Below are 72,089 nucleotides of genomic sequence, written 5' to 3'. Positions count from 1 at the left end.
GATATTCAATGTACAACCTTAAATTTGTATTTTTGAAGCAAAAAAGTCTATCTAACAAGATTTTTAATAAGTTTGTTAAAGTCCATAAGCTATTTCAAAGGTTGATGGTTAGTCACCAATATAAATTGTTACTAATATAAATAGGATATAAAATAAAAAATGGTCCAAATTGTTGCCAAGTATTATTTTTTATGAGATGAATAATTTTATACTAAATTATTATTGCTTCTATAAGAAAATGCAATGATATTTTTTTTTATCTTACATCATTTTTTGTATTAAGATTACTTCCAATCTTATTGTATTTTAATTTGTGTATAATTAAAAGGTCTACTAGCATTTGAATATTGATATACTAAGATTAAATTCAACTATTGCTTCAACTTGTCAAATGCATATTGTGACTTAAAATTCTAAGTCCATTGGAAATTCTTATTTATCAAAATAGTTAATGATTTGGTAATTAAGCTAAAATTCTTGACAAATTTTTAATAGAAATTTTTTAAACTAAGAAAAGTTGTGAAATATCAATTAATGCTAGAATTTTATATAAGGCATTTATATTTTCTTATTGCATATAAAGACTTTGTAGAATATTCATGTAGACTACATACAATAACCGTTTGTAAAAGAATTTATACTTACCATGATACAAGTGTAATATCCATAGTTATAATTGTTCAAATATTATTTGTAAATGCTTCACATAATTATGTAGGTTGCTACTAATATCATTAATATAGCATCTAAAAAATGATAAAGTAGCCAATACTTGGTCTATTACTTTCTAAAACTTAACTTCTACTTTCTTAAGAGTAAATAGTAGAAACTTCTAGTGATAGAATTGATCTTTATTATTTTGATCAAACCTCCAAAATATTATCTTTACTTGATTTTCAACAAGTAATGATAATTGGTATTAACTAAATCTTAAATCTAAAATATTAAGTATTCAAGAAAATTCTACAACATTGAATAGTTCTTTTGGCATTGGCATTAGATATTGACTAAATTTAATTTTATGGTTAATTGAATAATAGTTTTTATATATTTATTTTTATATTTAATTACTAAAAATATCTTTTTTTAAAGGTATAATTTTAGTATAAGCATATTTATCATTCAAGGTTTCATCAAGTCCATAGCCAATTATCCTTAACAACAAGTCTAGATATCAATTCTCTATAAGATATTAAATTTATAAGGTTGTCAATTGATTAAATGATCATCTTCTGATTACATAAGAATAGATGTACCTCCATACTTTAGAAGATCTTTAAGATTAAAGAAAAAAAATTGCAATACAAACAAATAAAAGTATATATCATTTGTACTTTGGAAGTAGTAAGATGTGGTTTTAATACCAATGGCCAATCATTAAATTTTATGGTCTCTTTTTTTACTAATAGAACACTACTGCATGCCAACATAATCTTTAACTATTGATCTATAAGAAAGGCAACTTCTATATTTATAATATTATATTTTAAAATCAAATGAAGAACTTCATCACCATAATGTGTAGGTAAATTGGCAATATTAGTAGGTCATAAAATATCTTGTAAAATCAAATCTTTAATGATTTATTGTACATTTTTTTTTAAGCTTTGGCAAAAATAGTAGAGATATGTTGAGCTTATAGTTCTTAAAGTGCTTCCTAATTTAAGCAAAAAAATGACCTAGATATCTCAACTTTAGTCAATTTAAGTTTTATTGTCTCCTAATTTTTGCTCTCTAATCTCAAAGTAAGAAATTAGCCATTGTAGTATTGTTGAATAACAATTCATATGCCAAAAATCTATAGTGGAGTATTGAAGTCTATAACTTGGCATAAAAAGAAATGACATGTATCTTCAATTATATTATAAGCAATTGTGGTGCCAATTAAAAAGCCTATGATATATTTCCTTTCATTTGCATTCTTATGAATCTAAAAATTATCATCTCAAATCATATTAGGTTTACATATCCAAAATACAAATGATCTTGGATATATTATAAATATAAGAAATTGGCCACAAAGAACCACATTTTATTGATTGAGGCAAAAAGATACTCATTAGTTTTAGTTATAACTAAAAAAACTTAATTATTATATAAGATATCATCAACCTTGCATCTAAGAAGTTATTTGTTTTAAAAAGTAATGTTATAATTTTGTAAGACAAGGCCAAGTTGGTCCAAATTTAGTAAAGTTGATAGATATAAAAGTATAAAGTTGTAACATCTATAAAGATTAGAGGACCAAAGAGTTGATAAATATATTACTAGATGTTAAAATCTTTCTTTAATATCATGCAATGAAGGAATAGTTTCAAAAATGTACCTAAGTTATGTGATTTGATGCATAAACCATCAACATATAAGTTACATCAAATCTACAAATAAATTAGATTAAAGATCATCCAAATTTTGATTTGCTTCAGTACATAAATAGCTTTGATAAGACAATCTAAAAATTAATAAATTAATACAGCTCAATTTCTTCAAAACTTCATTACTTATGATGGTAATATTTTGAAAGAATTGACTAAAATAATTATGAATATGAAAAGCTTATAATTGCATAGAATACAAAGTTGATAACCTTTGGATGTAATATTAGGCTGTTTAATTAGGTAAAATTTTGATATCTACATAAATGTACCACTTCTTATTAAAGTTGATTCCAATACTGTTACCAAATTAATATGAATATTTGTAAAGAACTCTACAAGGATAATATTTTCATCTAATAGTGCTAATTAATAGATTGAATAATAGCATCTGATAGAGAATAATTAAGTATTTCCAAAAAAATCTAATGAAGATATAATTCATTAGTATTGACAAGATAGTTTTGTACTTGTTTTTTTATAGAAGACATAGATCTTTGTAGTATCTTATATAAACTTTTAAAGATTATGAACTACATGATTTCATAGAATTAGACATAAATTCTAATCTCTCTTCCAATTGAACTAGTCTATAAATTAAGTTTGATGCCAATACATCACAATCAAATAGGTTTTTTTGCTAATATAATTGTAGCGGTTGTTGCAAATGTGACTTGAATAAATTCCTTCTTTCTATCTCTAGTAGATCATCTTAGCCTAATCCATATTTTTTCAACCTAATTACGTAAATTAAAACTAAGAAGATAAAGTAGTTATTGAAAAAATAAAATATCATAGTTGGTGGCTCAAGTTATTGCAAATTTTAGGAACAAATGCGAATAAAGTGGTCTAAGTTGAATACAAAAAATTAAATATAATTGCTACCTAATATAGCTAATAGCTTGCTTTGTATCTCATATTAAAGTAAAAATGATGAAAAGAGAAGGTTGTAGGATTCTAGTACTAAGACTTCATTCTTGAGTAAGTTTCTTATCAATTATAATTAGTTAGATACCAAAATCTATAAAAATTTATAAATATATGATATAAGTGGTACTAAATCAAATATAAATGGTAATAAGTATATTTTTGTTATTAATTAGTATTACAATATTTAGGCATAGATTTTGATATTTTTAAGTAGGTCTAGCGGTAATGTTTAATAAATCTACTACCTTCATAGCTAGTAGTACTTCAAATAAAAGACTCATATTTATTTTCTTCAAATGACTTCCATCACATATAACAATAATTTTATTTATAAGCTTTGCTTGCAACTTAGCCAAATTTTCTTTCATTAAAAGCTTTGTGATTGCTTCAACTACTTTGTCTTTCAACATCTTACCAATTAGCTAAAAAATCCTTATAAATTTAAATTCTAAAGCTAACACATTAATATTAGAAGAAAATAAAATGTATTTAATAATCAATAAGTTAAAGTATTTTTTATATCCTTAATATTAGTTTTTCCATCTTTTATTAAAAGTTTAAATAGATGTCTTATTGCAAAACTTATATATATATATATATATATATATATATATATATATAAGGTCATATGATAATGGCAATTAAATATGAATAATAAGATCTTCACAATTGCTTCGATAGCCATGTAAGGTTTTTAGTGCTTCACTTGCAATAGATTCCAGATTCTTGATTATTATTTGAATAAGTATAGCAATCACAACTACTATTTTTCTTAATATACCAAATATATAGATATTTGGAATAAAAAAAACTTACTCAAGTCCTAAAATTTATATGAGATCTACTCACTTAGTCTAATGAAAATACACTATTGAATTTTCTCTCTCGTTTGAAAATTTTAGTTTGTGAGACTCTTTCTTCATGCAAAATAAGCAACTTATTTGGATTTTAAATAAAATAATTATCCTTACTATGGTGAAACTTATGATAGTGATTATACTTTAATTTCTTCTATTTAGATTTTTATCTTATTTTAAACTTTATTTAATTATTTATTTATTTATTCTTAGGTCTCTTTATATATTAAGTCTTTTTTTTAAAACAACTAAAATTATCTTTAGTCTCTTTAGATTTTCTATACCTCTAGTAATACATGGTCTTTTTAATTTTAGTTTTTATCAAGTTACTTATAGTAGTTTCAATCTTCTTGGACTAAACACATTTGTCCATTAAGTAACCACTTTAATAGAATCATGGTAATAAAGAGTCTTATTACACTTCTCAACTTCAACAAAAAATTATGGTAATATTATTTTATCATCATAATTAAGAATGATTATTAATATGGATAATATGAATAATTACTTGATACACTTAAATAAAAAAATCTTAATAAATTGGCTCTCAGCATATATATCCTTTAATTCCATTGCAAAGTAAATTAAATAAATAAACATAGTATGTAAGATATCTTTTTTTAGTTTTTCCAATTGTCTTGAAAAACAATCTTTCACCATATTGGAAGAATTATCTTTTATCTCTTGAAATATATTTACATTCTAAATTCAAAGCTTCTTGATATAATTCAATGTTGAAATGGTCTAAAAATCATTATTAATATCTACTACTAGCTTGAAATCTTGGATATAATCATTTTTAAGAAGTCTGATAAAAAAATAATTAATATTTTATAATTTTATATTTAATATTATCTACACTAGATTTTCATTCCTAGCAAGGCAAAAGTGGAAAACATAAGCAAATTAAGCAATCAACATCCACTTGCTATTGAAATTTACAAAATACAAGTAAATTAGAGAATTTAATATTCACTTATAATTAGTATTTGTTTATAGTTGATGGTTACAAATTACAAATTTGTGACAATAAAAGAAGATTACAACAAAATATCCAAAATATCAAAGATAGAATAGAAAATGCTTAAAATTCACTTGAAAAGTAAATAGCAATAAATAATTGCTACTAAAGTACTTTAAATAATCTTCAATTAACAAATTTAAAATATCATTGGCTTTTATAAGCAATTTTTGGATAAAAATGATTCCTACATTATCAAATTTAGACTTTAAATTCTTCCAAAATAAACTTTTAAACTTTGATATTTAAAAATATTAGGATGTAATAAAAATTAAATAAATATTAATACTACCTTTTTCTAAAAAAGACTTCTATTTATTTTATAGGACAATAAATAAAAAAAATCAAATTAGATGGAAAAAATAATTAATATAGGCATCTTAAAGAAAGAATTTAGAGTATTTTTAAGCAAAAATTATCCTAAGAAACCAAAAATTGATGTCTAAAGAAGATCAATTGTCAATCAAGATTGAAATCAAATTAAAAGATATGAAAATAAGTACCTATAGTAATTCAAAGATTCATTGATTGTTTAAAAGATAGTATTTGAAAGTAGACTAGCGAAAGGTTTTTTAAGCATTGATTTTGAGTGATTCAAGTTTGAATTGACTTTATAAAGTCAAGATTATTTTTGAGTTGATTTGGATTTTAGGATATATCTTCTATTTCATAACTTTGATCTTTTTTATATGTTTTGAACTTCTTTTTAATTTAATAATTAAAATATGTAAAATATTTTAGTCAAAATCTATAGTCAAATAAATGATTTTTGAGGTTTTAATCTACTATAAGGTTGAATAAGAATTTATTTAAGATTTAAGATTTGATTAGGATTTTTTTAGAATTTAGAATTTTATAAGGTTTAATTTAGAATCTAAAATTTGATAAATATTCAGTTAAAGATTATTTAAGATTTATTTATGATTTATTTAGGATTTTTTATGATTTTTTATAATTTCTTTAAGATTTCAAATAAATTTGATTAAGGTTTTATTAAGATTTTAAAAATTTATTTGAGATTTGTTTAAAATTCTATTAGAGTTATTAAGACCTTGTCATTGCAATTTCTATTTTATCTTTTATAATTAAGTGCCTAGTATATTTTCAAGCAAGATATCATGCAATACAATACAAGAAATTATTATTATTCCAAATCATCAAAAACACAACGAAGTTTGATATGAAACAATAACAATCATTTATTACGACAACATGATATTGAAATTATAATTAATCACTAATTTATCCTAATACAAAAATTGCAATTGTATAAAATTGTGGTATTTTGTAATTTTAATTTATAGTCCTTATTGCACCAAATGAGCACCCCAATCAACCTCAAAGTTGTCCTTTCTTGTATTGCACCAAAACCCTTTTATATTACGTTACTTCTAATGTGGCCTTGGTACTGTGCCGTACTCTGACCTATTATACTTTAACAACCTTGACTGATAACTTTCTAGTGCTATAGTATTATTTAACTTCTTCTTACTATAAATAAAAAATCCTAAAGTACAAGTACAAGTGGAAAAAATCCTAAAACTTCATTAAAAGATTAATCACCATAGTCAAGCAAAATCTTACAATAAATATTTTTTTCTCTCAAAACCACTCATAAGACTTAACTTGATGAGAATGTTAAATTAGAGTGATTCTATTACTTAAGTCTTTAAACATTAGTTGATACTAATAAAGTGAATTAACAAAAAAAATTAAGTAGATGAAAATCCATCAAGCTAAATTAAATTACATACATCAAATATGATTTAGTACTTAATGCCATATCACATAACACAACATATAAATGTCAATTTAAATATAACAAATGATTTTTTTTTTTTTTTTTTTTTTTTTTTTTTTTTTTTAAATTTAAACTTTTAATACTATTTATGATTTTTTATCTTAATTAATTTACATAAAAAAGTATTAAATTAGAGTTATTTTAATTTTTAAAAGGTAAATTATTACTTTTTTATAATTTTTTATAAAAAATCTTTCTATAAAGCATAATTTCAAAAGTTTTTTGCAAGTTTCATAATAAAATAAAGAAGATAAAGAGTAACTTCAATGTATTTGATTTAATAAAAAGAAAAAAAATATATAAAGTATATGTTAAGTCTATAACTTAATCAAAAATGTTATTTAGTATAATTGTATAAGTGATTTATTAACTTAATTTCTGATATCTATAATAAAATATATAGTATTTTTATGTATTTTTTAAAAATAAAAATCCATTAAATTTAAAAATATAATAGTTGAAAGAAAGTTGTAACTATTGTCTTTAAAAGTATAAGTTTGTAGATAATTTTTTTATATCATTAAAAATTTTAAATTTTTTCTTAAATATTTATTAAAACAATGGTAGTTTTTTGTTATAATTGGCTTCTTTTATATTGGTTCAATGATTTTACTTGCTAATTTTAAAGAACCATCATTAATATCTTCTACTACATTGTCATTATCTTGAAGAATTTTCTATTAATTATAACTATTACCAAAGAACATAGAATAAGTTAATAGATCTTTATTAATAAATTCTTCCAATTTGGTTTTATTTTTTTGATAGGATATTATTACTCAAATAATTTTATATTATATGGAGTAATTTTTATGTCCAAATAATTTTCCAAATTATTATTTCTTTGTATATTGATATTGATTTAAAATACCTTTGGTAGAAGAAATTCTTTGGAATATTTTAAATAATTATTTAAATTTAATATATATATATATATATATATTCTAAAAATTAATTTATAAATCCTTAATTATTTATTTAAATTTAAAAAAGAAAAAAATATCAAATTATAAATAAAATCATTCTTGAAGATTATAAAAGATTTCTAAATGCCATTATAATCTCAAAAAACTATTACTATGAATTAAACATTAAAGAAATGGATGCAAAGAGTTATCAAAAACCTTTAAGTGCTACTAAAAAGATAAGAAAATTTGATTGTTTAATCTTCAAAAAAAAACCAAATTTATTAATCAATACTTCTAAAAAGTAAATAAAAAGAATTGTTAATGTTGCAGCTTTAATTGATATTGTTACATACCACATAACTTCTTTGTAGACAACTAACTAATAATATGCTTATTTTTTTGTGCATTTTTTTTCTATCTTTGCTTTAAGAAAGGATAGTAATCAAGAAAGAGATGCATTGAATATTTTATGAAAAAAACAACTTATAATTTTTATTTTATAAAAAAAATATCAAAAATAATAGAATTAAATATTAGACTTTTAAATACATAGTAAGCATAGTAGTACATTTTTTATTATTATTATTTTTTTTTTATCAATTTAAATTGTATAAAGATCATATAAGATGTAGTAATATGAATTGAAGATGTAGAATTAATAATTTTATAAATAAACTATATGTGAATTAATAAAATAAATATAAGATTTTTGACAATCATTTTATTTATTATATATAAATACTATTTTAATTTATAATTAAGAGGTTAAAATAATCAGGTTTTAAAATTCAAGTTAAAATATTAAAGATTGTAATTATATTTTTTGATATTTTATTTAATAAAATATTTAAAAATAATATATTTTGAATATATAAAATATTAAAATTATAGTTTATTTTTTAATATTGTAGATAGAAGACAATGATAAATTTATAAAAATGTGTCTTTATGGCATATAAAATTCTTACATCAACTTCAAAGGATCTTTATATACATAATGGATTATTAAGTATTTAAAAATTTATTTTTTGTTGTATAAACAAAGATTTTTATACATAAAGACACATTTTTATAAATTTATTATTTTAGCATTCAATGTGTCTTTATGTATAACACATTGAATGCTACCAATCAATTGTAAAGTATGTAATTTAAATCAAATGCAAATATACTCCTCTTCTTCTCCCCTCTTCTTAGTTGATTAAAAGCCCTTCCAGTCAACTAGGACTACAAACACACATTATTGAAGATGAATGCCACCATGATGTGATTATCAAACTATATTCTTCCAAAGTTCTAAAGTTAGTGTTGTAGCAGTTAGACTACCAAAGTATATAACATACACAATAGAAGAAATCTTCAATCCTTATTAAGAAATGAGATATAGCTAGAAGATTTCATACAATAAAGACATATTCAATCTTTTGATGGGAGAGTTGAAATAGGTGATGTGAAACATGCTATATGCGACCAACATTGCATTGGTGACATAAAAGCATGGTAGCAATTTCTTTCTTTTCATGACATATAAAACAAGGAAGATCAATTGACACAACTACTAATTTAAGATATATAGAGTCATTAATAGGAAGATGACAAGGAGCACAATTCTTTAAATACTCTTGACACTCTTATCCATCTTTGTCTTTTAATAACAAAATACTACTAAATAGTATATTCTTTACATATAGAATTACATATCCTATCTTAACATGAAGTATTATTTGCACCTCATATTGCAAATATACATAATTTCTTTTAGAGATTCTTTATAAATGGGGTTGATAAGCTTCACTATGGATGCAAGGATGATACAAAGTATTGCGATGTTGAGTAATAGATAAGTTCTTTATAGCCATAGGCATGGCTTATTTAAAAAATTCTACTCAATTATATAGATATTGAGTCCAAATATTAGGATCATCTAGGTCTATAACTAGAGTTAGCTTCTCACATATTAAACTTGATAGAATCTGCTCCCATTATTGTATAAATTCTTACTTGAAAATGTATAGGATACCTAGTTATAGAAGATAAAGTTATATTTTGGAAACATCCAAGAAACCTAATAGGTTTCAACCATCTAAATATAAAGTAATTCAAATTTTAATTCAAAAATGCTTAAAGCAAATGTAAATTACTCAAAAACTCTCTCTTTAGTAACCTCAATTATATACAAATTCCAATTGTCTTAATACTTTTATTCTCCTTTCAAGTCTTAACTCTAATTAGTAAGCTTTAGCAAGCTCTAACTCCTAATTTGATTATTCACTTCATATAAAACTTTGCACACAAATGTTACTATAAGTCTTCTATATTCTCAAAAAAATTCATTCCAATTTAATTTACAAATTGTGAAAATAAAGCCCAAAAACCACACTAATGTCTTTGGCTACCAACTTGAAAGTTGATGTAGATGTTCCAATAGTGATTTCTCCTTCTCCAACTATTAACTTCAATTCAAAATCAATAGGTAGCTTGATCTTGAAGTCTTCTACTACCATGCCAAATTTCACCTTGATCCAAGTAATAGAACTTTAGATATCATAGAAACCCTATCCAATCTCAAACTACCAAATTTTAATATCTTATACCAAAATCTAAATATCTCTCAATTGCATTATTAGATTAATACAAAATTTTATACACACTTAGCACACCTAATCAACTAAGCACTTTCAAATTTTGAACTATAGATGTAACACCAATTGTACAAATAGCCAAGAGTGCTAGCCTTAATTGTATTGCATAAATCCCAAATCATTGATACAAATCCTAATTTTAAATAATAATTGCCAAGTCATTCCAAATCCTATAAAAATAAGCCTTATACTTCTAAAATTATCTTAAAGCTATTTCATCAATCTTTATTGCTGATCTTTGAATGTCTTCCTATTTTGTCCTATGCAATTATTTTAGTGGCTAGAGGTCTGATTTTGACCCTTTTCTATAAAAAATTGATCCTCGAGTATCAATCTAACCTACCTTAGTGATTTTTTATTCCAATCCTATCATTAATTTAATCCTAGTATTAACTATATTAATTATTTATTTTTTTTAACTTAATTTCACTAATTTTAGGCCTTTTTAAAGTAGTAAAAGAGCTTCTATGGCCTAAAAAATAAAATTACTAATTAATCTTTAATCTACTAGCTATTAAGACAAAAAATAAATTAAGAAGCTTTTATAAAAGCCACAATTAAATATCTTGAATTATTATTAAACCAAAATGATCAGATTTTAAGTAAAAAATTATTTTTGATTTTATTTTTATCATATAGTTGTATTACAACATGACATTGCTTATACAAGAAGTGGTAAGAACTACAAGATGCCAAAGATGATTTTCTACTAAAATGATAATAGATCTCAATCCACAATAATATTAAGTCTCAATCATGATGGTTGTATTACGGAAATACATATTTATTCTAATATTTACCTTTATGATTAAATAGAAGTAGGTAAAAATAAATTTATTTTATAATATTTTTTAGAAAAGCTTCTTAGAAGCTTCATTGATTCTACTTTGACTTTACATGTATTTATAGTTGATTGATAGGTTAGAAACTTAGTCAAAAAGTTAATCATATATAGGTAGCTTATAAAATAAGCTAATTATATGGCGCACATATAGAAAACTTGCCTTACAAATTAAGATATGTATCTTTCAAAGTCAACATGATTTGGAGGTCCTATAAGATATCACCACATAGCTCCTATTTAAGAATGTATATGGAGGTAAGAATGAAGTCTTCTTTACTCTTGTCAATGCCTTTTTAGTTCTTAGTCTCATCTCAAGTCTTTCTAATCTTCTTGTCTTTAGCAATAGCAATTCTAGTTCAATATATTACCATCTTTGAATAATTTTTTAGTCTTTTTAAATGACAAAAGAGTGAATTAAGGTTTTTTTTTTTTTTTTTTTTTTTTTTTTTTTTTTGAGATTAATATCCTTGATAGTTTAACAAGAGTGCTAATTTATTTTTCTAAAAGTGAGTGAATTATCTCACTTCTATTGTTGTATTTTAAAGATTACAAATTATCTATCTTTAAATAAAATATTTAATTTTTTAACATTGATTTTTTTCTTAAAGAGAGCACATTATTCTTTTTTGTGAAAATTTTCATTTAATATTAGAGGTTGGGGATTGCCTCCCTTTTATTTGACTTGTAGATTTATTAAGTTCTTTGAGATAGAAGGAAAAATTATAGATGTTATACTTAGAGTAAATAAAAATAGATTTAGAACTGTTGCAGTCTTCAGAAACTTGTCAATATTCTTAGAGTAGAAATTTTATGTATCACTAGTGTTAATAACAAAAATACTAATCCTGCGCCTTAGAAAGAAGTTCAAAATTCGTGATAAGAAGTTATATAAGTGAAAGAAGTAAATTAATTTCAAAACCAAATCCAAAAATTTATGCTTCTATAAATATAACAAGGATATGGATTAGTATGCTTGATAAATTTGATGGAATGAGATCAAAATTTTGAAGATTTCTACAATAAGTCAAGCTTTATTTAAGGTTGCATTTCTCCCAATATCCTCATGGATTTACTCAAGTTGAATTTATAAGTACATTTCTATCTAGAAATGCTCTTATTTAATTTGTACCATTAATATAAAAGGATTCACAATTCTTTTATGATTTGAAGTCATTTCTAGAAGTATTTATGGCTATATTTGGAGATAGTGATGAAAAAAAACATAACAAAGACCAAGCTCTTATTTTTATCACAAGAATCACAATCAACTACCATATATATTGCTGAATTCTAATACCTCACTTACATCATAGACTAGAATGAAAAAGCCTTCATTAATCAATTTTAATATGGATTGAAGGATAATATCAAAGATTTTTTATTGACAATATTGAAAGCAAAATCATTAGAAAAATTTATTATTCAAGCCATTACATATAATAATTAATTATCTAAAAGGCATTAAGAACAAAGACTTGGTTGAAAAAGAACAAGCCAAGTAATGATGGTAGCTCTAAAGTTTTCAAAAACTTATTTATCAAGGCCAAAATCAATACAAATTGATATAATATGTTTTAAATTCTTCACTGAGCATGAAAAGACTTGACGTTATTAAGATGGTTTATATTTATATTGTGGAAAAGCTAAGCACATTGCTCAACATTATCTAAAGAAGCAATGAAATTACAAAATGAGGACTAAGATTGCCAAAGAAGATAATATATCAAAAAAAGAGTTTTTCCAACTATAATGACAACCGTGTGGCTAAAATCATGTACAATATTTAGTAAAGGTCCTATTCACTTCTTAGATCTTTCACCTTGTTTTACAATAGATGTATGTTTAGGACCTAAAAATCACAAAATCTTTGCATTATTAGATTTAAGAGCCTCAGTCTATTTTATAAACAAAGATTTTATCAAGAAACAAGAAATACCTTTAGTTAAGAAAACTAAACCTATACATGTAGAAGTCATAGATGGACATTTATTATCTTCTAGAAATATTATTCATAAGACTATTCTTTTAAATATAAAAATTAAAGATAATAATATTGTAGCAATATTTAATATAATAAGATTTCTTTGCAATCTAATTATTTTAGGATTATCATAGTTAAAAAAATATAATCTTCAAATAAATTTAATTTTTTGTAACTTTAATTTTTTTATCTTTTAATTCAAAGTTTTGATAATGAAATAAAAATAAATAAGCTTAATACATCTAAATCTTTATTGGTAGATATAAGAGCTTTCATGCATATGGCAAAAGAAAGATCATCTTTTGTTATATATGCCACATCCATTTTTGATGGTGAAAAGCCATCAAGTAGTATTTCTAGCCAATATTAAGATTTCCATGATATTTTTGAAAAGAAGAATGTAGATATTCTTCCAAAGTATTGATCTTATGATTGTTTAATTGATCTACAAGAAAGAGCTCAATCACCATTCAGATTGATCTACAACTTATTAGAAAATGAATTGGCTGCACTAAAAGAACACATTGATGAGAACTTAGCTAAGAACTTCATATGCCATTTGAAAGTTGTAGCAAGAGTTTTTATCTTATTTTTAAAGAAAAAAGATTGATCTTTGCAGATGTATGTTGTCATAATACATAAAGTCTTGCTTGAGAATGCTCCGGGCACCTAGTTGTGGAAGGTAGAATAGAAATTGCAACAAAAAAATCCTAACTCTAATAGAATACTAATTAAATTCTAATTAGACCATAACAATGCTAAGCAATCTTTAATCAAATTCAAAGAAACCTCAAAGGAATTATAAAGAAACAATAAGAAATCTTAAAGAGATATTAAAATGATCACAAATATATTTCAAATATATCTCAATTTAATTTTAATTTAATCCTAATTAAAATCCTATTGGACTTCATTCAAACTTTAGGCCAAAAACTAATTAAATCTTAAATCCTAAACAAACTCAAATAAAATCCTAAATCCTAAATCAAATCCTAACCAAATCCTAAACCCTAAATCAAATCATAACTAATCCTAAATTAAATCCTAAATCCTAAACCAAATCCTAACCAAATCCTAATCCTAAATCAAATCTTAATTAAATCCTAAATCCTAAATAAAATCTTAATCCTAAATCAAAACTTAATCAACTCTAAACCAAATCTTAATTCCTAAGCCAAATCCTAACCAAATCCTAATTCTAAATCAAATCTTAACCAAATCCTAACCCTAAATCAAATCCTAACCAAATCCAAATCTTAAATTAAATCCTCATCAAATCCTAATCCTAAATCAAATCCTAACCAAATCCTAACCCTAAATCAAATCCTAAATCTTAAATCAAATCCTAATAATTCATACACTAGATTTATACTTCAATTACTAATGAATGAATAGTTGATCTTAACTAAAAATTTGCATGCTTTTTGATAATTAAGTTGACAACAAGTACAAAAAAATTTGAAAGAGATCGAAATTACATAATAGACGATAGCCTCAAAAACGTGATTGGATATTGGTCAGCCTCCTTCTTTGACCTTAATGCCAATTTCCTAGAGCCAATATTTCTCCTTTTCACCATTCAGTTGATTTCAAAATTCTCATATACATAGAAAAACAAGTCTAATATCCTCTCATATAAATTTCACTCTAATCCAACTAGTAGATTGCAAGAAATCTTTAAAACCTACACTAGATCTAAAATTCTACTTTTTGAAACCTTGACACACTTAAACCTCAATAATCCTCAATTCAACTGTTAAGTCGAGCTAAGATTTACAACACATATTAAGCACAACTATAACCATCAATCCACAAAATTCCACTTGTAAATCTATTATAAAACTCTTGAAATCACTAAAAATATCAATCCTATTTTATTTCACAAAATCCAAGTCATCTGAAAACAATCTTGTCTTTGTAAAGCTCTTACAAAATCATAACAACTCCAAATCGCCCAAAACTAATGTTCATACAAATCCTATCTAGTTTGCTATCAAATCCCATTCTCTGATTTGCAAAAGAATCTCAGAGTCGTTGTCGTTGAGACTCGGTTTTGTGCCTCAGGGTCTGATTTCGACCTTGGTTCATAACTAGCCCTCTTTGGGTATCAATATCTAATTTTGCTAAGTAAATTTTATTAGAATTTACTCTTAACTTTCTTCTAAAGATTCCTATATTGGATATCAATATCTAGTTTTGCTAAGTAAATTTTATTAGAATTTACTCTTAACTTCCTTCTAAAGATTCCTATATTATTTATTTTTCCAATCTACATTGTTTTGCCTTATTTATGGTCCTACAAAGTAAGTAGAAGTCAACTTTCTAAAAAGGCAACATTGGTACCTTTTAATTTTACTACTCTTTTGACTATTAACTATATTTCTAAGATAATTTGCTCTAATACTTTGAACTAAAATCTCCTACATTATAATAATTTCCACACTCTTAAACCTATTAGTTGTGTTACATCATGACAACATAGACTATCAAGGATTTAATAAGATCACCATTAAGAATAGATATCACCTATTTTTGATTTTAGGACTTCTTAACTAATTCAATTAAGCAATGATCTATATAAAAATATATCTACAAGGAGCATATAATCTAATCCAAATCAAAAAAAGAGATGAATAGAAGACTACTTTTCAAATTATATATAGACATTTCGAATATAATATCATGCCTTTTGGACTCACAAATGTAGCAGCTACTTTTTAACATCTCATGAATGATATCTTTTGTAAATTTTTTGATGATTTTGTTGTCTTTTATTTAAATGACATTCTAATCTACTCTAAGAATAGAAAAGAGCATGAACTTCATGTTTATCATATATTACAAGAACTTAAAGATATAAGATTATATGCAAAAATAAAAAAATATATATTCTATACTATTAAAATTGATTTTTTAAGATACACAATTTCCAATAAAAGATTAATAATAGATTCTAAGAAGGTCTAAACTATCATGGTTTAGGAGGTTCTAAAAACAATCAAAGATGTGTAATATTTTTTGACATTTGTCAATTATTGTAATTATCGTTTTACTTATTTTACAAATTCCTTTCAGAATAAAATTTTATAGGAGAATTCAAACTCAGGGAAAGATTAAGCGTATGAGCTTTACTTGTTAGAGTCACACGATTAACTATATTTTGAATGACTAAAATACTAAGAAATACTACAATGCTTCTTCCTAGTAACAATACTCCTTTATCAACTGATAACAATAGTGTGCAACCTTGCACTCTTAAAAGACTGCTCAAAACTCATAAATTCCATCCAACACCAAGAATAACAAACTTCACACCAACCAATCTGAATTCAGAGAATTTCTGTAATCACAGACTTCTTCTGTCCAAAACACACATAACTTTCAATAAACAACAATCATAATCTTCCATCTATAATTAAACTTCCAATAACTTCTCATATAATTCAATCACTCAATACTCCAATTACATAATCAATAACTCATAAATCAATCTTTGATTTATTCCATAGACTCACTTCTCAGTATTTAAAAAACTATCCATTACTCTTCAACAAAAAAGAAAACAAAGAGAACAAAGAGGTAGCACCAAGCTTAACCCCGACTCATGACTATCACAGTCTGTCTTCCTAACAAACTTCTACAACTCCTATATAATTGCTACTGATTTTCAAATCCTAACTGTAATCCTATAATAACCACTTTTAATAACTAAATCAACCATTCATCTTCATGAATTGACTATTCTATGGACTATTAATCTATTTTACCAATATCTTACAAAAACAAACTAATATCTATTCTACTTAGCCCCACTCCTATCTGTGCAGCATCCTCGCAAACACATAATTGATTCCTATCTAAAAACTACTTAACAAAATCCTAAAAAGTTACTAGTTCCTCTGACCCACCCAATTGATCATTTGCTGTATTATCAAATGTAAGTTTCAACGATTCTGATTCTAAATTCAAATCTTCTTCCTCCTTCAATCCATCCATTGGCTCCTTCCTCAACTAGTTTGATAGATCTTCATTATACTCACCTAATATATGGACTTGAGCCTCCAGTTTCAAGATTTGGGCATCCCGAAGTTCTAATTGATGCTACTATTGACTCATTCATTTTAGAACATCTTCAATTGACACTTGTGACTAGGTCCTCACTGTTAACTCTTAACTGGAACTACTACACTCAAATACACAAGAAACACAAGAAATGGCACTCCAACAAACCCAAAACAATACCACAGAATGACTTTAACTGGTGCCCCACTCCTATTCTCTTACTACTTAGTGATATTGACAATAGGTTACCCATACTGTTTGTGAAAGGTAATGGGAAGTAATCTTTCTTGGTGGCCGCATTAAATTTCCAAAAATCCCAATAAATTCGGATTTTTGCATTCTTTTTTGGCACCATCATGATTGAAGAAATCCACTCGCTATTCGATACTGGGTAAATAAAACCAATCGTAAGAAACTTGTCCAATTCCTCCTTCACCATGAGAAAATATTTAGGATTAAGGCAATGTTACCTTTATCGTATTGATTTAGCATTCTCCTCTAAAATGATACGATGCTCACAGACGTCAGCGGGAATACTCTTTAAATCAGCATAAGTCTAAGCAAAAAGCGAACTTATGATGCAAGAAAAATTCTGTCCAACAGGTCAACTATTGATCTTTAATACCTTTGTAGATCTTAATTGTCCGAGGCTGTATTGTGGTCGCCAAGTTAATAGTTTGACATAAAGGTGCAATGGCGATGTTATGTTTTATCTCTCGCGCTGGTTGAAAATTAGTTGGTAAGTTCGACATGTGCGAAGTATTGAATCATGTGCCCAAGGCATTAATATGGTGCACATCATACTTGATCATCCAATCAATACCAACATAATCAGAGCTTTCCGAATCCATCGGATATATCAAGTACTCCCCAGACCTCCAAATTGGTATACTACTTTAAGGTATTGCGCTGCCGTCACGGGCGCCTTCATAATCGGTGCGACTGTATTATCATCGGAGCTAAGCTCATCATCCAACATTAATTCAGATGCTGGTAATTGAGACTTCCCGTGATAGTGTACTGGGTACATTTGTAATACTATTTTGTCGCCGTTCTTACCAATTATCAAAGTACCTTGACTCCAATTATTCTTGGCCTTCACCTAATAATGCCAATGTCATTCCAATAAAATTAGATATGATAAAGTCAAACATTATAGCCAAAAGATGATATAGTCAATTACATATGCAATACCAAGAATTATAGTTTAAACACTCCGTAAAATATCCATTGGTTTAACCCGACTATGATCTGCCATCCGTAATACCAATATCGTGGATACTAAGTATTTCAAATCTAAAGCATCCATTATATTAGCGTTCATTAAATTGACACTGGAACCACCATCCACCTGAATATGTGAGATCATAATATCGTCAATCAAAACATTGATGATTGGTGCACGTGGATCAGGGTTCAAACTGACTTCACAAACTTTCTTATTACGTTGCCTATACCGTGTTAACAATGAATTCAATATAGAATGACACTCTGGTGCGACCGTTAGAAGTTGCTTCATAGAAATAGAAGGCCGAATAGCATCCACATCCTTCAATATATCATAAGATTCTATATTTAGGATAATGTCTAATATCCTCTTTCTTTTCATTGGTTGGAATTTAACTCCTTGAGATAAGATATTCTTCCGCCCTAGACTCAAAATTGGAATAGCTGATGGAACTTCCTTAGAATTCACGCCTCTGAGAGGATCTTTCAATAGAAAAGACATTTCTTAAAATCGCATAGAGAATGAAACAGCTTGAAATGGAATTGAAGCCATCGTAATCGGGACTTCATTAGATTGCCCAATTGATTTAGGTCTCATACTAGGTAAAAAGCCTATAACAGGACCTGGATTGGATGTCTCCATAATAAGGTCAAATTGGCCCTTCACATCAAGCTCATCCAAATACTGAATTGGTCCTTTCCCCTTTTGTTGACTCTCGATAAAAATACCTTAGACACATTCTACCCGATTTATATGGGAATCTTGAAGATCTTGATTTATTTCTTTCATTTTTCTTTGATTTTGGATCTGCTGATCCCGATTAGTGAAATTGAATAAAGCATTACATTGTTGATAAGTATGCCCTGACTACTTAGAATTTCGACAAATTGATGCATAATCATAACTAGCTCTGGGATTGGAACATTCACTTGCATAATGACCAATCTGTCTGCAATAGAAATAACAAAGTGGTCTTCTTGCACCCCCATCAGGCATATTGGGTGTCTCCACTAGTATATACCTACTAGGCTTGTTCCATGTAGGGTTAAAAAATGATCCTGGTTGTCTCGTTGGAATGGAGAAAATTTGGTTTGATGATGCTGGAGGAGCATATTGCTTATATCTCTGCTGCTTCTTCCCATAGTGCTGGGAATTTGATACAGACCCCTGATTAAAATTGGAACTTTAAAAGTTATTGAATGCTTGATGTTGTCAATTAGATCACTTTTCATTCTATCCAAATGTATTTCCCGATTGAACTTGTTTGACGTCCCAATGAGTTGGTGGGATCATGATCTGATTACTGAATTGTTGTTGCCTTTGCAAATTCCAACAATTAGTTGTTAAGTGCTTTCCACTGTAAAATGTACATTGATCCATCATTTGTGAGGGTGAAGGGCATTCTGTTACCAAATGACCATGGCCCTTATAATTACTGCACCAAACATTGGTCCTAATATTGGTAGGCTTTTGCCTCTTCTCCTTATCCTTGGCCATATTGACGGCCATTTCTTCCATTTTCTTCATTAGGTTCAACAAGGCTTCATTGAAATCTTTTGAGGTTGATATTATTGGTGATTTTGCCACAATTAATGCTTGTTGTTGATATCGAAAATAGGGAGCATACGCTATTGTCACATTCAGTGGCATAGTTTACAATAGAGTGACATTAATTGGCCCCTGAATATTGGCATTGGAATTGGCCCTTGTATCTAATATCCGTCGATAAGCACCTACTGATCCGTTCCAAGTCGAATTTTGATAAGTACCTTGAACTGGAATCATCGTAGCTCCAGTAGTTAAAAACTGATCGTAATGGTATTCCTCTCAAACCTTGGCTCTATTAAGGGATGCAGACATCGTAATGGGTTGAGCTTCCTTCACAAACATTTTTAATTCTAGTGGTTACAAACTATTGATTAATATGGATAAGATAAATGCCTCTAGCATTTGGTGATTCAGCCACTTACTGAGTATATCAGCCACCTGGCCATAATACGATTCTATTCCCTCCTCTAGGATCATTTTGCTATTCATTAACCTTTTTCGAAGACGATCTTCAAAACCTATTAGTCGAAAATGGGTTAAAAATGCATTCTTCAATGCTTCCCGATTTGGAAATTGACCCACTAATTGGCGGTTGTACCATTCAAACGCCATGTCCTTTAAGATTGTTGGTAACCATCGTAACCAAATATCTTCGGTTCTTCCATTATTAGCTATACATACTGTCAGAAACTGAGATAAATGTTGATTGGGATCCGTCCCTAGAAAGTCCCTAAAAATAAGTAATGGAGCCACGATTGTTATGCGATTGCTCACGTCACCCATTTATACTGCTATTGGAACTGCTAGACCACCCGTCACCATTGAAGAGGACAATGTGCCACTTAATCTCTTATTAAAATTACCACTGCCTTCCCCAATTATCTTTTCCAGACTTTCTAACCTCCTTAATTTACTATTATTATCCTTGAATAAGTTTATTGATTGAATTAGAGGTAAAAATGACAGATTTTGAAATACACTGAATTGGCCCTTATTGGCAAGCAATTTATGCCATTTTACAGAACTAATTTTTACAAAATCGGTAATTTCTGCTATCGGAAAGGTATCCAACAGAGTACCTAATTCTTCTTTGTTTCCTCCACTTGCAGTTAACGAGCTGAAGAGATACGTTGGACTGTTGACAAAATTTCCTACGAGTGCTCTTGGAATTTTTTTTAACACTATATATGTCTGAAATATTAGAGATCGGTCAGCTTCTGGGTATGCTCGGATATGTCGATAAACATACAACCATGGCTTAATCCAACTTTATCGATGCTTCCTTTTCAACTTATATTCGTGCTTATTTTAAAATGATTCTCTTGTCTTTCTTTCGACTGGTGTGTTTTCTTTACTACAATATTCTCATTCTTAATAACCATAATCTTTCATTATATACTGCTGAATTTGCTTCCTATTTCCCAACTACTCATCTGGCAGTTAATTCTTAACACTCAATGCTATTGTCAATCCTCGACAGCGGTCCTAAAAAGTAATTGTCATTTTACTTATTCTACAAATTCCTTTCAGAATAAACTTATATAGGAGAATTCGAACATAGGAAAAGACTAAGGGCATGAGCTTTACTTGTTAGGGTCACACGATTAACTGTTTTTTGAATGACTAAAATACTAAAAAATACTACAATGCTTCTTCCTAGTAACAATACTCCTTTATCAACTGATAACAATAGTGTGCAACCTTGCACTCTTAAAAGACTGCTCAAAACTCATAAATTCCATCCAACACCAAGAATAACAAACTTCACACCAACCAATCTGAATTCAGAGAATTTTTGTAATCACAGACTTCTTCTGTCCAAAACACACACAACTTTCAATAAACAACAATCATAATCTTCCATCTATAATTAAACTTCCAATAACTTCTCATATAATTCAATCACTCAATACTCCAATTACATAATCAATAACTCATAAATCAATCTTTGATTTATTCCATAGACTCACTTCTCAGTATTTAAAAAACTATCCATTACTCTTCAACAAAAAAGAAAACAAAGAGAACAAAGAGGTAGCACCAAGCTTAACCCCGACTCATGACTATCACAGTCTGTCTTCCTAACAAACTTCTACAACTCCTATATAATTGCTACTGATTTTCAAATCCTAACTGTAATCCTATAATAACCACTTTTAATAACTAAATCAACCATCCATCCTCATGAATTGACTATTCTATGGACTATTAATCTATTTAATCAATATCTTACAAAAGCAAACTAATATCTATTCTACAATTATTATTGAATCTTCATTAAAAACTCTTCTTAAGTTGTGGCTCTTCTTACATGTCTTACATGTAAAGACAAACTTCAATTGAGCAAAGAAGCTAAAATACCTTTTGAAGCCTTGAAGACAACATTTATTTTTACATTAATTTTGTATTGCATCAATATTTTTAAGGCATTTTTTATAAAAAAAGATCCATTAGACTTTACTATAGATGTTGTTTTATCACAAATAAGAGCAATTGATAAGCTCAATTCAATAGTTTTTTATTCCAAGAAATTTTTAGTAGTCAAGATTAACTACAAGATATACAACAAAGAACTTTTTACAATTGTGGATTTATTTTAAGAATGGCATCATTATTTAGAGGGCGCTTCGAGTCTAATTATTATATATGGATTAAAAGAATCTCAAGTACTTCATATCAATACATGTTTTGAATTATTACCAAGTTTGTTGGAGTATGTCTTTATTAAGATTTGATTTCAAGATCACCAATAGATCCAAAAAAATAACAAGGTTTATCAAATGCCCTTTCTAGATGTTCTTGTCTTGTACCAAAAAAAAGAGATGTAGCTTTTGTTCAACAAAGAACAATACTCTTGAAGTTAGAGCATTTTCATTTTCAAGTAATAAAATCAACATTAGTTGTTGATTCAACCTTTGTCAAACAAATTCAATCAAGTATGTCTTTTGATTCTCTTGTTTATGATATCAAGCATAATTCTTTTAAGTCTTATAATACTTCTAAGTTCAAGTTCAAGAATAATCTACTCTATTTTTAAAGATAATTATATATTTGAAAAAGTAAAGTACAATTACATGTTCTTTAAGCTTGTCATATTTTTTTAGTAGCGGGATATTTTAGATACAATAGGTTTTTGGAAGTAATATCTAAAGATTTTTAGTTGCCTCAAATGTAGAAGGCAATCAAAGACTATGTACAACTATGTGATATTTGTTCAAGATCCAAAACTCCTTGTCATCAACCTTATAGACTTCTTCAGCCATTATCTATTTCAGAATAACTATAGTCTTTTATTTCTATGGATTTTATTTTGGATCTTTCAATCAAAGATTTGTATGATTTTATATTTGTGATAATAGATTATTCTACTAAGATGACATATTTTAGACCATGTACAAAATCTATCATAAGTGAAGAAATAATTAAGTTTTTTCTTGACAATATCTATTGCTATCATAGATTACCTAAGGATATTATATTACATAGGAAGATTCAATTTATATCAAGATTTTAAAGGTGGATTGTAGAATAGGTAAATAAACTTTGTGGTAAGTTATTAGTTGATTATTGATAACCTTGAGAATTAGACTGATGGTTAGGTAGTTTAGTTGGTAACAATAGATTGTTAGTGGAATAAATGGTTAAGAATTCAAAGGGTCATAACCTTTGGAATCCACTAGCCAATGGATCATCTTTTTAGTAGGATAAATAGGTTGAGAAAAGAGAGATCAAAGCTAGACTGTGAAAGTTGTAAGTCAGAATAAGCTTGGTGCTACCTCTTTGTTTTCTTTGCTTTTATTATTTGCTTATGAAGAATTGTGATTGAGAGAAGTATTGTTGAATTGATAGTTGTAGAATAGATTATGTGTTGAATCAAGATGGAAGTAGTAAGCCTTGGTGTTTTGTAGTTTGATAATTGATTTCAGATAGCTAGAGTATAATCAATTGTGACACTAACAGACCCAATTCATATAACCAGTCTTTCTCCATGTTTGAACCCACCTCTATTAGTTCAATTGCTTTGGTATACTGAAGCTTGAACGCAACAAGAACAACATTTTGGTACCACTGTCGGAGAAATGATAATAATATGAAATGTTAGAAATTGATTGTATGAGAGATGGAATTATATGTTGAATGAGAATGTGAAAAGAACCAGTTTTAGGGTTACAAATATGTGAGTTATTATTCAAGGCAGTATTGATTTTCCGAGAAGAATGAAAGATTATGAGTGATAATCATAAAAGGGAGGATTATCAAAGAATTAATCGACAAGCGAAAGAAAGACAAGAGTGATTACGTATAAGAAATCTCCTACGGGAATGATATAAAAGAATTGTAGGTCCAAGTAAAATCAAAGGAAGAAAAATTCAAATTCAAATAGCAAAGAGACCAGTGATAAAATCAATGGCTGTGGGAGTGCAAGAAGTATCAATTGCAATACAAATGGGAGCAGTAGGAGACCGAACTATAAGTGTGGCACCATTACCTACTTTTAGTAGTTGGCCGGACTCTGATTCTAATCACCATATATCTCAATTCTTGACAATCTGCGTGGCTAATAATGGTAGAACTTAAGACATTTGGTTGAAATGGTTGCCAACAACTTTAAAAGATATAGCTTTTGAATGATATATTTGGCAACTAGTGGATAGATTTTTCAATTGGGAGGCCTTGAGGAATGCCTTCCTAACCCATTTTAGACCAATTAGATTTGAAGATCGGCTTCAAGAAAGTTTTATGAATAGCAGGATGTTTGTGGGGGAATCAATGGAGTCCTATTATGGCCGAGTCGTGGATATACTTTGTAAATGGACAAATAATCAAATGCCAGATGTATTTATATTGTCGATATTATTCAATGGTTTGCATCCACCAGAATTGAAAATGTTTATAAAAGAAGCTCGACCAGCTACGGTAGAAGCATCATTGGCATGAGCAAAGGTGTGGGAAGAATGTCATTATAACCAATTGTTAATAGTGGAGGCCATGATGATTCCAAGTTCAGGAAGCTAACAAATACAATCGAGAAATGTGTCCATGGGTAATTATCCACAAATGGCTGCATCCAACAGGAAGAATGTTATGTTGTAACAACTAATTAATGCTAAACCACTTCAAGCAATAACGCCAATAATGATAACACCTTATTTTACATTGCCAACCTATCAACAATCGGAATTGTTCACAAATGTGACTGTTAAAGATCCAAATGAAGCCTTGTTATTAAATCTAACAAAAAAAATAGAAAAATTGGCCGTGAATTTGGCTAAAGATAAGGAGAAACGACATAAGCCTTCTAATACGAGACCTAATGTATGATATAATAATTGTAAGGGACAAGGTCATTTTGACACGGAATGTCTATCACCTAGACAAACATGTGTTCAATGTACATTTTGTAGAGGAAAGTACCCTACCCAAAACTATTGGCATTTACAAGGCAACAATAATTCAATAATCAGACCATGATCCCACCGACTCAATGGAAAGTCAATCAAGTTCAAATGAGAAATATGTATGGATGGAATGGAAATCGATCTAATTGACAAAATTGAGCATTCAATAACTTTCAAAGTTCCAATTTTAATCAGGGGTCTGCATCAAACCCCCAGAACTACGAGCAGCAACAGAGGTATCAGCAATATGCTCCACCGGCGTCATCAAACCAAGTACCTTCTATACCAACGAGACAACCAGGATCATTTTTTAACCCTACATGGAAGAAGCCTAGTAGGTATATACCAATGGAGACACCCAATATGTTGGATGGAGGTACAAGAAGACCACTTCATTGTTTTCGTTGTAGAAAAATTGGTCATTATGTCGGTAAATGTTCCAATCCCAGAGCTTGTGATGATTATGCACCAATGTGTGCGAATTGCAAGCAGTCAGGACATACTAATCAGCAATGTAATGCTCTGTTCAATTTCAATAATCGAGATCAGCAGATCCAAAACCAAGAAACAATAAAAGAGATAAATCAAGATTCCCTAGTTTATTAGGTAAAAGTAGTCCAAGCTGTCCATATAAGAAGTCAGCAAAAGTAGATAGGACAAATTCAATATTTGGATGATCCTGAAGCGAAGTGCCAATTGGACCTAATTACGGGGCTATCTAATTCAGGTCCTGACATGAGCCCCTTACTCAGTATAAGACTTGAATCGATTGTGCATTCCAATGAGGTATTAATTATGGTTGCTTCTGTTCCATGTCAAGCTGTTCCATTCTCTACGTAGTTTTAGAAAATGTCCTATTTATTGAAAGATCCTCTTGAGGGCGCAAATTTCAAAGAAGCTCTGTCTACTATTCCAATTCTGAGTCGAGGGCAAAAGAATATTTAACCTCACGGAGTTAAATTCAAACCAATTAAAAAGAAGAGGGCATTGGATATTACCTTATATATGGAACCTTATGACATTTTGAAGGATCTCAACGCTATTCGGCCTTCTATTTCTATGAAGCAACTTTTAGCGGTCATACTAGAGTGCCGTTCTATATTGAATTCATCGTTAACATGGCATAGGCAATGTAATAAGTTTGTGAAGTTAGTTTGAACCCTGAACCAAGTGCTTCAACCATCGATGTTTCGATTGATGGTGTTATGATCTTGGGTGTTCAGGTGGATGGTGGTTCTAGCATCAATTTAATGAATGCTGATACAATGGATGCTTTAGATTTGGAACACTTAGTACCTATAATATTGATATTATGGATGGCAGATAATAGCCGAGTTAAACCAATGGATATTTTACAGAGTGTTCAAACTATAATTACCGATATTGCATATGAAATTGACTACATTGTCTTTCAATTATAATGTTCAACTTTATCATATTCAATTTTATTGGCACGACCCTGGCTTTATCAAACAAAGGCCAAGAATAATTAGGATCGGGATTGTGAGCCAAAGAATTGGCTCGCATAGTAACTTGAGTGAAAAAAACCACCAATTAGGATTAGTTAGCACCGAGGAGAGTGATTAGGATAGTTACAAGCCAATAAATTGTGGCTAAGGGGTTTAAATTATGTTTAGAACGAGTTCTCATAAGTTAGGAGCAAGGAAAAAATCATAAATTAAGAATCTAACTGAATACAACCTAATTCAAAAGGGTGGAGACTTATTTTCACCATCAAAACCCCAAATCCATCATGTGTTTTCAACATAGTGAAGGAAAAACTTAAATATTAAGAAGGGTTTAGTAAAAGCAACCACATGAAATCGGCCTATGACCACGATAACAAATTTTGTCGCAACACTAAAATTATGACTCACCTAATTGTCTTACAATTAACGAATTTAAAATCTAAATCAACTCTCGGAATTTGTAAATTCCTTAGGGGCCCTTGATTAGATATATTCCGAACAATTCATGGTTATATCTAATGGATAAGAAGTAATTGATTTCTTAAGGTCCTTGACTATTCCAAAGGCCATGAGGAAATAAATAAATAAATAAATAGACAAAAGAACCGCAAGTCATAAGTTGGAGGAGCAACCCAATAATTGAGGTGGAAGAAAAATAAAGAAAAGAAAAATAAAATTAAATAAAAATAAATATAAATATAAAAGTAAAAAAATTGAAGGATATAGAGGCCGAGCACGGGTGGCCATGTGGGCGAGTACTATTTATTTCCAATTTGGTTTTGATTTTTCTATTTTATCCCTTCCCCCGAGCTGGCGAGGGGGGATTTGGGGCTTTCCTAGGGAATATTCCCCAGAATTAGACTGGTCCCGGAGGACCAGCCGCGCCGTCCAGGCAGGCAGCGCAAGTGGGGTAGGCGGGGCCAGAGGGGAGTCGATCGGAGAGAGGAGGAGGAGACCAGGGATCGACGCGGGAGGGGGGAGTAGTCGCGGAAGCTGGCTGGAGGACGCAACGGAACTACGAGCAGGGGGAAGAGAGAGACGGCGGTCTGTAGGGAGGAGACCCAGTCGCGGAAGGGTGGTAGGAGAGAAGCGCTAGGGAGTAGGGGATAGAGGTCCACCAAGAAAAGAGTCTCGGGGGAATCGCGCCAATGCAACGGCGAAGAAGGGAGCCGCGGAGTGAGTCGGCCAGGGAAAAGAATAGGGTAGAGGTCGGAGGATGGAGTGAGGGGGTCGGGATGGCGGTCTTGTGTGTGATGTCTCGGCGGGGTCTCGGGAAGATGGGGTCTATCTGAATCGGGGTGATCGAGAGGCCGCAGCGGTGAAGGAGGTAGGATTGCCGTTGAACGGGAGCTGGGAGTCTATGAGGGAAGAGCCCGGACCCAGAAGGAGGGAACCCCCAGGTCAACAAGGCGGAGACCGGTAGGATTGCGATCGGAGCAAGACGAAGCCCGCACGGAAGTCAGCCGCGCCTGGGCAGATCGGGAGCAGGCAGGCGCCGTTCCGAGAGGAGAGAGCTGATCGGCGGGGGTTCTGTCCGCACGGACTCGGAGGTAGGAGAGAACGTGGAAGCGACGGTGAAGGAGGCCGCGCCTGGGCAGATCGAGAGAAGGCCACCGTGAGGCCGTCAGCAAGGCCTGTGTAGACGCCTGAGGAAAACAAGCAGCAGCGGGGTAGGGGTGGAGAGAGCGGAGGCGACTAGTGCGAGGAGGGTTGCAGCCACAACCAGAATCATGACCTTGGTAGCTAAGGAGGTTACCAACTTCCTTCCTCTTTTCCCTTCAATTGATGATGGTTGGTGATGCACAGTTGAGCTGCTAGGAGTTGTAGTGCCAGAACCGGAATTTCCGATTGACGCGGAAGCGCTGGCCAAATTGCTTAGGATTAGGTCAAAATCCTTGGATCTCCCCTTGCGTGACAAGTCATGAATTCCATGCAATCTTGGTAGTTGTATGGTCTTGAATCTGAATGTATCCTCCTTGGAAGTTGAGTGCTCACAGTCTAGTTGACATTGAACATGAGGCATGAAGTGAAGGCATGCTGTCCCATCAAGTTGATTATTGAATTTAATAACATTAGACGTAAAAAACTTTAAATTCGGACGTAAACTCGCAAGGATATAGTCATCTGAAGTTGGAAGGTTAATCCAAAAATTAAAATAAAAAAATAAAAAATAAAAAAAATAAAATAAAAATAAAATAAAAATAAAATAAAAATGAATTTAAAAACAAATAATAAATAAAATAAACTAAAAAATATTTAAATAATAATTAAATGATAATTAAGCGACACAATTGGATAATTCCAGGGTTCAAGAATGGTGAAGGATTTAAGTAAAAGAAAACTACAAAAAAAATAAAAATAAAAAAAAATAAAAAAATCAAGATAAACATAAGGATAAAGATAGAAATTAGATTAATGAATTAAGCAATTAACCAGGAAATCAACATAAGTTATAAAATGCCAAGGTTGGACTATAATTAGGATCTTGTGATTAGAATTAGCCTCTTCACTAAAGGGGGGTTAATTTTTGTTCACAGGGATACTTTAACAATTGGTAAGGGCGGAGATAAAATGGTGTTACAAATGTATCCAGTACATTATAACGGGGAATCTCAATTGCGAGCATCTAAATTAACATCGAACGATGAAATTAGCACTAATGATGATGTAATAGCACTGACTACGGAGGCGTTCGTGGAAGCAAACCAACGCCTTGGAATAGTGTACCAATGTGGCAATCCGAGGGAGTACTTGATATACCCGATGGATTCAAAAATCTCTGCTAAAATTAGTATTGATTGGATAATCAAGTATGATGTGTACCATATTAGTACCCTGGACACATGATTCAGTTCTTTGCACATGTCAGACTTATTGACTGATTTTAAACCAATGCGGGGATTGAAACCAAACATCGATGTTACATCTTTATGTCAAACTATCAACTTGGCAACCACAGCAGAGCCTTGGACAATTAAGGTTTACGAAGGTATTAAGGAACATGAATTAACCTCTTGGAATTTTTTTTTCTTGCATCATAAATCAGCTTTTGCTTAGACTTATGTTGATCTAAAAGATATCCCCGTTGAAGTCTGTGAGTATCGTAATATTTTAGAGAAAAATGCTAAATCGGTACGGCAGAGGCAATATCGCCTTAATCCTAAATATTCCCTCATAGTAAAAGAAGAATTCGACAAGCTTCTTGTAATTGGTTTTATTTATCCATTACCGAATAGTGAGTGAGTTTCTCCAATTATGATAGTGCCAAAAAAGAATAGAAAAATCCAAATTTATCAGGATTTTTGGAAACTTAATGCGGCCACCAAGAAAGATTACTTCCCATTACCTTTCACAAACAATATGGGTAACATGTTGTCATTATCACCAGGTAGTAAAAGAATAGGAGTGGGGCACCTGTTAAAGTCATTCTATGGTATTTTTTTGGGTTGGCTAAAGTGCCTTTTTCTTGTATTTCTTGTATTTTCAAGAGTAGTAGTTCTAATTAAGAGTTAATAGTGAGGAGCCGGTCACAAGTGTCGACTGAAGATGTTCCATAATGGATGAGTCAGTAGCAGCAATAATTGGAACTTCGGGATTTCCAGATCTTGAAACTGGAAGCTCAAGTCCATGAATTGGGAGAATATAATGAAGATCTCTCAAATCAGTTGAGGAAGGAGTCGATAGACGGATTAGAGGAGGAAGAAGAAGATTTGCAATTGGAACCAGATTCGGTGGAATGTACATTCAATAATGCAGTAAATGATCAATTGGGTGGGCGAGAGGAAATAGTACCTTTGTAGAGTTTTATTAAGTAGTTTTTAGATAGGTAACAATTGTGTGTTTACGAGGGCACTACACAATTAGAAGTGAGGCTATGTAGAATAGGTAAATAAACTTTGTGGTAAGTTACTAGTTGCTTATTGATAACCTTGAAAATTAGACTGATGGTTAGGCAGTTTAGTTGGTAACAATAGGTTGTTAGTGGAATAAATGATTAAGAATTCAAAGGGTCATAACCTTTGGAATCCACTAGCCGATGGATCATCTTTTTTGGTAGGATAAATAGATTGAGAAAAGAGAGATCAAAGCCAGACTATGAGAATTGTAATTCGAGAGCCAGACTGTGAGAGTCGTAAGCAAAGAGCTAGACTGTGAGAGTCGTAAGCAGAGAGCCAGACTGTGAGAGTCGTAAGCCGAGGTAAGCTTGGTGCTACTTCTTTGTTTTCTTTGCTTTTATTATTTGCTTATGAAGAATTGTGATTGAGAGAAGTATTATTGAATTGATAGTCATAGAATGGATTATGTGTTGAATCAAGATGGAAGTAGTAAGCCTTGGTATTTTGTAGTTTGATAATTGATTTCAGATAGCCAAAGTATAGTGAATTGTGACACTAACAGATCCAATTCATATAACCAATCTTTCCCCATGTTTGAACCCACCTCTATTAGTTCAATTGCTTTGGTATACTGAAGCTTGAACGCAACGAGAACAACATGGATATAAATCTCTTTTTAGCTTTTCATTTTTAAACTGATGTGAGTCCCATAAATTGATCTTAATTAGTGGATTAGTTAAAAACATAGTTTTAAGTCATTCAATTATATAAATATTAAGAATAAAGAGTTTTTTTTTTACTATTCGAGTATTTATTATAATTTAGAAGTATTTATAAGTTACAAAAGTGTTATTAGAAGCAAAGTTATAAAAATAGAGTCTTAGTAAGACTTGGAGGCAATTATTTTAATTAGCTTAGTATTTTTCTTATTATTAAGTATTAAGAGTTATTTATTGAAACCAATATCTTCATTGGCTCCTATCTACATGTATTACTTATAAAATCCTATCAATGATTAGTTAGAAGTTAGAAGAAGCATGAAAAAGAGCTTCATGTCTTTTTAATTAATTATATAAAAAATAGGATTTTTAGTAGATTTAAATTGATTTTATTTATATAAAAAATCACTAAGATAGGAAAATACAGCCTCATATGGATATTAGTATTATAGAAACATTATAGGATTTTTTAGAATTTATTTAGAATTTTTTATGAATTTTTAGAGAAAATTTCAAGACTTTGGTAAAATTGAGTTTTATCACCTTGAGAGCCATTATGAAGAAATGAAGCAAGATTTGAAGACCATGCAAGGTTTCTGGGCTAATTGGGTGTTTTTGAACACCACGGTGAAGTCAAAAATGCAAAAAAAATAGTTTTACTAGTAGAAAATAGGAGGACCAACAGCTAGTATAGTCCTTGTAGGAAGAGAGGTGCACAATTGCTATGTGGATTGTAGCACCTTGGGTATAGGTAGGAAGATAAGACTAAGGCCTCAAGGCCTCTTGAGGGGGGAATATACACTACTTGTGAGCCTTGGTGAGGCTCGAACTCCTGATTTCTTGAGCAAGTTATCCTTGAGGTAAAAATTATTCACTTAACTTTTCTATTATTTATATTCTATCTTTAATCTATCATAACTTACTCATAGTAACTTGGAATTATATGATTTTTATGTCACTGGAAAGATAAGAAAATTATCTATCTAAAAATATATTTTTTCACTTTTTACTTTTTACTGAGTGAAAATCCAGTGAACGGACTGTGACTTTGTTTTGGATGTTGTGATTACTTGATTTCATCTCTTTTACTTGTATTGTGGTTGTTCCTCCTTGGTCTTTTGCCAGTTGCTTACTTCACTTCACACCATCGATTACAAGCAACTCTTAATTGAGGCCATCTTGTAATTAGGGCTGAGGAGTGAAATTTACACTCACACCTGATAAATAAACAGAAAGGATGAATCAAATTTTGGAGTAGAATTTGAGGTGTACCATCAATTATAATCAAGATGATTAGAAAATTCTTTTGCCATTGATAAAGTTTACATACAATAATTTAGTACATTCTTCTATTCAACAAGCATCTTTTTTTGTCAATTATGGTTATCATCTATAATTTGATACTTTTAACTTTTCAAATGTTGATAATTCTATGATAGAAGATTTAGCAAATCATTTGTAAAAATTACATGTAATAATAAAAGTACAATTAATTGAAGCTCAAGAAAGACAAAAGTTCAATATGGATGCCTATTATAAGAAACAATCATAATTCAACATGTATAACAAGGTATAATTATTTTGTCATAATATCAAGACTACTTGTTTTTATAAGAAGTTGGACTATTATAGGTTAATACCTTTTTGTATTTGTGAATAAGTCAATCATGTTGCTTATTAATTATATCTACTAAAGTCTAAAAAGTTCTATATTGTATTCTACATATTTCTTCTTAAGTCATATAAGATAGTGAATATCTCAAAAAGAAGAGAAATGCTACCTCTTCCTATAAAAGTGGATAAAAATCAAAAAATTTAGGTGGAAAAAATCTTAGATTCAAGGTAATGCCAAAATAGATTAAAATATATTATTCATTGGCATAGATATGATATTAATGAATACATATAGAAATCAACAAAGAAACTTACAAATGCAACAAAGAGAGTTGAGGATTTTTATCAACAATATCCATCAAAACCAAAATGAAGAATTGCAAGATCCATGAAAGATGATAACTTCTCCTTATAGAATTTGTGAATAGAAAGAGAAGATAATGTCATAAACATACATACTTATTCTAATATTTATCTATATGATTAAATAAAAATAAATAAAATTAAATTTATTTCATAATATTTTTTAAAGAAGCTTCTTAAAAGCTTCATAGCTACTACTTTGACTTTACATGTGTTTGTAAATGATTAATAGATTGGTAATTTGGTCAACAAATTAATCATATATTAGTAGTTTACAAAATAAGCTAATAATGTAGTGGATGTATAAAAAACTTGTCTTACAAGTTAAGATATGTATCTTACTAAGTCAATTTATTGTAGAAGTCCTATAAGACATTGTCACATAGCTCTTAGCTAAGAATACATATGGAGGCAAGAATGAAGCCTTCTTTACTCTTATCAATGCTTTTTTAGTCTTTAGTTTTATCTCAAGTCTTTCTAATCTCTTTGTCTTTGGAAATATATATTCTAATTCAATATATTATTATCTTTGAGTAATTTTTTAATTTTTTCAAGTAAAAAAAGAATAAATTAAGGATTTCTTTCTTTGAAATATATGTCCTTGATAAGTTACTATAAAATAATTCATATTTTTGTAATCCATGTTTGATAGTCTAAACAACCTATTTAAGTAGGCCAACTGCCTCAAGATGATTTTTAGATGTAATATAATGATCTATTAAAGCTTCAATACAGAAAGCTTTAAAACTTCTAAAAAAATATCTTCTTTGATTTATTAAGACTTCAAAAAGCACTCCAAAATGTACCAATATTTGATCAAAAAAGTCATAGCTAGCAATTTTGAAGAGTTTTGTGGTAAAGCCATAAATTCAATCCATTTGTTTAAATGCTCTACTATCAATGATATGTATTTAGCTCTACATGAAGTAACAATAAGTGGTCTAAAAAAGTCTAAAGATCAGTGATAATTCAAATCTATAATAGGTAATGGCTTTAATTTAGGTAATAAAATGTTAAAGCTTCATCTAACTCAATCACATACTTCACATCGAGAAACATATGTGGCCACTTATTGATACATACTACTCCACTAATATTGATTATGCAACAAAGAATGTGTTTTTTACATTTTAAAATACCCAAGTTCTTCATGTACTTTGATTTAGCCTTAGAATTATATGCCTAGTTTCACCAGGCTACACACAAAATAACAAAAAAAAATTCCAATAAAAATTTGTTATTTGTTAATTAATCTTATCTCTTTTTATATAAGATATTGGTGAAGAAATTTTTTCTTGTTGAAGCTTGTGTGAGACTGTAAGATCTTGCAAGTTTGCTAGTAAGCTTATTTGATTCCATAAGCCACTTTAAAGGTTGATGGTTAATTATCAATATGAAATATTGATTATCCAAGTAAGGTTGAAAACAAGCAATAATTCAAACTACTAACACAGTTTCTCTTTTATAAGAAGAGTAATTTGATTTTACATTGTTATTACTTTTAGAAATAAATTCAATAATATATTCTCACCTTATATCATCTTTTTGTATCAAGACTACTCCCAATCCTATTGCACTCCAATTTCTATGTAGTTAAAAAGGTTTATTAGCATCTGGATCTCAAAGCATTGGAATTAAATATAACTTTTGCTTAAATATGTAGAATGCATGTTTTTGCTTATGATTCCAAGTCTATAATTGATCTTTACCAATAAGAATAGTTAAAGACTTCACAATAATGATAAATTTTTTAACAAACCTTTGGTAGTAGTTTGCCAATTCTAAAAAAGCTCGAACTCATGAAACATTGCTTGGTGTTGAATTTTTCTATAAGACATCTATCTTTGCTTGTTTTACACCAAAACTTCTTAGGATAATCATGTGATGTGAGAATGATAATCATTCCTGGAAGAATTTATATTTTTTATGATACTAATACAATGCCTATTATTGTAATTGCTCAAATATTATTTATAAATATTTCATATGATCTTATGGAATCCTAGCACAATTAATAATATCATTAATGTAGCATCTAGCAAATAAAAAGCTAGATAAAACTTGGTCCATCACTACTAGAAGCTCAATAGGTGCATTCTTAAGGCTAAATAGAGAGAACTTCTAATGATAGAATTAATCTTTATCATCTTGATGAATTTTCCAAAATATTATTTTTATCCAATGTGAATGTAAATTTTTACTCCCCAATCCAAGTTACAAGATGGCCTCAATTAAGAATTGCTTTTAATTGGTGGTATAAAGTGAAGTAGGCAATTAACAAGAACAAAAGAAGAACAACCACAAAACAATTGAAATAAATGACATGAAGCAATTACAACATCCAAAACTAAATCACAGTCTGTTTATTGTATTTTTATCAAATAATAAATAAAATTTAAAAGTATAAAATATATTTTTAGATAGTTAATTATATTTTCTTTCTAATGACATAAGAAACATATAAATTCGAATTACTATGAGTAAGTTATGAGGTTTTAAAGATATGAAGTAAATAATTGAAAAGTGAAGTGAAAATATTTTATCTCAAAGATAATTTGCTTATAGATCAAGGGTTCGAGCCTCACCAAGACTCACATATAGTATATAAGGGTGTTTTAGAGAGGCCACGAAGCCTTAGTCTTATCCTCCTTACTACCTTCAAGGTGCTATGATCCACATGGGACTTGTGCACTCTCCTTCCTATACGGACTACACTAGCTGTTGGTCCTCCTATTTTCTACTAGAAGGAACAATATTTTAGCAATTTTGACCTCACCATGGTATTAAAAAACACCCAATTAGCTTAGAAAGCTTGCGAGGCCTTCAAATCTTGCTTCATTTCTTCATAAAGGCTCCCAAAGTAGTAAAACTCATTTTTACCAAGATCTTAAAAATTGCTCTAAAAATTCCTAAAAAATTCTAAAGAAATTTTTAAATTTTTTATAATATTTTTGTAATGATAATATCTATCTAAGGCTATATTTTTTTATCTTGGTGATTTTTGATAATAATAAAAATCAATTCAAATCTATTATAAATCTTATTTTTTATACCAATAACTAAAATGATATGAGGTTCTTTTTCATGCTTCTTCTAACTACTAACATTTATAATTTTTATAAGTATTATATATAGATATAAGACCAATATAAATATTGGTCTTAATAAATAATCCTTACCATTGAACAATGAATAAAAATTCTAAACCAACAAAGATAATTGCTTTCAAGTCTTACTACGACTCCATTTCCACCACTAATGTTCTAATTTTATATTTTTCTAAGGATTTCAATACTACTTACTATATCTTGTAATTCAAAGCATTCTAAACATATATTTTTATTCTAAAATAATAAGTGAGATAATTTAATAACTCACATCCATTCTTCAAAAAGTAATGGTAATTAGTAATAATCAAATCTTAAATCCAAAGTACTAAATACTCAAGAAATTTTTATTGCATCAAATAATTCTTCTAGTATTGGCATTGGATATCGATTAGATGTAGTCTTATGATTAACTAAATAATAGTTTCCATACATTTGCTTCTTTGTCCAATTGTTAAAAACATCTTTTTTCAAAGGCATGATTGTAACACAAGCATATACACCATTAAAAAGTTCAATCAAGCTTGAAACTAGTAATTCTTAGCTATGATCTTGGATACCAAATTTCTTTAAGGTGCTAAGTCTATAAGGTAGTTGAAAGATTGGGTGAATAGATTTATCTTTATTACCTTATAGTTCTTTAAAATTAAAGGCAAAAAAATTATTATATGGGCAGATTGAAGCTAATATTCTTTGTGCTTTGGCATCAATAAGATGTGGCCCTAATTCCAATGGCCAATCTTAAAACTTTGTGGTCTCTTTCTTTATCAATGAAGCACTACTACATGCCAACATAACCTTTAATTACTAATCTTTTGAAAAAATAACTCTTATGCCTCTAACATCTTTACTTCTTATCAAATGAGGAACTTCATCACTACAATGTTTATAAGAATTAGAAATGTTGGTAGAACATGGAGTATCTTCTATGAATAAATCTTATAAAATAATCTCTTGAGCATTTATTTTTCCTAAGTCTTTAACTAAAATTACAAAGGCACCTTGAACTTATAGTTTATCCATTGTGTGCCTTTGTAAGTAAAGAAATGACTTAGATTCCTCAACTTGAGTAAGTTCAAGATCCATTGTCCACTAACCATTATTTTCTAATATTATAAAATTAAAATGGTTATAAAAATATTTTTGAATAGTAAGGCATATGCCAAAAATCTATATCAAGGTGTTGAGGTCTATAGCTTGGCCTAAGAAAAAATAACATTGTCCTTTAGTAAGATCATAAGTATTTATGGTACTAGTTAAAAAGCCCATAGCATGCTCTTTTTCATTGGCATTAAGTTCTTTATAGGTTTGTAAATTGACATCCCAAATCATATCAGGTCCACATGCTCAAAATGTATAAGATATTAGAAATATTATAAATATAGCAAATATGCCACAAGGTGCTTCCATCTTATTAACCAAGGTAAGAGGAGATTCATCAACCTTAGTAAAAACCAAAGAAATCTAATTATCATCGAAAATATCATCAATATGGCATTCAAAAGATCATTTAATTTTTAAAAAATCTTTTGTAAGGACATGAAATAATGCCAAGTTGATTCAAATCAAACAATGTTGATGGGCATAAGAACCCAAAGCCACTACTAAGATTCTGTGAGTAAGAACCTTATTTGGTTGTAGTGCATAGGTATTTGATTTGTCTTGTGGAGTGGTTCTATTAATAGAAATATTAGTATTTATATTTATTTTATTGTTTACACATTAAACTACACTACTTGAATATATTTTTGAAAATGTACCACCATTGGGTGACATTCAAATCCAAGTATTGGAGAGTAATCAATATATTAACCAATTCCTTTGTTCTCCAATCTTTGTAGATGCATGATGCATAGAGTTTTTTTTTTTTTTTTTTTTTTTTTTATGACGGAAGTTTTGAATGTATTCTATTTAATTATGCCTAAAATCTCTACACTTTGTGCTTCAAATACTTAGAAAAATATAACTAAATACAAAATATTAAGATAAAAGAAAAGATACTTATAGCTTACATGAGTGACAAGAAATACTCAAAGAGTGTCACATGTATGTAAAAAAATATCAATCCACATATTTAAGAAGATCATCATAGTATAAATATTAAAAAATTAAAAAAAAAACTCTTTTAATTATATTTTTTTATATGATATTATTTTAATTATTTTAATTTACTTATACAATTGTTTATTTTTTAGTATGAATCTTTACACCAAATACATTTTTTTATATTATAGAATTATAAATACAAAATATATATTTTATATAATATATTTAGAATTTGATATAGTAATTTTTCTTATTCTTTTTTATTTATTTATATATATATATATATATATATAGGAATGTTAAAATAATCCATCTATTTATTAAGTTGATTCATCCTATCATAACCATCATAAGAAAAATGGATCATCTTTGAAAACCATCATTACAATCAGTGCCTCTCACCTCCTTCATTTCTAATCCTTGCTCTCTCTATAAAAATTTTATATATTTTTTTAAAGAAGATTTTTAAATTTTTTTTTTAAAAAAAAAAAAAAAAAAAAAAAAAAACATAATAAAGTAGCTTATATATAGAGATGCAATATTCTTAGTGCCAAAATAAAGATTTAAAAATAAATTTTATCTTTTTACTCTAATCAAAAATTGACTCTAAATAAAACTTATTCTTTATATGTGATAAGATTAAGAAAATTCAAAAAATAAAATAAATTGTAATAAAAAAATGGTAAAAAAAAAATAATAAAATAACTTATAAGCAATATAAAAGATGTTGCATATAAGCTACAATTTTCTAATTTATTCTCCTATGAACTTCTAAGGTACAATAACCTATAAAAATAATACATTGGATTTATACAATTATTGGCTATATTTTTTTTTAAATATTATTTTCTAATAATTTTTAATATACCAAGGTCTTTAAATAAAATTCAATTATCTTAAAAACCTTGTAGGGTCTTCAAATGTTTCTCCAAATCTTTATAATAGCTTTTATAAAATAATAATTTATTTTAATAAAACTTCTTAATTTTTTTTTCTATAAATATTAAAGAAATATAAATAAACATTAACTAGACTTTTAATATTTTAAGATACTAATATAAAAATAAAATATTTTATATCATTATAGTAATTTGTTTTAGATATAATGGTAATTTAAGTTAATTTAAATTATTCTTAATTTCACAAATATTAAAAGATTATTGTATATTTTTTCTTTTTTAACTAATAATAATTATATGAAAATTATATCCAAAAATACGAATAGAAAATTTATTTAAAATAATTATTTCAAAAAATAAATAAGAAATATTACATAAAATAAAATACATAAAATACTGTATCAATTACAATAATTATATCTAAGATTAAATAAATTTTTATTTATAATGATTCTTTTACTTGTAAAAATAATTTGACTTTAAGGAAATTTTATTTATTTATAATTATTTACTAAATTAAATAAGTATTTTTAGCAGAAATAATTTTAATTTGAAAAATCATATATACCAAATAAAAATAATGAAGATACATTAACGGAGTCTAAAAATAATTAAAATACAAAAAAAATATTTTATTTATTTATAATGAATTGCAAAATTATCTATTTTGTAGTTTTTTGTATTTTTCATATACAAAAAATACAAAAATGGACTATAAAGACCTTAAAAACTTAGACAAAACTTTAGAATTATGTTCATTGTTAATGTTATCACATGCTTTCACAGTAAGATATGCAAAATTTATTGTAATATATTGTATTTAAAGCTTATACTATACAATCATTTTTATTATTTTATGAATTATATATTCTAAAAATGCAGCAAAAACATGGCAAGAATGAAAATAATTGAATGCATCTAAGCTTTTACTTCTTACTATATATACATGTTTTATATATTTATTAAGATTAGATTTTCAAGTATGTTTATCAGTTTATTAATACTCCAAACCCTTATGCTCCTAATATTTAAAAAAATTCATTATAACTTCATTAGTTGTAGCAATGACACAATTTATTAATTAAACATTTCCTGAACATTAAACTTCCCATTTCAAACCTAACTTTATCAAACCTCACAGCAACATAATTACTTTTCAATATTGTCTTACCTCAACTCCAAGCAAACATGCCTCATGTATCATACTCAAACTGAGGCACATGCAGTTGCACGCTGCTGTTCAAACATGGTATCATGTTTATAATAGTACATTGGTTATATCACAATAAGGAGATCTGCTGATTCTACTACAAGGAACCAAATAGGGCATCACCAGTATGTGAACCAATGAGTCAAGTAACTTCTACATTTGCTTGTCTTGTGAATCGAAGCTTGGAAATCAAGCTGTGAACCCGCGTTCCTGTTGAAGCTACTGAATAAAACTTAGTTGACCAATGCTTTCCCCCACTGCAGTATATGTCTAATTCGTTGTACAAGAGAAGGTTAATCAGGTCTAGAAGCCAGTGGCAATGCATGGAAATCTAAGCTGGGCCATACAACGAAAGTAACTAATACAAGCAACTCCAAAGATCCCAGTTCCCTGAATGGCGTCCTTGTCGTAAAAAAAAACATTGCTAATATTACTCTGGATGGTAGCATCCTTGCATGTTCCTATCATTTACAATTCCTCGTAAATGAAGGTAACATATACAGAGACTTTCCATGGAAGATAACGAAATGATAACAAGTTTCCAGGTTTGACTTGCAAACAAAAATTATTCAATGAACGAGGGCGAATGCCCTTCTAAATGAGCTTCCTGGTAGTGAAGTGTGTGCTGTAAAGCAAGCTTTCGGGGAACAAACTGGCGATTACAGTCACCTGCAATTCGAATCTGAAGGTTCTTGCAAGCCGTTTTCTGGTACCACCTCAAGTGGAGTCCCGGGTCGAACGGTTCGGCAACTTGCGGAAATGGAAACCAAAAAGCACGAAGGCTGCTTCGAACTTGTGACACTGTCGATCCTGCTCAGCTGGTAGCTAGAGTCAAGGGTCGGATCAGCATCGACAGTGATCTAGATCCACAGATGCTGGTTCTGTCCGAGTGCGAGTATGTGGAAGTGAGTAGCTCGCAAGGGAGGGATCTCTCGCTGTTTGCTTAATTGTAGTAGTTAAGAATCCTCAGTTTGTGTGCGTTAATTGTACCTTTTAGTTGGCTAGTTAGTTAGTTAATCAGTCTTTTTCTTTTTCTTTTTCTTTTACTTTTTTCTCTTTTAAATCTTCTCCAAGGAATATTTGCAGATTTTAGTGTTTCACGGAAAAGATCAGATAACTCTAGCAGTATGGGGGAGTAGCGGAGTGCTGCTTGTGGCGTGGGTGTGGGACAATACAAGGTTGAAGGACTTGGGGATTGCAAGACAAGACGCGGAGCGAGATGGAGGAGGGCTTGATATACAGTTTTGTGTCGAGGGGGACGACTGTTCTCGCTGAATACGCGTCGGTGTCCGGAAACTCGAACAGAATTGCGGCGCAGTGTTTGGCAAAGCTGCCTGGAGGCAACAACAAGCACACTTACGTATGCGATCGACACACATTCAATTTCCTTGTTGAGGATGGGTTCACATTTCTAGCGGTGGCTGATGAGGACTTCAGCCGCCAGATTGCGTTCGCCTTCTTAGACCGCGTGAAGAATGATTTCCAGCACCGGTATCAAGGCGGGAGGGCCGATCTCGCGGTCACTTATAGCCTCAATGCGGAGTTCGGGCCGAGGTTGAAGGAGCACATGGACTTTGTTGCCGCCAACCCTGAAGAGATTAAGAAAATGTCGAAAATCAAGTCTCAAGTGGCGGAGGTGAAGGAAATCATGATGGTGAACATCGAGAAGTTGCTTGACCGAAACGAAAGGATCGATCTTCTAGTAGGCAAGACAGATGATCTTCACTCCAATGCGCATGTCTTCGAAAAGCAGGGTAATCAGATTCGACGCAGGGCGTGGTGTGCACACTTCAAACTGAAGCTCCTCGTCTTAGTCCTCATCATCATAGTTGCCTTCATCATCTATCTCTCAATCTGTAGAGATTTCATCTGCCATAACCCTGGTATGCCTGGAACAACTCCTGCTAATGTTCCCCCTGCTGAATAGTAAGACCATATGAAATCGTTTATGCCCAACATCATATGCTGGCATCCTACATTGAGGCCTCACAAACAGATCCAAGATTAGTTTTTCATGTCGAAGGGAGTGGGTTGACTTCTAGGGATCACCCACGGGGCTTGCAGTTTAGATTGATACATGGCAATGGAAGTGTAGTGAGCACCATTGGTAGCCATGACGCATCGTTAATCATCCATGAAAAATTCCATGTTTACTAGTTGGAATCTTCCTGGGTATTCGAGAACTCACCTCGATCTGCCTGGCTAACGGCCACCAATTTCGGTGTGCATGGGTCTGAATCTATCTTTCTTGAGCGTAGGGCTGGAAGAGCCTGCATCCCCACACATTTACAGTAACATACCAATTTCGAAGTCTGAGTGCCTCATGTGGTGGTTGGACCTCTCTTGATCGGAGGTGAAGCATGATGCCTAAATTGCTAGCTTCAGAACTGGTTTGAGTGATCAGTGAGCAATGGTCGTGAGCAGTCTCGTTTCTCTTTCAAATTCTAATGTGTGTCTTGACTACTGACCTCTCTATGTACATCTCTGCAGCAAGACTACGCACAAGGCTCATTGATGTTTCTCAGTTGTCCTATGTCAGTCTGATGGACTATTGTGTGGTCCTGTAGGTCAAAAATTGATTGCAAGTTTCTCCTTTGCGTGATCATGTGCAGACTCGAGTCTTGTCATTACAGATGTGTGTGTGTGTGTGTGTGTGTGTAATGTTCATAATCCTGAATGCAGGGTTTCCATTTGAAACATGTGCTTGTACAATAGTTGGAAATGTTGTGCAACCTCAAGTATAAAGGAGATTCAGCGAAGTGATGCGAAGTGAAGCGGGTTTAGGGTTTAGGGCTCTTTGTGATAATCGCAGAGATGCCAATGGCTTGATCAAAAGAAGGATGATTCAAGTTACGAAATATGTAACATGATTAGTGTTATTCTAATATGTTGTACATTAAAATTATTCTAATCTGTTAATTTAACCCACATGCTAACCCAATCAAGAAAAGAACGAAACTGATAAACTGTGGATTGCAGCAAAATGAAAATAACTAAGAAAATGAAGGAAAATACTCATATGGCGAAGACTTTGCAAACCTATCACTGCACTTAAATTGTGCTGTTTTTTGTAAATCAGTAAATGTCAAAGCAGTTCCCAGTGGAAGAACGCACGCGCACAGCATATAAAGTAACAGTTTCTGTTGGACTGCATTGTTATGGGCTCCGTGGCTTAGTGGCAGCTTGGCAATCCAACAGCACCCTACAAGATTTGGATAAGCTCAAGCCTGGCAGCTGCGGGTCTTTCGTATCCCACCAGCCGCTTGGGTCAGCGAGATCCTTTGTGTGAATCCTCGATCTGGAGGAGGTTCTCAACACATTTTCTAAAAATTTGCCCTCACTAGTCTACCATATCTATCACCAACAATCAATCCTTAAATTGGGCATTTGGGACTGTAAAATGTTGAAGTATATGATCATTCAAATTATACAAATTTTGCATAGATTTTGGATAAATCTGTTAGAGAATATGAGGTATGTATTGCTGTAAGATAGAAGTATATTAATATGAAATACATATTAGCTCATTATCCAACCATCAAGGATCCAAAAGAACTAACTGCTTGAAATGAGCCTTAGGTTTTAGTTCTTATAATATAAGTCTATGATCTTTTGACATAGACTTTTTAGTATGAACATACTAACAAGTAACTTAGCAATCAAGGTTTAATTGAAATGTGAACACTTGTCTTATAAGGTTGCATCATGGTTTAATAAGTTGCAATAATTATACATTGACTACCAATTAATATAGTGGATACAAGTTGTCAATCCATTATACACTTTTAATTGTCTACATGTCATGGACATATATTTACTATAATTGTTACTTAAGTAATATGAATAGGTAGAAGTAGATAAAAGTAGATTAATTTCATAATATCTTCTAGAAAAGCTTCCTAGAAGCTATATAGATGTTGCTTTGACTTTATCTGTGTTTATTCTTGATTCATGGATTAGAAACTTGGTCAACAAATTAACCATGTGCCATACATGTTGGTAGCTTGCGAAACAAGCTAACTATGTGGCGCCCACATAGAAAACTTGCCTTGTAAATTAAGATACGTTTTGTGCAAAGTCAACATATTTTTGGAGTCCTATAGAATGTCACTACATAGCTCTTAGGTAGATAGTATATATAGAAGCAAGAGTAAATCTTTCTTCACTTTGCTCAACTCCTTTCTTGCTTCTAGTCTAATTTCAAGGATCTTTAGTTTTCTTATCTTTTGGCAATAGCCATTTCAATTTCTTTCTTAATATACATATTTAGTTATTTCTATTTTCTCATCTTTCTTTGAGAAAAGTCTCACTTGTTTATTTATTTGTATTAAATTCTTGTCCTTGACAGATTGATAAGAGTTCACTTACAATATCAGAGCTTTGTCTAATCTTAATTAAGAGTGGATTACCCCTTTCTCTTCATAAGACATAAGCATATTAGAAGTTACAGATTACCCTTTTCTAAACTCATATTGTCCTTAGTATTTTCTTTGTTATCAAGTCATCTCTTCTATTTGTCTTGAGCAATACTAGACATCTTTTTTTTCTAAGTGTTATCATGGCAAAACTTGCTGAAATGAAGAATGCAATGGCACAAATGCAAGAGCAATTGACGGAGTTAATACTTGCAATGTATCAACTCAATTTACCATGACAAGGAGCAATAAGATTGACAGGAAGTGAAGATATAGAAATGATTGGAGCTATTTTAACATCTGCTCCAAATCATATCCCTTCTCTTATGGTAGAACATCCTTCCAGTATTAGAGAACCAAGAATTATCCTATCCAAGAAGTTTGATGGCACTAGAACAAAGTTTAAAGGATTTATCAATCAAGTACAACTTGTGATTGAACTTCAACCCCAAAGCTATCTAACTCTCAGATCACAAGTTAGATTCATTCATACGCTTCTTTCATATTCAACATTATCGTAGTTTTTATCTTTTTTTAAACAACGAAATGTAATATTGGATAATATAGAGGCTTTTTTGGTAGAGTTTTGATCCATGTATGGAGAACATGATGCAATTTGTATTGCAACCAATAAGATCTATATTTTATGATAAGACAACCGATTAGTAATGTTGTAAGCTTCATAGTTTCGACAACTTCCAACTGATATCAAGTGGGATGATGCTGCACTTGTCAGCCAATTTTTCTATGGATTACAATATGAGGTAAAAAAATTAATGCTCAACTTACTTGATCCTCAAATATTGAGTCAAGCAATTGATTGTTAAGTGTGACAATCATCTTTTTGAATTTTGATCTGAGAACCATACAAGTGGACCTCGACGTTACTATAATTCAATCACAACACCAATATCTCTTTAGCACATATATTCGGGAGTAGAGGATATGTAAATTAATGCAGTACATTTCAAACCTCTTACTAAGCAAGAAAAGACTCATCATCGTCAAGAAGGATTGTGCTTATATTGTGGAGAACCTAAGCTTATTGCTCATCATTGCCCAAAGAAGCGACGCAACTACAAAATGAGGAGTACGACTATCAAAAAAGATAGTATGTCAAAAAACAAGTTTATTCAGCTACAATAGGGACCATGTGGTTGGAACCTTATACAACACCTAATAAAGGTCCTATTCTCTCCTCAAAACCCTCTCTTTGTTTTACAATAAATATTATTTTAGGACCTAAACATCACAAAGCCTCTGCCTTATTAGATTTAGGAGCCTCGGGATATTTTTTAGATGAAGAATTTGCTAAAAGACATAGCATACTTTTAGTGAAGAAAACTAAACATGTTCATGTAGAAGTCATAGATGGTCATCTGTTGTCTTCAAGAGATATTATTCATGAAACCCTTCTTACAAAAGTAACAACTAATAGTCATAGTAGCTTAGTAATATTTAATATTATTACATCTCCCTCTAATCCAATTATTTTAGATTTATCATGGCTAAAAAAATATAATCCTAAAATAGATTAGACTTCTCGTAGTCTTCACTTTTTTAAAAGTATGACTAAGAGTGTAGTTAATCAAGTAGAAAGTCATAAGTCTAGTACAATTAAATCTGTTTTTGTAGGTGTAAGAGTTTTCTTGCATGCTGCAAAAGAAAGATCACCTTGTGTCATTTATGCAACATATGATTCTACTAGTGGAAAGATTTCAAGTAACATTCCAAGCCAATATCAAAATTTTTAAGATGTATTTGAAAAGAAGAATGTAGATACTCTTTCGAAACATTGTTCCTATGATTACTCAATTGACCTTCAAGAAGGAGCACAACTGCCATTTGGACCAATCTATAGTTTATCACAAAATGAGTTGGTTGAACTCAAGGAGTATATTGAAGAAAATCTGGCCAAAAACTTCATATGCTATTCCAAATCTCCAACAAAAGCTTCAATTTTATTTGTGAAGAAAAAAAATGAATCATTGTAGATGTGTGTCGATTATCAAGGATTCAACAAAATCATCACTAAGAACAGATATTCGCTATCTTTGATATCTAGATTCTTTGATCATTTGAATTAAGCTAAGATCTATACAAAAATAGATTTACAAGGAGCATACAATCTGGTATGCATCAAAGAAGGAGATGAATGGAAGATTGCATTTTGAACAAGGTATGGATATTTTGAATACAACGTCATGTCTTTTGGACTTATAAATGTACTAATAGCATTCCAACATCTAATGAATGATACCTTTCGAGAGTGTTTAGATGATTTTATTGTTTGTTACCTAGACAACATTTTAATCTATTCTAAGGACATTAAAAAACATGAACTTTATGTTCATCATGTGTTACAAAAACTAAGAGATATATGACTCTATGCCAAGATAGAAAAGTGTATATTTCACACTACTCAAGTTGACTTTTTAAGATACATCATTTCAAATGATCGACTTATGATGGATCCTAAGAAAGTTCAAGCTATTATAGGTTGAAAGATCCCAAAAATGGTAAGATATGTCCAATGTTTTTTGGGATTTGCCAACTACTATTGGATCTTCATCAAAGACTTCTCTCAAGTTTTAGTTCCACTTACACGTTTGACTTATAAAGACAAACTTCAATGGAATCAAGAAGCCGAAGTGGCATTTAAAGCTTTAAAGATATCTTTTGTTTTTACACCAATCTTATATCATATTGATTTTTCTAAGCCATTTTTTATAGAAACAAATGCATCAGACTTTGCTTTAGGTGCCGTATTATCGCAAATGGGAATAGATGATAAACTTCATCTAGTAGCTTTTCATTCCAAAAACTTTTCAGCAACTGAGATCAACTACGAGATCCACGATAAAAAAACTTCTTGCAATCATGGATTCATTTCAAGAATGGCGCCATTATCTAGAAGGTGCTTCTAGTCTAGTTATCGTGTATATGGATCACAAGAACCTTAAATATTTTATATGAGCACGTTTTTTGAATCATCGCGAAGTCCATTGAAGTATGTCTTTGTCAAGATTCGAATTCAAGATCACTTATTGATTGGAAAAATAACAAGATTTGTCAGATGCACTCTCTAGACAATCTTATCTTATACTAAACGAAGAATATGTTGTTTTTGATTAGCAGCAGATAATTCTCTTGAAACTAGAGTATCTTCATCTTCAAATAATGAAATCAACACTAATTGTTGATTCAACTTTTATTAAGTAAGTTCAATCAAGTATGTCTTCTGATCGTCTTATTTATGATATTAAAGAAAATCCTTCAAAGGGTTATGATACAAGTTTGAATTCAAGAACAATCTACTATATTTTGAGGGATGCCTACATATTCTAGAAGGTAAAGCTCAATTATGTGTTCTTCAAGCTCGTCATGACTTTATAGCAGCATGAAATTTTAGGTACAATAAAACTTTAGAACTAATATCAAAGGATTTTTGGTGGTCCCAAATATGAAAGGTAGTCAAAGATTTTGTACAATCTTTTGATGTTTGCTCAAGATAAAAAAAAAAAAAAAAAAAACTCCTTATCATCAATCTTAAGAACTTCTTCAGCCATTATCCATTCCAAAACAACCATGGTCTTCTGTTTCTATGGATTTCATTATGGATTTTTCAATCTCAGATTCTTATGACTCTATATTCGTGATAGTAGATCGTTTTACTCAGATAGTACATTTTGTACCATGTACAAAATCTATCACAAGTAAAGAAATAGCTAAGCTCTTTCTTGATAATATCTATTGCTATCAAACGCAGTGTGTTAATCAAGTTTTGAAGCAGTATTTAGGATGTACAATCAAATACCAATAAGATGATTGGACAACTCTTTTGCCATTGGCAGAGTTTGCTTATAATAACATGGTACATTCTTCTACAAAATAAACACCTTTTTTTACCAATTATGGTTATCATCAATGACTTGATACTTTTCGCTTTTCAAAAATTGATAATCTTACAACAAAAGATTTGACAATTCATTTGTCACAGATATATGCAATAATGAAGGCGCAATTAAAAGAAGCTCAAGAACAAAAAAAGGTTAATGCGGATGTCTATGAAAAGAAACAACCACTATTCTACATGGATGACAAGGTATAATTACTTCATGATAATATCAAGATCACTCGTCCTTATGACAAGTTGGACTATCAAAGGCTTAGACCATTTTCTATTTCTACACAAATCAATCGAGTTGCATATCGTTTACACCTATCGGAGTCAATGAAAATCCATCTAATATTCCATGTGTCTCTTCTTGAATCATATAAGATAGTAGACATACTAGGAAGAAGACAAGCTTCACGTCTTCTTATAGAAGTAGACAAGCTCCACCTCCTCCTATAGAAGTAGACAATAGTAAAGAGTTTAAAGTAGAAGAAGTTCTAGATTCAAGGCGATACCAAAATAAATTCGAATATCTTATCCATTGATGCAAATATGATATTAGTAAATGGACATGGAAGCTAGTAAAGAATCTTGCAAATGTAGGAAAGGCAATGGAGGCTTTTCATTTCTGATATCCATCAAAATTAAGATAAAAACCTTCTTTATAAAAGAAACAAGATCTAGCCAAGATAACATTCTATTTTCAATCATTGTTTGTAGCTTCTTTGTAGTTATGATGCTAAGGAGATGGAGAACCAATAACTAGTGGATTCGACTGAAGAGCCTTTATTTATTGATCTGTCAGACAAGACATTATGATTGTCACAACCATCAAGACGACACAATTGAGATGAAGATCCTCAAGAACGACATGTTTTTTTTCGAATAAATGGCAAGATAGAACACATTTGATATCATGACCTTGAAAAGGACTCCCGATGTTTGGTGATTTTACCAGAGGTAGGAACAATTCTTGACGCTATTCCAAATATTTTATTTGAAAGAAGTTATGAAGGCTTCAATAATGATCAAATAATTAGGTGGTCTTCCTACCCTAGTATGGGACACTATCGATGGTTGAGAGGTCCTATCAATCATCTTCGAAGAGAACAAAGATCAGAGTATGTGGCAAATATAATTTGCCGCATCTTAGACTTCCTCGACATGTCATCACCGCTCTCCATGGAACTCGTTTTTAGACGGGGGAATAATGTAATAGACATATATTTACTATAATTGTTACTTAAATAATATGAATAGGTAGAAGTAGATAAAAGTAGATTAATTTCATAATATCTTCTAGAAAAGCTTCTTAGAAGCTTTATAGACGCTGCTTTGACTTTACTTGTATTTATTCTTGATTCGTAGATTAGAAACTTTGTCAACAAGTTAACCACATGCCATACGTGTTGGTAGCGTGTGAAACAAGCTAACTATATAGTGCCCATATAGAAAACTTGTCTTGCACGTTAAGATACGTGTTGTGCAAAGTCAACATATTTTTGGAGGTCCTATAGAATGTCACCACATAGCTCCTAGGTAGATATTATATATAGAGGCAAGAGTAAAGCCTTCTTCACTTTGGTCAACTCTTTTCTTACTTCTAGTCTAGTTTCAAGGATCTCTAGTTTTCTTATCTTTTGGCAATAGCCATTCCAATTTCTTTCTTAATATACATATTTAGTTATTTCTATTTTGTCATCTTTCTTTGAAAAAAGTCTCACTTTTTTATTTATTTTTATTAAGTTTTTGTCTTTGATACTACATAAGAATTATATATGTATGTAAATAATCTCTTAACAAAAGGTTTGATAGAACACTTCAAATGATTTTGTTGACATGTAAAAAAATTTCAAATGATTCATGTCATGTTTTGTATAAATTAAGAAGTATAATTGTAGACTTGCATCAAAGAGTACAAAAAAAATCACATTGTAGTTTATTTCTAAGATTTTAAATATAAAAAAATAATTTTAAAAAAATTAAATAAAATTTTATATATAGCTATAATATTTCAAATAAAATAAAAATTAATTTGATACTAATATTAAATAATTACTAATATTTAATAAATACTATATATTAGTATATATTACATATATATATTAGTATCAATTGACAATTACTTGACATCTAATAAAGTCAAGTCAAAAATTATAATACTATAATTATATGTTAAAAAAATATTTAAAAAATCTTTAAGTTATTTTAAAAATAAAACTAAGTAATATTTTGAAGTAATATTAATTTATAACAAAATATTTATACAAAAAATATTTAATGATATATATTTGATTTTAGCCAATGATAAATATTTTTGAGATCAAATAAATATTTAGTTATCAATAGTAGTAAATGAAGGCAAATCCTATTGTATTACTCTCTTATCAAAATCACTAATAGTTAGAATTTAATGTAAACAAATATGAGCAAGATTACCTTCTTTACTCTTACATTGGTATATAAGAATAGATTAGCATTATAACAAGATATAGATAAGATAATTGTATACATAATCAGAACCATGGAAGTTTCTAGAATTTGGAGTTAGGTTAGTGAATTAGGTAGGATCTACCGTGGAACATTCTAGAAAGAATTTAGGATAGTTATTTAAGTGGAGCCTACCATGAAATCTTTTAGAAAAGGAGTTTAAGGAGGTTATTTAGGTAGGCCTACCACCTAAGAACATTCTAGAAAATCTAGGATGGTAGGACAATGTATAAATGAGATTGGTTAAGTCTTTTTAGGGCATCTCATCAAGTATGGCTTCAAGCCCTTTCTCTTAGTAAAGTTTACATTCTTTATTTTTATTATATTTTGTTCTGTTTTTGTTTGCTCAATTTGTCTTTCATGTCCTATTTTATTTAGTTCTATTCAGTTATGTTGTAGTATATTTTGTCCTATTTTTTAATAAGATTTTATGTTGCTATTGAATAGAAGGATCTTCAATTTTTGAGATAGTCTAGTCTTTTTCAGGCATATTACTATTTTTATAATATAATTTATTAGATATGGATTTTATTTTATTTTATTTTATTTTTTATTAAAAATTTTTTAATCTAAAAAAGTTTTATTATATTGTGATTTTTTTTTAAATAATCTTTTTAAACTTATAATATCATATAAAATCTTCATATAATTAATTTTTTAAGTACATGCTTTAATTGAAATAAGCACTTTTTTATCACTAAATTTATGATATGCAGATGTTAATAAAATAATAATTATATTTATTTTTAATGATTTCTAAATACCTACTTTATTTTAGGCGGCAATTTTAATGGCTATAGGTTTGATTTTGACCTTATTCCACAAATGCTCAATCTCCAAGAATCAATCCAACATATCTTAAGAAACTTTTAGTCCAATTCTATCTTCAACTTAATCTTAATATCAATAATAATAATTATTTATATCTTTTATTCTATTTTTACCAATTTATAGCCTTCTTAAAGAATTAAAAGAAATTCTATAGTCTAGAAGGTAAAATTAATAACCAATCTTTAATCTATTAGCTATTAAGACAAGAAAATAAACTAAGAGGCTTTTATAAAAGCCATGTTTAAATATCTTAAATTACTATTAAATCAAGATGATTAAATATTAATTAGAAATTTATTTTTGATTATATTTTTACCATATAGTTATATTATAACATAATACTATGATAAAATCTATAGAAATATAAGACCATATTTTTTCGGATATGGGGAATGGTTGAAAAAGTCCATAGAATTGATGACAAGGAGTTTTTGATGTTAAAAAAATGTTAGATGACTTGACAAAGTTTTTAATTGTCTTCCACATTTGTGGCTACTAAAAATCTCTAGATATAAGCTCCAAAGTCTTGTTGAATCCAAAATGTCTCGTTGTTGAAAAGTCATGATATGCTTGAAGAACACATAAGCATGCTTCTCTTTTTAAAATATATAGGCATCATTCAAAATAGAGTAGGTTGTTCTTGAACTCAAACTTAGAAGCATTACAAGATTTAGAAGAAGAATTTTTGATATCATGAACAAGAAGATCAAAAGACATACTTGATTGAATTTGTTTGATAAAAGTTGAATCAATAGTCAATTTTGATTGTATTCTTCAAAGATAAAAAATACTACAACTTTAAAAAAATCATTCTTTATTCATCAAAAGATGCATTTTTTTTTTGTATAAGATAAGAATATCTAAAAATGACATCTAATAAATCTTATTATTTTTTAGATTAATAAATGATCTTAAAATCAAATCTTGACAAAAAAAATATACTCAAACAGGCTTGGCAATGATTTAAAATACATGTTGATATAAAATATTTAAAATTCTTGTGGTTTATATAAACAATGATTAGATTAGAAGCACATTTTAGATAATGGTACTGTTCTTGAAATAAATCTATAATTGGAAGAAGTTCTTTATCATAAATCTCATAGTTGAACTTGATTATTGAAAAAAAAATTGAATAAAAAGCTTTTGGATAAAATTTATCATTTGTTTCTATTTGTGACAATACAACATCCAAAGCAAAGTTTGATGCATTTCTTTCTTTAAAGAATAACTTCAAAAATTCAATGCAATATAATATTGATTCAAAAATAAATATTATCTTTAAAGTTTCAAATGCTACTTTAGTTTCTTTATCTTATTGAAGTTTGTCTTTACAAGTCAAATGTATAAGTAAAGATGCAACTTAAGAGAAGTCTTTGATGAAGATCCGATAGTAATTAGCAAATTTTAAAAAGTATTGGAAACTTCTTATCATTTTTGAGATCTTTCAATCTGTAATAATTTAAACTTTTTAAAGATCTATCATAAGTTTATCATTTGAAATAATGTATCTCAAAAAATCAACTTGAATAGTGTGATATACATACATTTTTATCTTGGCATAGAATCTTATATTTCTTAATTTTTGTAATATATGAAAAATATGAAGTTCATATCCTTCTGTATTTTTAAAATAAATTAAGATATCATTTAGATAATACACAATAAAGTCATCTAAAAACTCTTAAAAGATATTATTCATTACATGTTAGAAAGCTGCTAGTATATTTGTAAGTCCAAAAAATATGATGTTGTATTTCAAAAGTCCATGCCTAATTCAAAATGCGCTCTTTGATTCATCTCCTTCTTTGATATGCACCAGATTATATGCTCTTTATAGATCTATTTTTGTATAGATCTTAGCTTGATTCAATTAATCAAGAACTCTAGATATCAAAGATAGCAAATATTTGTTTGTGATGGTGATTTTAATGAGTCCCTAATAATTGACACACATCTACAATGATACATCTTTTTTCTTTATAAATAAAATTGGAGCTTTTGCTAGAGATTTGAAATTGCATATGAAGTTCTTAGCTAGACTCTTTTTAATATAGTCCTTGAATTCAACCAACTCATTTTTTGATAAACTATAGATTATTCCAAATAGTAGTTGAGCTTCTTCTTGAAGGTTAATTAAGTAGTTATAGAAATAATATTTTAGAAGAGTATCCACATTTTTATTCTCAAATATATCTTAAAAAACTTAATATTGTCTTGGAATGCCACTTGAATTCTTTCCAATATTAGAAATAGATACAACATAAATGGCCCAAGATAATCCTTCTTTTACAACATGCAAAAAATCTCTTACATCTACAAATATAAGTTTATTTATAAAAGATCTATAATTTTTTACATAATTAATTACATTCTTAATTATACTTTTAAAAAAATAAGACTATAAAAAATCTAACTTATTTTAGAATTATATTTTTTTAGATATGATGAACCTAAAATAACTAGATTAAAAGAAGTTTTAATGATATTAAATATTACAAAGCTACTATGACCATTAATTTTTATTTCTATAAAAAAAATATTTCATAAGTAATATCTTTTGAAAATAATGGATGATTATATATGACTTCTATATGAATAGATTTAGTTTTCTTCACTAAAAGTATGCTATGTTTTATAGAAAATTCTTCATCTAAAAAATACATTGAAGCTCTTGAATCTAATAAAGCAAAGGCTTTGTGATGTTTAGATCCTAAAATAATATTTATTATAAAACAAGGACAAGGTTCTAGAAGAAAATAAGACCTTCACTAGGTATTATACAAAGTTCCAATTGCATGGTTCTTATTGTAGCTAAACAAATTTGTTTTCTAACATACTAACTTTTTTGAATATTGTACTCCTCATTTTATAGTTGTATTGCTTCTTTGGATAATATTGAGTAGTGTGCTTAGATTCTCTATAATACAAGTATAATCCTTCATCATAATGATGAATCTTTTCTTTCTCAATAAGAGGTTTAAAACATAGTGCATCAATTTGCATATCTTCTATTTTCAAATGTATATATTAAGAAGATGTTGATATTACCATTAAATTATAGTAACATTGAGGCGCACTTATGTGATTCTTAAATCAAAATTTAAAAAATTGATTGTCATATTTCACATCAAAATTAATATCTTAACTCAATGTTTGAGGATCATATTACTTGAGCATCAATTTTTTTATTTCATATTATAATCTATAGAGAAATTAACTATCAAATGCAATATCATCTCACTTAATATTAGTTGCAAGTTGTCAAAATTGTGAAGCATATACCGTTACTGATTGATTGTCTTCTTGTATAATATGGATCTTTTTTATTGCAATACAAATTACATCATGTTTTTTATATATGGATCAAAAATTCATTAAAAATATCTTTAGATTATCCAATATTGGATCTTATCATTCAAAAAGAGATAAAAACTATGATAATATTGAACTTATAAGAAGTATAGCAATGAATTTAACTTACGATCTTAGGATTGAATAGCTTTAGGATTAAAATTCAATCATGAGTTAAACTTAATTAATAAATCCTCAAAAATTAGATCTTAAACCATTAAACTTCTTAAGTACTAAATTTTTGGTTTTTTAATATTAGATAGATGTTCTATTATAAAAAAAAAGTATATGATTTAGTGCAAATATTGAAGCATTTCTAATCATTTCTATTTTTTTGTTCCCTGCCATTTTTCTTATTTTTTGTGGTAGTAAATTGAATTGATACATTTCAAGCATTAACTCCTTCAATTTTTCTTCCATTTGTACCATTTCACTCTTCATTTCAAAAAGCTTTGTCATAATAATACTTAAAAAAGAGAAGATGTCTAATTTTGCTTAAATCAAATAGAAGAGAGGACTTGAGAATGAAAAAAATAATAAACATAGAATAAATTTAGAAGAAGGTAATCCACAACTTCTAATATGCTTAAGTCTTATTAAGAAAAAAATAATAATTCACTCTTAATTAAAAAAAGACAAAGCTTTGATATTGTAAGTGTACTCTTGTCAATTTGTCAAGGATAAGAACTTGATAAAAATAAATAACCAAGTGAGACTTTTTTCAAAGAAGTATGATAAAATAGAAATAAAGAAATATGTATATTAAAAATAAATAAATAAATGAAGTAGCTATTGCCAAAAGACAACAAAAATAAAGACTCTTGAATCTAGATTAGAGCAAAAAAAAGAATTGATAAAAGTAAAGAAGGCTTCACTCTTGTCTCAACATATACTATCCAATCAAGAGCTATGTGGCAAAATTCTATAGGACCTCAAATATGTGTTGACTTTGCAAGCAATATGTCTTAACTTGCAAGATAAGTTTTCTATGTGTGCACCATATAGTTTACTTCTTCTACAAGCTATCCACACATGTGATACATGACTAATTTATTGATCAAGTTTCTAATCTAATAGTCAACTATAAACACATTGTTCTATTACGTGAAGTCTTACTTGAGAATGCACTGGACACATGATTGTAGAAAATAGAATAGAAATTGCAACAATAAAATCCTAATTCTAATAGAATACTAAATAAATTCTAATTAAACCTTAATAATGTTAAATAAACTTTAATAAAATTCAAAAGAAACCTTAAAGAAATTACAAAAGAAGTAATAAGAAATCTTAAAGGAATTAAAAAAAATCTACAATAAACCTTAAAATAAACCATAAGAAGCTCAAAAAATATTAGAATAATAAAAAATATATCTTAAATAAATCTTAACCAAGTTCTAATTTAACCTTAGTTGAAATCCTAATGGACTTCAATCAAACCCTAAATAAATCCTAAATCCTAAATCAAATCCTAAAAAAATCCTAAATTCTAAACAAATCCTAGACAAATCCTAAATCCTAAACCAAATCCTAGACAAATCCTAATCCTACTCAATTTAATCCTAGTATAATTTAGAACCTCAATATGTATCAATTAAATCAATGATCTTGTTTAATAATTTATATACCTTTTAAAAACTAAGTTGGCAATAAGCACACAAATTTTGAAGATAATTGTACTTACCAAATGGAAGAAAAATCCTAAAATCCACTTGGATGTTGGCCAGCCTCCTACTCCAATCTGAATATTGAACTTTGAGTTTTAATATCTTCTTATTGAACTATTCAATTATTCTCAAATTTCACATGTGTATAGAAAATCAAGCCTATTATTCTCAAATATAAATTTTACTTCAATTCAACTAGTAGATTACTAAAGATCTTAGAAACTCTAATTGCCTCTCAAAGTCTAATTTCTAAGATCTCAATCTACTTGAAATTCAATAGCCTTCAATTCAACCAATTGATCAAGCTCAAACTTATAACATATACTCTAAATAAATATTTTCCTAAGTCATCAAAATTTGAATTATAGATCTACTACCAAACTCACAAAATTTTCTAAAATGTAATATCCTTTTTAATTCACAAATTCCAGAATCACCTAAAATAACTATGACTTTGCAAAGCTCTTGCAAAGTCATTACATACTTAATTCCCTCAAAATTAATGCTTAAAGAAATCTTATCAAGTTTTCTCTCAAATTCCACTCTTTAATTTGCAAAAGAACCCCCCAATTGCCGTCTATGCCTAATTTTGTGTCTCAAGGCCTGATTTCAACCCAGGTTGATAACTAGTCCTTTTTGGATATCAAATTTTGCCCTTTTGAATTAATTTTTTTTAAATCAACTCCTAAATTCTTTTCATATATGCTCATATTCTTTATTTTTCTAATCTACTTTATTTTGCCTTATTTATGGTTCCACAAAGTAAGTAGAAGCCTACATTATAAAAAAATAGTATTTAAACCTTTAGTTCTACTTTCTTTTGAACTATCGTCTATTTTCTAAGATAAGTTGCTACAATATTTCAAGTGAGATCTTCTATAATATAATAGATTCTTCATATTTTTTTACCTATTAGTTGTGTTACATCATGACAACATGACAACATATAAAATCAAAATCGCATCTATAAAGCTTTTAAGTAGTTTTTTTAGAAGATATTTTGAAATTAATTCATTTTATCTACTTCTACTTAATCATATAGATAATTATTAGAGTAAGTATTTATGTCCATGACAGCCACCTTGAGTCTAAAACTTCTTCAACTTCATATTCTTAATTATTGTTCACTTCTATGAGAAGAAGTGGCATTTGTCTTCTTTTCAAGATTTTTATTTTCTTATATGGTTCAAGAAGAGTTACATAGAATACAAGATGGATCTTTATAGGCTTTGATAGTTATAATTGATAAGTAACATAATTTATTTATTCACAAATAAAAAAATAGTCTAAACCTATGGTAATCCAACTTGTCACAAAGGTGGCTAGTCTTAATATTGCAATGAAGTAATCATACTTTATTATCAATGTAGAATTGAGGTTGCTCCTTGCAATAGGCAACCACATTGATTTTTTTTTATTCTTGAGCTTCTTTTAATTATGCCTTTATTATTGTATATAACTTAGATAAACAATTTGTCAAATTTTTTGTTATAATATTATCAAATTTTACAAAATCAAAAGCATCAAGTTATAGATGATAATTATAATTAGTAAAAAAAAATATTGATTATATAAAAGAATATATTATATTATTATATCATCAATCATCTTATTAATAATTGATGATATATTTTAAATATTACTTCAAAACTTTATTTATTTGTTCTATTTATCTATTAGTTTAAAGATGAAAAGTTGAAAATAATTTTATGTCCACTTTTGAAATCTTAATATAAATTGAGCTTCCTTATCCAATATAATATCCTTGGATAATCCATAATAGTAATAGATGTTGTCAAAGAAAAATTTAGTTGTTTCTTCACCTATGATAGATTTTATATATAGTACAAAATATACTATCTTTATAAAATAATCTACTATCATAAATATAGAATCATAAAAATGTGAGACTAAAAAATCTGTAATAAAATCTATAGAAAAAAAAGACAATTGTTGTTTTGAAAAAGGTAATAGTTGAAGAAGTTTATAAGATTGATGATGAAGAGTTTTTTTTTTATCTTGAATAAATATCACATGATTATACAAAGTCTTTGATTCTCCTCTACATTTGAAGCCACCAAAAATCTATAGTTATTAATTCCACAATCTTATTGTATCTAAAATATTCAGTTGCTAAAAAATTATGAAAAGCTTAAAAAACACGTAATTGTGTTTTACGTTCTAGAATATATAATTTTTTTAAAAATAAAATGGATTATTCTTGAATTCAAACTTAAAATTATCATGAGATATAAAAAAAAAGGTATTCTTGATATTATGAATAAGAAGATTAGAGGATTTACTTGATTGAATATTCTTGATAAAGGTTGAATCAACAATTAATGTTGATTTCATTACTTAAAGATGAAAATACTTCGACTTCAAGAAAATTATTTTTTGTTGATCAAAAGCTGTATTTCTTTTTTTTAGTATAAGTTAAGAATGTTTAGAAAAGACATTTGATAAACCCTATTGTTTTTTGGATTGATAAGTATTCTTAAAATCAAATCTTGATAAAGACTTGTTCCAATGGACTTAGTGACAATTCAAAATATATGTTGACATGAAATATTTGAGGTTTTTGTGATCCATATACATGATGATTGGATTAGAAGTACTTTTTAAACAATGATGCCATTCAAATGTATAAGCAAAGCCACAATTTTTTAAAGAATAAAAATAAAAATAAAAAATGATGAAGATCTAGTAATAATTTATAAATATCAAAAAATATTATATATTTTTGATTTTTTTTGAGATTTTTAAATTTATGATAGTTTGGACTTTATTAGAATCCATTATAAGACCATTATTTGAAATGATGTATCCTAAAAAGTCAATTTGAATAGTATGAAATATACTCTTTTCTATCTTGGCATATAATCTTGCATCTTTTAATTTTTGTAATACATAATAAACATGAAGTTCACACTTTTTTATGATATTAGAGTAGATTGAAATATCATCTAAATAATAAATGATAAAATCATGAAAAAACTCACAAAAGACATCATTCATTAAATATTAAAAAACAACTAATACATTTGTGAGTATAAAAGATATGACATTATATTTCAAATGTCCATATTTGGTTTAAAATGTAGTTTTTTTATTCATCTCATTCTTAAATATGTACCAAGTTATATACTTTTTATAAATATATTTTTATATAAATCTTTGCTTGAATTGATTAATTAAAAAGTCTTAAAATCAAAAATAGAAAATATTTATTTTTGATGGTAATCTTATTAAGTCCTTGATAGTCCACACACATTCGAAGAGATTTGAATTTTTTCTTCTTAAATAAAATAAGAGACTTTATTGGAAATTTAGAATAGCATATGAAGTTCTTAGCCAAGTGCTTGTGAATGTATTCCTTGAATACAACCAAATTATTTTATGATAAGCTATAAATTAGTCTAAATGGTAGTTGAATTTTTTCTTGAAGATCAATGGAACAATCATAGAAAAAATACTTTAAATGAATATTTGTATTTTTTTTAAATATCTTGATAATATTGATATTAGCTTGGAATGCAACTTGAAATTCTTTTTTTTATTAAAAATAAGTATGGCATATATAGCAAAAGTTGATCTTTCTTTTGTAGCATACATAAAAGCTCTTCCACTTATCAATAAGAATTTGGATATATTAAGTTCATAAATTTTTATTTTACTAGTAGAATCCTAGATTAAATTAGGAAAAAAGTCAAGGTCACAAGAAATCTAGTCTATTTAAGGTTGTATTTTTTTAGCCAAGATAATCCTAAAATAATTAGATTAGAAAGAGATCTAATCATATTAAATATTACTAAGCTATTATGGTCTTTAGTTCCTAGATCTAAAAGAACTGTTTTATAAGTAACATTTTCAAAGGACAGTAAATAATTATTTATGACTTCTACATGCATAATTTTTTTTTTTAACTAAAATTATTTCTTATTTTTTAACAAAGGCTTCTTCTTTAAACTAAAATAAGGCTCTTGAATCTAATAAGGCAAAGACTTTGTGATATTTTAGTCCTAAAAAAACTTCTTTTGTAAAATAAGGTGAGGGATCTAAAGAAAAAATATGACTTTTCTCAGGTACTATGTAAGATTTGAGTTGCATGTTTTTTATTATAATTAAAAAAATCTTATTTTTCAACACATTGTCTTTTCTAGCAACTATGCTCATTATTTTGTGGTTGTATTGCTTCTTTGGACAATGTTGAGTAATATGCTTAAGTTCTCTATAATATGAGTATAATCCTTCTTCACAATGTCAAATCTTTTCTTGTTCAATAAGAGGTTTGAAATGTATTCTATTGATTTGCATAGGTTTTGGCCTTGATGAATAAGCTTTTGCAAACTTAGAAGTTGTCGCTATGACTTGACTTGTATCTCTTCAATCAAGCTTTTATTCTTGGTGTCTTTCACAGAGTCAATTCTTGCATGCAATGGCTTGAGAAATAAATTGCTCTAATGAATCTACTCTTAGTATTGTAAATAATAAATTTTTGATATTGTTCTTTCAACCTACATCAAAATTGATACATAAAGGCTTTATTATTCCAATCCATATTACAAGCAAGGTTTTGGAATTCTTTAGCATATATAGTAGTTAAACATGATCTTTGTTGTAAAAATAGAAATTTGGTCTTTGTTTTTATTTTTCAAATATGGCCATAAAGACTTCTAAGAATAAATTAAAATAATAAATGAGTCATGAATCCTTTTCCATTAAATGTACAAATGAAGAGAGAGTACTCCTAGATAGAAGTAAATTTATAAATCCAACTTGAATAAATTTGTCAAGATATTAGGAAGGATATAACTTTAGAAAGAGCTTCACTTATTGTAGAAATATTCAAAACTTTGATCTTGTTTCATCAAAATTTTCTAGCATACTTATCCTTGCCTCCCTTATACATGTAGAAATAAGACTTCTTACATTCAATTGTAAACTTGATCTACTTGTTTCTCTCAATTGCATAATTTTTTAGGATAGAATCTGAAGATCATTGTTAATTTCTTCTATAGGCATAGAAATAGTACCTCCATAGTTCACATTAAAAGAATGTGAGATTTTGACTCTAAGAGCATTGACAAGCTCGAGAAAATCTATAATAGTTGTAAATCTATTCACACTTCTGTTGTGAATAGCATCAATAATTTTTTCTTCTATAGAAGACTCAAATAAATTCATAAGTTTAATTAGAAGAGGATAATTTACAATTTCTAATATCAAATAAAAATTTCTACAAAAAAAAGTAGTCTACTTTATTCAAAGAAAAAAAATCAGTATTTAAAAAATTAAAAGTTAGTTTAAGTGTGAATAGTCCACAACCTTCAAAATATAATAATAGAAGTATAGTAATCCACTTACTTCTAAAATAAAACAAGAACAACAAGCTAGCATTCTTCTTAAATTATTAAAGATATTAATTTTAAAGTACTAAAAGATCAATAAATTCTTCTTCCACTCAAAAAGACTAAAAAATCACTCAAAGATAGTATAATGCTAAACTAGAATGGCTATTACCAAAGATAAGAAGATTAGAAAGTCTTTAAACAAGACTAAAGACTAAAAATGTATCAACAAGAGTAAAAAAGGCTTCACTCTTACTTCCATATATATTATCTAATTAAGACTTATGTAACAATATTCTATAAGACCTCCTATATGTGTCCAATTTGTGAGATACATGTCTTAGCTTGCAAGGCAAGTTTTTTATAAACATGCCACATCATTAGCTTGTATCATAAGCTATTTATACATGTGACACATGATTGACTTATTGGCCAAGTTTCTAACCTATCAATCAACTATAAACATGTATAAAGTCAAATATGTGTCTATCAAGCTTCTAAGAAGCTTTGCCATAAGATAATATCAAATCTACTTATATTTACCTTCTACCTAATTTTTTTTTTATCTAGATAAATATGTATGTCCATGACATGAGAACTTCATTCAACAAGTTAACCTAACAAGGAAACATACATATATTAAGAAAATTAAAACTATTTTTATCTAATTTGATTCTTTTTTTATATTTTATTAAATTTTATAACTTATAAATCATAAAGATTTCAATTTTAATTCTAATATGTGTTGAAGATTAATGCATGTTTTTTTTTGTTTTATCTATATTAAAAGAATAAAAATAAAAAATATTATAATTTTACAAGTTGAAAATAAAATATTATTACATAATTTTTTTATTTGAAGGTACAAGAATAAAGTTACTAATAAGTCTTAAATCATGAGTTGTATTAGCCCAATTACAAGACATTGTCATTCTTGTACTTATAACTTTTTCTGTTTGCAATAAAGATTATTTGTAGCAAAGAAATTTGTGAATATATTTAGAAGAATATTAAATAGATCCAAGCTTTTACTAAATTGACTCACCTACAATGAAGAATATGATAATCATGATGAATGTGGTTGGTTTTCATTGGTTGCAAATCTAATAGTAGAAAAATGAATCAAGAAGTTATTTTTATTTTATTTTTATGATGGTTAGGATGGATGGATTGATTTAGTAAATAAAATTTAACATTCTCCTATGTTTACTTATGTATGTGCAGTTAGTTTCTCCTACAAATTTCCTTTTGTTTACCTGCCATAGTTTTGGTTTTCTACAGTTGAAAATACATGAGCTGTAATCAATGCCTATTGCCAAATTTTTCAATTATGTTTCAAGCCTAACAGCTATACTTTGCTTTGGTGGAAACCTGCATCAAATATTAAACACACACGTTTTACTGCTTGGATCCAACTCCATAATCCTGCAGTACACTTCTGTTATTATCCCTTCACTAAAAGTTGCTGAAGCAAACAGCAACACAGTGTGATTCAGCAAACATTAATCACCATCCCTCAAAACAAAAACGACAAAAATATAAAATTGCCTCTTCGCATGTCTGAGGAATGAAGAATCGGTGAGAGCAGGAAGAGCCTTGATGGCGATGCTGGGCGATCACTCGCATCTTCGAGGATCTGCAAACTAATTTAAAAAGCTCGGTGTTGGAGATGATTGGTGAGACAAAGGTTGTTCGTAATTCTAATCTACTGGGTTACGATCCTGCATCGTAGCTCTCCATCTCAAAGCGCACTTGTAACCAATGGCGAACGCCGAGATGGATTCGGGGGAACTCAAAATGCACACTCCAGACATCTACAATCTTGTGGCAGACATGGGAGTTTTGTCTTTAGTGCACAAACCATGGAAGTGTTTTGTGAAGCTGCGCCATCACAAACCGAATGACGTAGCTGACACTCGCTTTCCAGTGGTGTGTGTGTGTGTGTGTGTTGTTTAAGCTTTTACAGGATTCAGAAGTGTATACATGCTACTTCTTTCTGGTCTGAATCTAGAGCTGTCCGGCTATGGCGATGCTAAGCTTGGGCGCTGCATCGTCCCTCTGTAATGGTGTCCTCGTCTCGTGCTCTCGAACAGCGAGATCCAGAAGCTCTATTGTCACGTATTCACCGACATGCTCTGTCAATCCGGAGTGTCAGGAGTTATCGGAGCCTGTGTCGCGGCGGAGTGTGCTCTTGCGAGCGGGTTGTGGCGCGGGGATTGTAACTGTGTCACTAGTTTCTGGTGCGGGAATTGGCGAATGCGCCGCGAAGAAGGAGAAAGTGAGAGAGCCGCCGCCGAAATTTTATGAGCTGGAGGGGTCGAGTGGGGTGAAGGCGCTGGACATTCGGCAGGGTATGGGGGCGATGCCGGAGGACGGTGACCAGGTTGAGGTGCACTACTACGGTCGCTTAGGGGCGAAGCAAGGGTGGCGCTTTGATTCCACGTATGACCACAAGGATTTTTTCGGAAATCCGGAGCCATACGTGTTTATATTGGGAGACAAGAATGTGATTAGTGGGATCAATTCTGCAGTTCGGAGCATGAAGGAAGGTGGGGTGCGTCGGGTGGTAATTCCGCCATCGCAAGGGTACCAGAACACCAACCAAGGTCCTATCCCGCCTGACTACTTCGACAGACAGAGGCTGTATACCACCATTTTCAATCAGACTCGGCTGGCCAACGGGGAGGGTGACACGCTTGGAACTCTCATCTTCGACATTGAATTGCTCAAGGTTCGCAAGCCGCAGTCTTAACGGTAGTGTAGACGACAGCATTACTCCAATTGTATCCACTGCAAGCTTTCGAGAATTCTATTGCTGCCGCGATTTACTTATAATTGGGTTGTACCAATGCTTTTTCACAGGCAATTCAGGGAAGCATTGCGGTAGTTCACACATTTGTGTACAGATTTTAACTCGATATTACGCAAATTAGGGTTTTCGTGACATAGATTTGTAACCTGTAGGCAATCAACTTGAGTGAGTTCAAAATTGTGCAATCACTCAGATCCTTCGTGTGCGCTTGATCACTGTTTACCGAAATTTCAAGACCATGAAATCGTAAGACTCTCAATCGGAACTGTAGAGTGTTGTTGGCTGATTAGTTTGATTTAACCATCGACATTAGGTTTAAAGAGTTGTGTTGTGGGGTTTCAGTCAGATTTGCCCTTGCTCAACTCGGCAACTCCACTGTGACAATGTGTTGCAATATCGACGATGCATTTTCAAAAATGAGATTTTACTTCCTAGGATTATTCATTCTACAATCAGGTTTCTCTCTTTATTCTATGTTACCTATAAAACTAATCAGATATTTAATCCATGTGTTTGTAGCCTTGACGAGTTTTTTCCATTGCCGATTTGAATGTTTGTTTATCCAAAAGAAAATAAAAATTGTCAAAATAAACTGTACATGACAAAGACTCGTAATGAATGATCAGAAGTGATAAATTAAAAGAAAGAGAAATGTGGAGATTATAAAATAAAAATGTGATATATTTGCTTTCAATAGAAGTTTGGCATTAGGTTTGTTTTTAGAAAACTATCAAATATCTTTAAAACTTTCAAATGTCATTAGTATGAAATACTAAATTTATATGATTATTTGTTTCTAAAACAATTCTTACTTATTTGCTATTCTATGGTTTACAATAAAAATCTTCTTTCTCAATTTAGTTAAGATTTTGAATAGTTTCAAAATTGCAGTGTAGAATAATATTCTCTCGTAAATCAAACAATCATTTTTTATTTTTTATTTAATTTTTTTTCTTTCATGCAAGTTTCTGTAATTACTCTGCTAAATCTGATTTATATGATCTGCTGAATCAGATACTTTATTCATCTATTTAAAGTTTGTATGTAGAAAAATCCAATACAAAAAATATATAAATAAATAATTAATTAATTAATTTTACTATTAATGGATTTATTTAACTTAAAAAGAAAATTTGTTTTGGAGAACTTTTATAATTCATGATAATTTTTACTTTACTTAATAGATGCACAAGTCTCCTAAACTAAGAGTTATAATTAAAAATATTTAATATTGATGGACTTATTCCAATATCTTACTTAGAATTGACACTATAAAAATGTTTGTAAAAAATATCTAAAAAAACTTTAAATCTTGATATCTGATTTTGATAGTACATCAACTAATATACATGATTCTTTTAATGATTAATATATTTACTTTTACTATATATTCAAAATTATAAAACCATAAATAATTCCATAGTAATTATTTTATTTTAAATTAATTTCAAATCTAATTCTAAGTTTCTTTAAGAAATTACTAGGTAATTAATCAGATCTTTTATAATTGATCTTTTAATATTTATTTTAATTTTTTAAGTAATAAAAAATTAATAATATATATAAACATATATATATATATATATATATATATATTCACCAGTTCTAAAATTTATATGAGTTTTATCTGATTATTCTTATGATATTCTATATTTTGAGAAAAAAATCACTTCGAATTTGATTAGTATATTAAAATTAACCATTATTTTTTAGATGGTTTGTTACAAAAAAATTACATAAATTTTAATTCTAATTTTATAAAGCATCTCTTAATATTTTATAAATATAAAAGATAAACTTTTTAAAATACTAAAAACAAATCCCTAATTCATAGGAAAAGTGAGCCATTTTAGCAAAGTAGCCTATAACTACTATAACTGAATCTTAAACATTTGAGATTGAAAGTTGTTTGTTAAAATATATTAATCAAAATATAAATGTAATTCTCTTAGAATAGAAGCTTGTTGATGCAACCATTTGGTTGATGCCTAAAAATCATAGCTCTTGGATGTGAATCATTAGGTTAACCAAAATTCTTTAACAAAAATGTCTAAAATCTCATCTATTAAATATCTCCAAATATAAATTTATTTATTAAATTCGATTTAAATAAATAAAAAAATATTTCATAACAGAAAGATTATGGAAATTTTAAATGATACAAAGATGTGTAACTTTTGGAGATATAGACAATGATTTCTTTTCTAAAAGGCAAATAAAATTGTATTAAAAATCATTATGAATACAATCATTGTTATTCTTTTTTATTACTATTATCTTAAAAGCATTGTTGCTGATTTTCATTGATTTTTTTTTAATCCAAATAAATTATTAAAAGTTTATTTATTTTAATTGCATTGGCTGAAGACAATGTTCTCTTGATTTAATATCTCAGATTATTTTAAACTTTTAAATATTATTTATAAGAAATAGCACCTTGATTCTTCTAAAAAGAAATATTAAAAAGATATATAGTTATTGAGTCAAATCAAAATTACATTATTTTTTATAAAAATGTCTTATTATTTTGTTTACTTAATGTGTGTGTGTATATAATATAATAGACTTGCCTTAAATTTAATTATATGTGCTAGTAGATGTTCCAAAAGAAGCCTAAGGCAATACCCTTGTATGACATTGTTATATAATATGAATTTTAATTTGAAAATGAAAAGAACATTTATTGTATAAGAAAATACTATAAAGCCTATCATTATGTTTAAATCAATTATATAAGGTGCTTAAAACCACTCTTCTTAAACAACCTCAACTCCTCTAAAATCCTAAATCTAACCAACTCTTAACCTAAGAATCTTTAAATTATATGTTCTATCAATTCTATATTCTATTTTATATTAATCCTAAAACCTATATCCTATAGATAATAAAATTTAGATATTGTCAAATCATAAATTCTAGATCCCATCAAATCTTAAAACTTATAGCTTGTTAAATCTTAAAACTTCAAAACAAAAAATCTTAAATAAAATCTTAAATAAAATCTTAAAAAATTCTATCAAAACTCAAGTAAATTTTTAATATATTCTTGATTCAAATTAATAATTTGATGGTAGAAATAATTTCTATTAAATTAATAAATTGACTTCTAATTTTGAGTTGTGATAATTCTTAAGTCACATACTCATTTAACATTATATGACATATACTCAACTTATAAATTATTAATTATTGCAATAAAATGCAAAACAATGTTGCATGACTTCTTATTTTGAACACAATAAAGAATTCTAGTACTTGATTTTTCAAATTCATTTGTAAACTTTCATTCAAAATTAGTATAAGATTTGGTTCAAGTGTGTTTATTCAAATTGTGGATCTTAAAATAGCTAAAAATTTACAATTAACCTTCATTTATCCAATTCTTTTAATTCCTTGGATAAACAATCAAATTGTTTCCAATTGTAAAATTAATATGTCATAAAAGTCAAGAAGCAAATGTCTTATTTTTACATCTACACAATAACAAATGTTAATTACAAATCAAGCACAAGGTACAAATAAATAATCCTAAAAATTTCTTTAGTTATATTGGCTTTAAGACTTTGTTGCCAGCAAAATTCTAACTATAATTACATCATTAAAAGTCTTGTATGCATTATAACCCCACAAAATTTATATTGTTAAAAATTTCTCTAAAAAAATTACTATTGAAATGCACTCCTTAATCTTCTATTAAAACCTTTTGGTACAATAGGTCCTTACTTGTGTGCCTTAAGGTTAAAATCCAACATTGTCTCACAAATGGTTACCTCCTATGTAACCATCTTATTGTAGATTGTAAAATTTTCAAGAAACTAAACTTGAGTTTGTCCTAGAGATAAATAATTGATTTTATTTTTATCTGTTTCATCTTATTTTGATCTATTTATAACCCCACTGATGAAATAGAAGTTTTTCTAATGTAAAAAATAGCATGGAAAAAAAGTTGCAACTGAGCTTGATTTACAAGCTATTGAATTATCCACAAACATATTCACCTGGGGTCTCCATAAAACTTCTGACCAAGAAGATGTAATATAACAGAACTCTTGCATCCCCACCCCATTGTCCACGTCCGTTGTTCGACCATGACTGGCGCCAGTGCGTGATGTGTTTTGGGGGATTTTGCAGGTGGCTCGGAAGGACCCAGTTTAGCATGAGCTTGTCGGCACGGGATTCAGGCCATAGTTTAACAGAGCAAGAACCCAAATAATCCGCCGGTCCGAGTGTCAGATGACACACCGCAGCGCTGGAAGTTATCCGAGCAGAGTCCATTCAAACCTCCCTCCCTCCTTCCCTCGTACGAGAGGGACCGACTCTCATGTCATGTGATGACTTCCCAACTCTTCTTACATGAGTGGACACCATTCCTCTCCCTCTCACGAGCTTACCTTGGTCCTCATCCAACTTCCTGCAAACTTGTCTGCTGTATGATCTGACTGACTGGGCACCCGCCAGATTCCACACGCAATGCCCAACGCAGGTGTGAACCCACTTTATCATCCCATATGAGGGCAGAGGTCACTGCCACGTACCTGGCGTCCTCGCATACGTGACAGCATCCAGCATGAGTATTCTTCACTCCCCTGCACACATTCCTGTCTTCGACCCAACGCAATCCACCTGCTTCAGCATCGTCCTCGCGGAATTGAGCGGTACATTGCGCCGCACATGCGAACGCTGGATGAGCGCGGAAACAAACGGCGGCCGCGCACAACCCTTCGGCAAAACCAGCTGCATTGCTTGGTCTCCACTCTCTCCAAACAAGTGCTGGGGGGTGCGGAGGCAGCGAACAGTGCAATGATTTCTTCGCTTCCCGGCGTCGCTAGTGGCATACACTTTCGAGGTGCATGATCCGGATACCACTCGCAACGTCATTGTGCAGGGCGGTACCAACACGCTGCACTGGCTGGTCTGAAGATGTATTCCCACATAGACAGACACAGTTCATGGTCTGCATGCGTTCCACGACCGGAAGCTGGCGGCTGAAGTCCGAAGCGAAGAAGAAATCGAAGGGCCGACCGAGTGCAGCTGGCCCCTCCGACTCTAGAATGGGGTTCAGCGTGCAGGGCGAACGGAATGCTGGAAGCGGTGCAAAACTGTTCAATGCAAAAGAGCAAGACCGCAACTGCGAGTACGGGGCTCCTCGACCCACATGATGTCCGAGGATATTTAGGGTGCGATTGTACAAACAGGATTCTTCCTGGCAGAGTCATCACGAATTGAGGTGGATGAAACCGTGCAGTGATCCATTCGCTGCACAACTTGCAAGCAAAGCAGAGGACACCGGCTGAGCGCCATGGGGTTCAAACCAAACGGTACGCCAAAGTTGGGCCCCAAGAACAGAGAGCGTCAACATGCAAATCAGGTTGAGGTAAATTTATTTCAATAACTAAAAGAGAGAAACCGGAACAACCAGTTGCTTATTAAATCTATGAAGTTTTGGCATGGCTACATGCAGGAATCAAAAGAAGTGAGGCAGGGAGAAAGAGAGATGGCACAACTGCCTAACCCTTTTATACAAGTATTTTGAGCTTTAAAAATGGTGGCTACATCTCTACTCTCGAAATCCCATGAACTTAATCAAGATGTACGATTCATGTGGCTCCCTAAATCTTAATAAATTGTTAGAGCTAGAAGCCTTCAGAACTATCTAACAAACATATTTTTGATAAAACTAATGCCACCATTGTATTCAAAATACAAATTAATCTCAAAATCATATCCTTTAATTTCCAAATCTATATGAATATATATTTAATATACTTATGTAATTTTGAAGAATTGTATTCCAAAGCTAATTGATTATTTAAATACCAAAATTAGTTGCCAATTAGTATTAAGATTTTATTAAGGAATTTGTGGAATTTGTACCACCAAGTTAAACTTTAAATTTTCTAAAAATTCATGGACTTTGAGAAATTATGATTCTATTATTTTTTTGGAGATTCTAGTTATTCTAAGAAATTAAGAAAATGCTAAAATTAAGTATTCTCCCTTGAGAATATAAGCTGAAACCTATTTAATAGAATAAAGAAGAAAAAAAATTAATAGAAATAAATAATATAACTAAAAATTAAAAATTAATACCAATATAGTTTTTTTTATTTTTTTATGATAAGAAATCTAATTTTAAGCTTTTAAGACTTACATATCATTTGAATTATTACAATTATCAATTTCTTGTACTAACAATATTTTTTTTTTATTTAAAATCTTCTAAACTAACCTTTATCTAATAATTGCAATTTAGCATTCTAAATACATCTTTATGTTTTAAAACAATCAGTGAGTTGATTTAATGACTCACATAATACAAAGACTATATTTTTCTTAAACCAAATAAGTCCATCTTTTATAGAAGAGACTTTCATAAATCTCCTTTGTTTTCTTGTAGGTTTGGTTCGAGCAA

General features: G+C 29.3%; 2 protein-coding genes across 2 annotated transcripts; both read left to right on the top strand.

Annotated features, from left to right (window-relative positions):
• The first annotated feature begins 41,666 nt into the window (after positions 1-41,666).
• Positions 41,667-43,172, top strand: LOC112295505 (vesicle-associated membrane protein 721). Its single transcript, XM_024547216.3, has one exon. It carries the CDS (start codon positions 42,079-42,081, stop codon positions 42,784-42,786), a length of 708 nt encoding a protein of 235 aa, XP_024402984.1. The 5' UTR covers positions 41,667-42,078; the 3' UTR covers positions 42,787-43,172.
• Positions 43,173-64,659: 21,487 nt separating this feature from the next.
• LOC141044560 (peptidyl-prolyl cis-trans isomerase FKBP17-1, chloroplastic-like) lies at positions 64,660-66,129 on the top strand. The gene has a single exon (XM_073529218.2). The coding sequence runs from the start codon at positions 64,889-64,891 to the stop codon at positions 65,615-65,617; it is 729 nt and encodes a 242-aa protein (XP_073385319.1). The 5' UTR covers positions 64,660-64,888; the 3' UTR covers positions 65,618-66,129.
• The last annotated feature ends 5,960 nt before the right edge of the window (positions 66,130-72,089 follow it).

Source organism: Physcomitrium patens, chromosome 2 (assembly GCF_059467195.1).
Source record: "Physcomitrium patens ecotype Gransden chromosome 2, ASM5946719v1, whole genome shotgun sequence".
Taxonomy (NCBI): Eukaryota; Viridiplantae; Streptophyta; class Bryopsida; order Funariales; family Funariaceae; genus Physcomitrium; species Physcomitrium patens.
Note: the sequence above shows the minus strand (reverse complement) of the source record. Positions and strands in the feature narration are given on the sequence as shown.

What these genes read in the sequence shown, in the direction of transcription:
- LOC141044560 (XM_073529218.2), top strand. Translation starts at nt 64,889, where the DNA reads ATGGCGATGCTAAGCTTGGGCGCTGCATCGTCCCTCTGTAATGGTGTC.
- LOC112295505 (XM_024547216.3), top strand. Translation starts at nt 42,079, where the DNA reads ATGGAGGAGGGCTTGATATACAGTTTTGTGTCGAGGGGGACGACTGTT.